At 48.7% G+C, this 71,325-nt stretch overlaps 2 protein-coding genes across 2 annotated transcripts; one reads left to right on the forward strand and one right to left on the reverse strand.

The window, feature by feature from the left end:
• Positions 1–11,409: 11,409 nt before the first annotated feature.
• SERPINA4 (serpin family A member 4) lies at positions 11,410–18,729 on the reverse strand. The gene is given in 5 exon segments (XM_060096016.1): positions 11,410–11,607; positions 12,384–12,543; positions 13,656–13,675; positions 13,677–13,930; positions 17,847–18,729. Coding segments are annotated over 5 exon segments (1,515 nt in total).
• A 26,568-nt stretch (positions 18,730–45,297) lies between these two features.
• LOC132488998 (serpin A12-like) lies at positions 45,298–63,597 on the forward strand. Its single transcript, XM_060097911.1, has 5 exons — positions 45,298–45,931; positions 47,642–47,912; positions 54,624–54,728; positions 61,721–61,784; positions 63,406–63,597. Exons 1-5 carry the CDS (start codon positions 45,298–45,300, stop codon positions 63,595–63,597), a joined length of 1,266 nt encoding a protein of 421 aa, XP_059953894.1.
• The last annotated feature ends 7,728 nt before the right edge of the window (positions 63,598–71,325 follow it).

Below are 71,325 nucleotides of genomic sequence, written 5' to 3' on the forward strand. Positions count from 1 at the left end.
CTGCCACACTGCTGGATTCGTCCCTGTTCATTTGGAGCATCTGCTCCATGGCGCGGTGGCTAGCGTGCCAGCCTCCTGTGGTTCATCAGTGAACACACGATGCCCTCAGTCCCCCTCTCCTTCCCCAGGGGCTGCTCCAGGACCCCTCAAAGCCACCCTTGTCCCTCATCAGAGGCACCTTCCCCCCTGGAGGAAATTCTGCCCTCTTAACGTGAGCCCCCCAACTTCCTTTCTCTTCTGTGATGGGCTGAATTGTGTCCCCCAAATCCATTCATTGAAGTCCTAACCCCCTGTACCTCAGAACGTGACTGTATTGGAGACAGGGCCTTTCAAGAAGTCATTAAGTTAAAATGAGATTGAGTGGGCCCTGATCCAATGTGGCTGGTGTCCTTATAAGAAGAGGACACGAGGACACAGACACACACAGACTGAGGGGTGACCACGTGAGGAACGTGAGGACACAGGGAGGAGGAGACATTCACATACAAGCCAAGGAGAGAAGCCCTAGGAGGAACCAGCCCTGCTGATCTTGGACTTCCAGCCTCCAGGACTGTGAGACCATAAATGTGTGTTGTTTGAGCCCCCAGGCATCTCTTCTTCTGTGTCTCCCCCAGGTGAGGAGGCCCTCAGCTTCCTTTTGTCTGTCTACAGCCTCTCAGGTGGGCCCTGGGGGCTCTTCCATCATTCTGGCCTTGTCCTCCGCCCACAGTCTCTCCCATGACCACCTTCCTAGACCCCTCCTCTCCAACCAGAAACCAACCCTTCCTGTGCCTGGGCCTCGTAAAGCCTTCCTTCCACCCCTGTGAACAGTGCAGACTCTGCAGCCCAGCAGCTTGGGTTCAAGCCTCAGTCCCACTGCTTCCTCCAACGTGTGACGCGGTGCAAGTCAGTTACACCCATGCCACTGCCCCACCTGTACAATGGAGGTCTAGACAGAACCTCCACCAGGGGCTGGGGCTTTAATGATCAACATATGTAACGTGCTTGGAGCAGTGCCCGGTGCAGACATGCTGTCCAGGTGTGAGTTGTCGGTGTGGCAGTGACTGGCCAGAGCCCCAGCCGAGACCCCCGTTTCCCCAGCTGTACCGTGGGGTACATGCTTTCACACACACGCTCTCGTGGCAGCCTGGTGGCGGCTGGACAACTAATTCCCACGGTGGCCTGACTGACCCCTGATGAGACCTCTTGCTTGGCATGCATCCACCGGTGGACACCGTGTCATCAGATGCCCCAGGCCCAGGGCAAGCACAGACACAGAGTCACAGACCCACGCAAAACCAAACTTCAAAGAGCCCCAAAGAGCTGCATCGGATGTGGCTGGCGTGGGGGACACCAGGGAGCCTGGGGATCAGCAGTCCTGGCCGTCTTTGTCTGAATGAAACTGACAGACTCAAGCAAGTCATGCTCACCACCCCTGGCCTCCAAACTGCACCTGAGCCCACAAAGGAAGTTCATTTAGAATATTCTGTCTGCAGAACCTCCAGCTACCCTGAACCAAATATAGCGCCTGAGCAGTCCCCATGCCCGTGGGAGGCCCAGGTGCATCACCAGCACCCGCCACTGCGGGGTGCTGCACTGTCTTGACATATATCAAGTGTGAGGCTTTAGCCTCACACCCGCCCACGGAGGCAGCTTCTATTACTGTCTCCATTTTACAGATGGGTCATCAGGCTCAGAGAGGATGCCTTGCTTGCTAGTGGTGGCAAAGCTACTAGGGTTCAGACCTAGTTCTGACCCTCACAACTCACGCTCTGAACCGCCACACCATTTAGTTCCCCCAGATCCCTCGTCCTCCTCCTCTGTATCACAGCCTCCGGATCTTGTATTCTTGGCCTCCACGGTCACCACCGATAGTCCCTCCTCTGCAGAGAATTAAGAAACAGGCTTCCCATGCTGACACTCCCTTTTTGTTCCCACTTTGAGACTTGCCTTCATGGAGGTCTTTAAAGGACACGGGTGGGTGGTGTGATCTCTGTGTCCTTTAGCGTGCGGAGTGTTAGAATCATCCATGTAGCAGGATGCTGCTGAAGAAGCAGTTCAGCTCACCAACCCCCCAGCTCCCAGACACAGATTAACACCGAGCTGATAATTACCCTAAAAGAAATATTTTCAAAGAATAGCTACAGACTGCAGAGGAGTTTTCTGCTTGGACGGAGCCCAGGGGCAGCTGGCGGGGGAGCAGGAGTGAGAGTTCCAGTCTCCCATCCTCCCACCCCTGCAGCCTGGTGACCTTGAGCCAGGCCCTTCCCCTCTCAGGCTTCAGTTTCTTCATAAAAACCTAGAGGTCTGGTGCTGTGGCTCCACCACTGCCTGACCCCCCTGAAACACCAGCGATCTGATGGGCCAGAGCCACTTCTCTGAACGCCCCATGAGTCCCCGTAGAGAGCAAGGGCTCAGCTTCCCTCAGGCTCCCCTGGGCTGCAGGTTTGGGACCCAGAAAACCTTGCTCCATTTAGCTCTCTCTCTCTCCCTCTTATTGAAGCCACTGTTTATTAAGGACCTGTTAGACATTCTATAAATATTACTGCATTTCATCTTTACCAAAAGTGTTATTAGCCCCATTTTACAGCCAAATAAACTGAGGCTTAGCAAAATGGAAAAGCTTGTCCCAGCCAGTGAGTGATGGAACCAGGTTAAAATCCAGATTCCTCTGACTGGTGTACACACTGCCTCTTGGCTCCCTTTCATGGCTCTGAGGAATGACACATTTGTTCCCCCTCCTCTGTGGCTACTGCTGAGTATTCCTGGGTCTCTCCCAACCTGTTCACCTGAATTAGCTCATTTACACTCCTCCACAGCAACATGGAGTTGGTATCCTTGTCACAATTGTACGGAAGAGGAAACAGAGGGTCAGAGAGGTTACTTCTGAGAAAGTGGAGCCCTGGGGGTACTCATTTCAGGTTTCCTAGTTTCTAAGCCCAGTCTTTGCCATTACACTCCTGGGCCTCTGGTACAAATATACAGCTTACAGAGTTTTGTGCCAACTTTGAGCCAGTGGAGAGTCTGCTCCAGGCTCTGTGAGCCTGGCTCTCAGGACACCAGCCCCCGCAGCGTGCCGGCAGAGCCTGGCCTGGCTGACCCTCTCCTGGGCCCCTGACGCCAGTGTGTCTGCAGAGATGCTCCCACATGTCAGAGGGAAGAGAGCAGATCGATCAATTTCATCTGGCATCCCAGATCAAAGGGACTTACGGCGACAGAGGGTGGGCATGGGGTAAGCAGGCCCTGGGCAGTCCTTCCCCTGGTCCCCCACCATCCAGACCCAAAATCTGCTGGCGTGTATTCCAAATGTTAGGCAACAAAGTCCCACTGAGGTGGACTTTGGACTCAGCCATGGGAGGTGTGCAGCTCAGAAGGGTCTGTCCACTATCTGCTAATTACGCAAGGAGATAGATACAAGATATGGAGCCCAGGCAGAGAGCGAAAGACAAAATCACAACTTCCCCTGGATCCTAAAGACCAGGGGGCAGAGCTTCCTGGAATCAGTGACCTGGGGGACTTTCCTAACCTCCCTCCCCATCTCCAGACTATCAGCAAGGCTTGCCAGTTTGTAGCTCCGAAATCTGCCTGCCTCTCCCCATTTTCCCTGCCACCATCCTAATGGAAGCCTTTTTTTTTTTTTTCTTTCACCTGGACCCCACTTCTCCTGGGCCTGAGAGCCATCCTACATACATAGGTACACTCTGAAAGAATCGCCTTCAATCACAGACACGGTCAAGGCGCTCCCCTACCTAAGAACGTTCTTGCTGCCTACTGGCTTGGTAACACCGAACTCTGATTTGTGCGATAAGCCATGAGGATGCATGCCGTCTGGCTCTGTCTTGCTGTCCCCAGCCTCACGTGCCCAGCTCTGTCTCCCAGGGCACACTTCTTCTTTTTCAATTCCTAACACAGAAGCCCCATCCCAGCCCCGGGCCCTTGCACACTCTGCTCTCCCTCCTGGAACCGTTTCTCCACCTTTCTCACAAGGACCAGTTTCTGCCTGAGTCCAGGCCTCCACTTAACTGTCACTTCTTGGCGGCACCTTGTCCACACATGACCACGCCCTCTCCGCGGTTATTCTCTATAACAGCCCCTTTGATTGTTTCTCTCATGGCTCCATCAGTTACAGAAGTGCAATTACGTACGCGTGTGCTGTTGACCCCTCTTGTTCCGGCCTCTCCCCCACTAGAACATGTGCTTGTAAGAGAAGACCCTCATCTGTGCTGGTCCCGCCATGACACTTTCAGTCAAGGGGTGATGCTCAGGCACCCCTGTGAATGAATGAATGAATGAGTGGATGGATGAGTGGATGGATGAATGGACCCTGTCTCCTTCTCTGTAGTTCAGAGGTGTTAGACCACACGCTGGCCACCGAGTTGTGGGAATGAGCCAGGCTGGGCATCCAGGGCTGAGCCCTCATGGCCCTGGGGCTAACATGCCAGCTGACCTTGAATAACTCAGCTGACCTTGAATAGCTCAGCTTCAGTTTCCTTTCTCATTCTTTTTTAAAACCACTTTATTGAGGCCGGACTGACACCCCAAAACCTGTACATATTTAATGTAGACAACTCGATGAGCTTGGAGAGAAGTACACACCCGTGAAACCATCACCACCATCAACGCCTGAACACATCCATCACCTCCCGAAGTTCCCTCCCGCCCCCTTTATTCTTCAAGCTGCAGTTTCTGGATCTGTCAGTAAGGCTGTTGGCCCAGGGGAGCAGTTTCCCTTTTACTGTTGCATTTCATGCCAAAAGCCCCATCCTTAGAAAAACTGAAAATTTCACTCACTTCACATCCACATTTTGTTTATTTAACAAACGGCAAAATGGCATCTGGAGCTCTAACAACCACTCTGGGTAGCAGCCCCTGGGCAGGGCAGCCTTATCTCAGGGAAACAGATTATATTTGAACATTTTTCCTGGTTTCTAAAAGTCCAAGGTTCCAGGAACAGAAAACAATAGAAGCTATGGTTTATCGAGCACGTCCTGGGTACCAGACATTTTGTCCCCGTTCAGGGTTTCTCAGCAGTATTGGCATTTGGAGCCAGATCATTCTTTGTGGTGGGTGCTGTCCTGTGCATTGCAGGGTGTTTAGCAGCATCCCTGGTCTCTACTCACTGGAAGCCAATAGCAACCCCCGTGCCCCAGTTATGACAACTAAAAATGCCTCCACACATACCAGATGTGCCCGGCGGGGAAAATCATACTTGGGTGAGAACCACCACTAATCTAATCTTCACAGTCACACCGTGCAAGGGGTGCAGTCATTTGCATCTTATCCACGAGGAAGCTGAGGCTCGGCCAGATTTAGTGTCATCCCCAAGACCACACAGCAAGGGGCGGGGTGTCCCCTACTTCTCTGCTCCAGAGGCCCTGGCTCCCTCCCCACCACGGTGTCCTGCTCACCCTGGGGCACCTCCAAAGTTTCTAAGCCCTCCAAATCCCATGACTCCAGAGTCCATTCCTCGCCCCTGAGCCCACGGCCCTCCGTCCACTGTGCCTGTACTTACTGTGTCCAGTGGCCGAGCGTGCACACAGCAGACGCGACGGTCGGCTGGGCTCGGTAAAGAGCAGAGGGCTGGCTGGACTGGAGCCAGCATCTGTCACCGACTACAGCGGGGCCCTGACTCCGCCCCTCCCCTGGCCCCGCCCCAGCCAGCCTCACCCTGTCCTGTCCTGGCAGGGCTTCTAGTCCTACCAAGCCAAAGCCATCTGAACTCTGACCAGGGCCATCTCGTCATTGCCCCGAAAGCCCTACACCAGCCACCAACTGCCAGCACTGGCACGAGCATCCCAGGCAGACCAGGATGGACAGGTGACCAGCTGCGGGCTGGTCCAGACACAGGGAAAGGGACCGCCTCTCAAACCTCCTCCCTTCCTCCAGGCTGATCCCTTTGTTTCCTGCAGCCAGTTTGCTGCAGATCTGGGGGAGTGAGGACCCAAGCTCTTCAAAGGCGTGTGCGCTTACTAGACTCATGGACTCCCCGTCGCCAGATCCCGGTGGAAATTAGATGGATTGAGAGGGTCTCACAATGGCTGAGATGAGGGGTCACTGTATCCACCCCTCTTATTGCACTCATAACTGAACCGAGGCTCAGAGATATGACGGAACTTTTTGGAGATGTGCATCAGTTAGGGACAGGGTGGGGCTGAGTGCCCAGGTCGCTGACTCCAAGGCCAGTGCTCTTTGCTAAGCAAAGGTCTGTCTCCAGGATTTCTGTGGGCTCACTTGGACTGTCCTTTTCTACCTTGAAATTGGGGCTTCAAAACTCAGCCCCACACTTTCAAGAACATTTCCAAGTGCTAGGGTGTTCACTCAACCCTTGTTTCATTTCCAAGGTCCCCACGCCTGGGGCTTCCTAATACCAGGGTATCCAGTGCATGGCCATGACCCAGAGGTTGCGTGGGTGACGGTCGCGTGTGGAGTTGGTGGAGGAAACAGAGGGCCAGGCGGTACCCAGAGGAAGCGATCCTGATGCTCAGCACCCAGGGTCGCTCCACAACCTCTGAGATGTCCCCCTTCTCGCTCCCTGATTCTGGGCCCAGTTATGGCCCATTATCTCCTTTAGTCCTTACAACCACCCTGCAAAGGGTATAATACTGAACTTTATCTTAACCTAGAGATAAGCACAGTCGCTACCAGGCATCAGGTGCTTGCTTTGTGCTCCCTGCCCTCGCAATGCGCTAGATGATGGGCACCAGCATCCCCATGGAATCCGTGAGAAGACGGAAGCTGAGAGAGGTTAGGTGATCAGCCCAAAGGTACACAGCTAATAGGGAGAGGCATTAACAAGGAGGAAGTAGGTCCCTTCTGCCCAGGTTTTGCTTTCTGTCCATTGTGCCATGTGACATAAGCAAGAGTCCTTCATCTCATAGTCTAGAGATTCCCAAACTATGTTCTATAAGGAGGGAATCACTGTTACCTACTTTTGTAGGATGGATAGCAGTTCCCCAAAGATATCCACATCCTAATACCCAGAACCTGTGAATGTGACCTTATATAACAAAAGGGATTTGCAGATGTGATTGAGTTAAGGATCTTGAAATGATGGGGTGGGGGGACTATTATGGATTTCCAGGTGGGTCCTAAACATAACCACAAGGGTCCTTCCTTATGAGAGAGAGAAAGAGAGAGAGGAGAGAGAGAGAGAGAGGTGGGAGATCAGAGTCAGAGGAGGCGATGTGATCAGGAAAGCAGGAGGAGAAAAACAATGTGATGTGAGGCCGTGGGCCAAAGCACTCCAGAAGCAAACCCTGCCAACATCTTGAGGTTGGCCCAGGAACCCGTTTGGACTTCTGACCTCCAGAACTGTAAGAGAATAAATTGTGTTGCTTTAAGCCACTAAGTGTGTCATAATTGGTTACTGCAGCAACAGGAAACTAGTATAATACTCCAAAACAGGTTCCCGATGAAACTATGTGGGAAAGATGGGACTAAGCAGATGCTGAAGGACTTCTCCAGCCCATGTGCCTGTCTGTGGAGACACCCCACGTACCATGTCCCAGTCCTTACATTTTAAGGACTATCTTGAGAATTTGGGGAACAGGGCAAACCCTGACTGCCTATTGTCACTCAGAAGGGTTCTGAAGGAATGGGGGCTGGGAATGGGTACTCTTGGAAAAGTTTCGAGGGTGTCTCAGGGCATGGATTAGTCTGCTCTGGCTGCCAGAACAAAGTACTACAAACTGAGAGGCTTAAACAGCGGAAATGTGTTTCTCACAGTTCTGGAGGTTGGAAGTCCAAGATCAAGGTGATGTCAGGGTTAATTTCTGGTGAGATCTGTCTTCCTGGCTTGTAGATGGTGCCTTCTTGCTGAATCCTCACACAGCCTCTTCTGTGTACATATGGGGGGACCGAGAAAGAGGGGGAGAGAGAAAGCGAGGGAGGAGAAGCAAGCTCTGGTCTCTCTTCCTCTTATAAGGATACTAGTTCAGTGGGATTAGGGCCCCATCCTTATGACCTCATTGAACTTCTATTACATCCTTAAAGGCCCTTTCTCCAAATACAATCACATTGGGGGTTCAGGCTTCAATATATGAAGTTTCAGAGGACACAATTCAGTCCATGACAACTGGGGTGAGAGAGTAAGATGGCCAGTGGCCAGAATATGGGAATTTAAAGGACCCAGTAAGTCATGCTAGATTTATTTTTCCATTGACCTCAAGAGCAACAGAGAGCACCATTCCCAATAGGCAAGTCTCACCCTGGGCAGAGCTGGGTTCTGTCACCCCCCTGAGTGTGTGTGTGACAATGTGGAACAGAAATGCCTTTCAGTGGGGGCTCTTACTATTCCACCTGCCTGGTCCCCACCACCGTCAGCCCACTTTACCTGTTCAGGTGACTTGCTAGCTCTGGCAGGCATGTGAAGTTGTGACCCTGCTTTAGAGAAGAGTTGTGATCAAAGATAAAATGAAATAACAATAATGAACATTTGTGGAACAGCAAAGATGTGTGTTTTACATACAGAACCTCATCCAGAATCTACAGTAGGCTTATGTGTTAGGTAGCATCATTTCCATTTTACAGGTGAGGGAACTGAGGCACAGAGGGGTGGCCCAAGTCCCACACCATGTCATGGGTTCAACTGTGTCCCCCCAGAATTGAAGACTTAACCACCAGTATCTCAGCATGTGACCTTATTTGGAAATAGGGTCATTGCTGAGGTAATTAGTTCAGATGAGGTCATACTGAACTAGGGTGGGTGCTTAATCCAATAAGACTGACGTCCTTGTAAAAGGCAGAAATCTGGACAGAGACATGCACCCAGGGAGAATGCCATGTGAATATGAAGGCAGAGATCTAGAAGCCAAGGAACACCAAAGATGGCCAGCAAACCTCCAGAATCCAGGGGAGAGGCCTGGGACAGATGCTCCCTCACAGCCTCAGAAGGAGTCAACTCTGCCATCACCTTGATCTTCTGGCCTCCAGAAGAGTGGAACAGTACATTTCTGTTGTTAAACCACTCAGATGTGGTCCTTTGTTAGAGCAGAACTAATACACTAACCAAGTAGTATACTCCGTCATTGGTAGATTCCAGGTTCAAACACAGGCATTCTGACTCCAAAGTCCAGGTTCTACGCTCAGATGCTCTGTGGCCCCTTGGTAACTCCCGGAAAGCGTTTGTCACTGTGCCTTGCTCATTGCAGGTGCACAGAGCTTGGAAACCATTAGTCTTAGACCTGCTCTGTCTCGGAAAAGGACTCCTCACCTTCCCAGGCAGCCAGGGATGGAGCAGACACCCTCCTGCCCTCCACATGTTCACACGTTCACATGCTCAGTCAGAGCTAGCGGCTCCCAGGCCAGTATCTTCCAAGGATCCCACGTCCATCCACCACCCCGCCCCCGACTGCTACAGCTGCTGTGGGATTACACGCCCACTTACAGGTGCAGAAACTGAAGGCCAGTATCTTCCAAGGATCCCACGTCCATCCACCACCCCGCCCCCCACTGCTACAGCTGCTGTGGGATTACACGCCCACTTACAGGTGCAGAAACTGAGATCCGGAGAGGTAAGAGCTAGCCCCTCAGCACAGGTAACGGAGGGGCTGGGACTGCAGGCTTTCTGTCTCACCCCAAATTTCAAGTGCCTCTTCCTCCACTGAGGAAATCCCTCTGGCTTCCTGGCTAGTGGCCAATCTCCACTCAGTAACTCTTTGTTGAATGAGAGAATGAATAACCAAATGAACCCATGATGCTTCTCTCCACACCTGCTTACGAGGGCCACGGAATTCGTCCCTCCGCTGGCACCTGGGTCCCCCAGGCTCCACGATGACACTCACTTGCCTCCCTCTGCCCTCCCATCACAAAGTACAAAAAAGATTTCGCCTTTCCTGCCAGAGGAGAATGACAGAAATTGCTAGCATACCTGCCCGGTCCCAAAGAAGTGTGCCTCCCAAGAGGTAAAACATAGGTCACACAGAGCCCCGTAGATCTCTTTTTTTAATGCTCCAAAAGGGCATTTTGAAATCTGAGAAGCTGGACTAAATGTTTACCCAATCAATTCCGGGGATGTGTCAGGGGGTGGTGATGCAGAACAAATAGCTTGAGGACCTTGCTCAGGGCAAGCCTTTTCCATTCATTCATTCATTCATTCATTCACCAACTATTGGTTGGGCCTCAGCCACATACCAGACCATGCGATCAGCGCTGAAGCCAGTTACTGGGGTGAGTGAAGAGAATGCAGGGTGAACAAGGTCCTGCCTCTGAGATGCTCCTTCTAAGAGGGACGAGGGTTGGCCGGGATGCGGGGCAGAGATTAATGTCAGCCAATCATGTCTGTTGGTAGGATGACAGTCTGCCTTAAGGAGGGGAGGAGGCGTTTGTTGGAAATCCTGGTAGAATCTCAGGGATGGGGAAGGGAGCATTCTGGGTGATGGGGGTCTGCGGGGACCAGAGGCCCGAAGGTGGGAAGTTATGGGCAACCTGGAAAGACAGCAAGAGTTTCCGTGACTGCAGTCATTCGGTCCATGAGAGCAAGAGGAGGGGCTGGGGCACGAGAGGCAGGCAGGGACCAGGTCAGGGAGGACCTTGACTGCAGTTAGAGGAGTGGGAACTTTATCCTGTAGGCAATAGGGAGCCATTGAGTCCTTCTGAGCAGGGGAGGGATGAGCTAAAGCAAAATGAGGAGGCATCACCCTCAAGGCTAAACGGGGCGGGGGGGGTGACTGCCTCCCTTTTCTCACCTTTTTCACACCAGGGCTTCACTTTCACACATCACCCCAACGGTGTCGTTGCCATAGTAACCCTAGGCCTGCATCTTCTTGCAGGCTTGTCTGGGACTCTTAAATCCACCCACCCCCTGCCTCTGTAGGGGCAGGCGGGGGAGTGCGTCAGCCTGGGCCTGACTTTATTTCTTGCCTGGCTGTTAAAAAACAGAATCCAACATCCCAGCAGGCGCAGGGGGGAGATGGACCAATTAAACCAGGGGGCGGCAAGGTGGGTGTGCATTCCTCTGAGCCTTGGAGGGCTCTGGGTGCTGAGCACTTGCAGGTCCTTGACCCTGTAGCCTGGAGCTGGTGTGATTAACTCTGGGCTGGTCTTGCTGAGCGATGTCCTCCTGTGGGACCTTCCATCTGTCGGTGACTCCTGAGGCTGCCCCGCCCAGCTCAGAGCCGTGTGGCAGAGGCAGACTCCTCAGAGCCATCATTTCGTTTAATCTGTACCACTACCCTGGGGGGTTTCTGCCACTTTCCGGGGTGGAAACCTGTTCAAAGAGGTTAGATGATCTGTGTGAGGTGTCATAGCCCTGAGGAGCTGGGTGTCAGTCCACACCGGTCTGGTACCACCCACATCCCTCACCTTCACCAACAACTTCTGCCCGGGATCCTCAGCAGCTTCTGCATCCCTCACTCCAAATCCAGAGCTGCTCAAACTCAGCCCTCCAGGCCAAGTCCTCCTGCTTGTAACAGACAAGCCAGCCCTGGAGGGCTATGGTTTCATGGAGTTGACAACCTTTCCCAGAAAGAGGATGCTCTGGATGTTGGTGGAAAAGATCACCACAAGGAAGGGCTGGTTAAACCAAAGGGCTTGGTGATTGTCCTGGGACCAGAAGGTGACAAAGCCACTGGTGGCTGCTGCAGCCTGGGTGCCAACCTCATCCACCTCCAGGATGGCCTTGTGGAAACTCTGGGAAGGAAATCACAAGCGTTACCTCCGAGAGAGCATGAGCTGGGGCTTAGGGAAGACGAGGGGAACCAGAGACCACTGAAGATCAAAGCCACTTGTTGGGGTATCACAGCAAGAATATCTATACTGGGGGGGGTGGTTATTGAGCTGAATGACCTCTTATTCATAAATAACCATTGCAATCATTAATTGAGCACATACTATGTGCCTATGCTCTTTTTAATCTTCATAACCATCCTAAGAGGTCAATGTATTATGTCTGTTTTATAGATGTGGAAAATAAATCCAGAGACTGGGTAACCCTTTAAGGTCATAAGAGACAGAACTGGAATTTGAACTCTCAAACCCAAGACTCTACCCTCTAGTGCACCTTTGTTGTATGTAGCTGAGGTCATAGGTCCCTTTCTCTGGTCTAAGAAATTTATGCTACACACACACACACACACAACTCAGCCTCATCTGTATCCTTCCTCTGTTTCTGTCATTGCACTTGTCACTCTCAGTTGCCATGATCTATGAGGGCGCTGTCTCCTGGACTTGACTGGAAGAGCTCTCTGAGGGCAGGGACCTGATGGACCCTAGATCTGCAGCACCAAGCACCACACCCAGCACATGGTGGGTTTGTTCTTTGCTCCCTATGCCAGTGGATGCTTAAATAAAACTTGGACTCTGAGACTTCACGTGGTGGCAGGGAGAGCACCCAGCACCCAGCTCCTTCCAAGAGGTGGAGGTTCCCCTCTGAGCTCTCTAGGAGTTGATATCCATTGATGACTTACCTTGGACACCTGCAGGTTTAGCTGTTCAGTGATGCCAGACAAGTCAGCCCGCTACAAGAACAAGTCCGTGATGCCCAGCTTGGGCAAAATCTGATCTAATTTATAGGAACTAGAAATGGAGAATTTGGGGATATACAACTTGAGCTTCCTGTAAAAATACCTGAAAGAGGCACTGGGTTAAAACACTGGACTCAGGAATTAGCCAAGTGTCCCAGCTGGCTGTGCTCTCCTTGACTGCGTGTGCTCACTGCCCACATTCCATCTGAGTTCTGGGGTCACAAACACACTTTGCCTGTGCCGCTCCCTCAGATGAGTGCTGCCAGGGGCTTAAAGCCAGGCTCCTTCTTTGCCCTCAGGGCCTGCCGTCTGCAGGACCTCCTTCCTTTGGGAGTTCGTCTTCAGCAGAGGTTGTTTTCTGCAGTCATGCCAGGTGCCCAGGGAGATGCAAGTCTCCTGGTGTGGCAGTTTTGCCTTTGTCTCTGATGAGGCCCCGTGCTTTTCCCTTGTTTGGGACCCATTGATTTCTTTGGGTGGAATTCCTCCACCACATGGGCTGTGAGAATCTTCCATCCACATGTGGCCTTGGCCTGAGGTCTTTTTCTTATGTGTGGCTGGAGACGTTTCCTGCTCATAGCCCCATGGTGATGTGAAAGCTTCCCTGCTATTTCCTGGGGTGGGTGGAAACCTCTCTACGCCAGCTCAGTCAGCCATCTTTTTTTTTTTTTTTTTTGCTGTACGCGGGCCTCTCACTGCTGTGGCCTCTCCCGTTGCGGAGCACAGGCTCCGGACGCGCAGGCTCAGCGGCCATGACTCACGGGCCCAGCCGCTCCGCGGCATGTGGGATCTTCCGGGATCGGGGCACGAACCCGTGTCCCCTGCATCGGCAGGTGGACTCTCAACCACTGTGCCACCATGGAAGCCCCAGTCAGCCATCTTGACGGGAAGTCTACCCATGCATTGCACAGGGTGGACCCTCAGAGAGCCAGTGTCACTTCACCCCAGGCTTGTGCAGTACAAGGGCTACATCTAGAACCCAGACTCCTAACTCCTAGTCTGCTTCTCTTTTCACTGATGAGAGCGAAATCACATTTTGGGTACAATAGGAGTGTTCCTTATTTAAGGAAACCCAAGGGAAGTCTTGAAGGAAGTAAGAATTCTTCCATAATTTGGCGATCCCCTCCACTCCCATGTGGGGCACTGGCTTTCATTGGAAGGGTCCATGTGAAGGGCACTGCTGCAGACTCTGCACCGCACGATGCCCTGATGGATTACCTCTTCTGAAGCAGATGACCTCCACCTTGTCAGCATCTCTGGAGTCAAAACCTCTTCCACCTGCTCCATTTTCTCTCAGTTAGGAAGGATGAAAACGGCTGTTGCGTCTCCTTTGTAATCCATCCATAGCACCGAACAGGGCAAGTATCTGTCGTGAAGATACCAGTGGTGCTGGGTATCCTGCAGCATCACAGGCACCTTGACTACTGTATCCTCATCAACATAGAAGTCATGGGGAGCGGTCATCAAGGGGATGGATGGTGGCCCCCACAGAGCTGGAGGGAAGAAGATACAGAGCAGCCATGGACCAACAAGCCGATCCTCCAGCCCAGGAGTGCATCCCCCCATCATCACTCAAGACTCACCCTCCACCATCTCATCCGTTCAGCACCTGACCTGCCTGGGGAATGGATCTGGGGGTTCAGATAGGCTCTAACATAAGAGACCCCAGAGGATATCAGCAAGGTTGTTCCCTGTCTTCACCGATGACTTGAAATCATTGGACTTAAATAATTTTGCCAACCTGATGTTCATAGAGTGGTAGGTCACTGTGGTTTTGACATGCACTTTCTTGGTTTAAAATAAGGTTGAGTAGGGCTTCCCCCGTGGCTCAGTGGTTGAGAGTCCGCCTGCCAATGCAGGGGACACGGGTTCGTGTCCCGGTCCGGGAAGGTCCCACATGCCACAGAGCGGCTGGGCCCGTGAGCCATGGCTGCTGAGCCTGCGTGTCCGGAGCCTGTGCTCCACAATGGGAAAGGCCACAGCAGTGAGAGGCCCGCGTACCGCAAAAAAAAAAATAAGGTTGAGTAGTCTTTAGTATGTTCATGGATCAACTAGAAGTTTGGGGGGATTTTTTTTTGGTTTTGGGGTTTTTGTTTGGTTTTTTATTTATTTTATTATTATTTTTTAGTTCAGTGCTAGTTCACTTTTTTACCCATATTTCTATAAGGCTGTTTCTTAGTGATTTGCAGGAGTTCTCTGAACACTAGTTGTCTATCAGTTCTGTGTGTTGCCAATGTGTTCTCTTCCTCTCTGACTTGTCTTTTCACTTTCATAATTGTGTGTTTTGATGATTGAAATTCTTCACTTTATGCAGTGAGCATATCAGGTTTTTCCTTTATGGTTCGATCTCTGTGTCCTGCTTAGGAAAAATTTTCCTACCTCCAGGTCATGAAGATACTCCCCTATTTCATCTACAAGGTTTACTCTTACCTTTTGCATTTAGGACTTTACTTCACCTGCAGTGAATGCTTATGATCTGTAGGATGGAGGGGTACAAAATCATTTTTTTTCCATGAGGATACTGTCCCAGGACTGCTTTTTAAATCTATGCTTTTTAGCACAGGGAGATCAGCTCTGTGCTTTGTGACCGCCTGGAGGGGTGGGATAGGGAGGGTGGGAGGGAGGGAGACGCAAGAGGGAAGGGATGTGGGAACAGATGTATATGTATGACTGATTCACTTTGTTATAAAGCAGAAACTAATAAAAAATAAAAATAAAAATAATAATAAAAATCTATGCTTTTTCTCAATGCTCTATCACGCAGGCTTTGTCAAATATCAAATGTCCATATATCCATGGAGCCATTTCTGGGTTCCATTCCAGCCTCTCTGTTTGGTCCCATTGGTCTATGCATACCACACAGTCTAAATTAATATTTATAACCAGTATTGCTCCCCAGCAGACAGATTCTTTCTTTTTAACTATTCTTGGCCCTTTGCTCTCCCATATACACTTTAGAATCAACTTGTTAACTGGTACCAAAAAGAATTTTTTAAAAACCTGTTGGGATTACTTTAAAACATTTAGATCAATTTGGGCGGGAACCGACAACTTTACCATGTTAAGTCTTCCTATTCAGAAATACGGTATATCTATTTTTTATTTGTCGACTTTAATATCTCTCAATATAATTTTATCTACAGAGATTCTGCATATCTTTGGTTTGTTTTCTTCTAGGGACTTTCCTTTTTTTAAGATAAGCCACAGTTGTTCTACTACTATCACCATGTGACCTGGACTGAGGTCTTGGGGCTACATTTGTGTCCCCAGAGTGACGGGCAGATGTGTCGGAGGGCAGGATGTCTATTTCCTGTCTATTTCTGGAGCACCTCCTTCTCTGTGCCACGAGCACTAACACAACTGCAGCGAGGTCTCTTTCAGGAAGAGAGCACCAAAATCTTCATTATTTCTGGCCAGAGCTTTGGGTGTGGTGATGGTGTATACTACACATGTAAATTATATTATATTTTAAATGGAATGGAGTCAATAGAATATTGTGCAGCCACTAAAATGAGATCTAAATAAAGTTTTCAATAGCATAAAACTACACACACACACACACACATGAGTGCATGTGAAAATTGATAACATCCGAATAAAGTCTATAGATCATCACCAACGTCAGCTTCCTGGTTTGCTACTGTACTACAGTTACGTAAGATGTTATCTAGAGGAATCTGAGTGAAAGGTACATGGAACCACTCTGTACAACTTTGCAACTCCCTATGAATTTATACGTATTGCAGAATTAAAAAAAATTTTTTTAAAGTTTTCAGTGGTGCCTGAAAATTCCACATGTAAAAATGCAAGCAGTGACCAGTTTGGCTGGATTATTAGTCTGGGACTGTTCCCCAGAATCTGTTTCCTGTAGATTCAAGGTGGTTACAGCAGGGGATTGAGAGGCAGATATGAAGCAGCCATCGCCCGCTGAAGGCAGACGAAATGATGAACAGACCAGAGGGGCTGTGTGCTCCAGCTCACCTATGCTCTCCGCCAAGTTCATTGTCCAGCTCTACCCTGCTGACCAACAGTGTCTCCAGACCACTGCCAGGTGCTCAGCCTGGGCCTCTCTCCAAGCTCTCCTTACATGGAACCACTCTGGCGGCTGGATGTGCCTGGCGTGTAGATTTCCTGATACATTCCAACGTGTCCACCGGCTCCAGTGACTTTTGCTCTGTCCCTCCAACTCCCTCTTCCTGCAGACCTTCACTTCCCGAGTCCTACCCACAAACATGCCAGGACTAATTCCTCTCACAACCCCCTTTCCCTTCCCACTCACGGTGACCATGCTTCCTGGATGGCACCCTAAGTGATATACACTGTACAAAACTGTTCCTACCTGTGAGTTCAACTCTATTAACACACGTGTGTGACTGGAAGACTGGAAGGAATTAGGCTAAAATGTTAATGTTGGTTCCCTCAGGAAGGTAGGATTCTGGGCAATTTCTCTTTTTTCTTTTATACATAGATGTATTTTTAAAGGTCTTCAAAATTGTTATCATTAGAATAATTACAAATTCTCTATTTATTGAGCATATATAATGGTCAGGGGGTGGCAAACTTCTTCTGCAAAGGGCAAGAAAGTAAATATTTTACGCTTTGCAGGTCATTCTGTCTCAGTAGCAACTACTAATCTCTGTCCCGTGAAAGCAGCCAGAGATAATACAGAAATGAATGGGCGTGGCTGTGTGCCAATAAAACTTTATTTACAAAAACAGGTGGCGGGGCTTCCCTGGTGGCGCAGTGGTTGGGAGTCCGCCTGCCGATGCAGAGGACGCGTGTTCGTGCCCCGGTCTGGGAGGATCCCACGTGCCGTGGAGCAGCTGAGCCCGTGAGCCATGGCCGCTGAGCCTGCGCGTCTGGAGCCTGTGCTCCACAACGGGAGAGGCCACAACAGTGAGAGGCCCGCATACCGTGCAAAAAAAAAAACAGGTGGCGTTCAGGTTTGGCCAGGAGCTGTAGTTTGCTGATCCCTTCAGGCCCTCTTCTAAGGAGTATTCAAATATGTGACATCTTTTGATTCTCAGAAACAAAACTTTGAAGCAGGGACTCTTATATGCTTATAAGAGTCCTTCAAGCAAACAACCTGCCCTGTTTGTACTGTTGGGAAGTGGCAAAGCTGGATATGAATCCAGCAGTTCAACTTGTCACCATTGGGTAGAATGCATTTCATACATTGCTGTTATTTTTTTTTAAAAATAAGAAAATATGTCTAAAGATATGAAGGGGTGGAAATCAATACTACACAGACTTAACTATCTGAGGCTCTAACATTAAATTTTCAGAAGGCTGCTCAACCCTATAAGACCCAACCCATCCACTTTCTGTTTGGGGGGAGTTTCTATGTGATCCTTCAACAAATTAGGGGGAAAGGGAAGATGTAAGACCCACCAACGAATTGACTCTTACCTTTGAAGTAAATGTAATTCACCAGCACCATCGTGGTATCCGCGCTGAGCTCGTTGACCAAATCCACAATCTTCCCTCGAGTTTCCTCCCTGACTTGGTTGTTGATAAGCTGGGCTGCGCCCTCAGAGTCGTCGAAGTTGGTGTGGAAGAGTTTGGACTCATAGAAGGTCATGGAGTCGTTAAGGAATCTTGGAAGGAGCGGCAGCTCCAGGCTCAACAACAGGGTGCTGCCCACGCGTATCTCCAGCCTGTCGGCCGGGAGGTGGAGGGTGTGCAGCAGGTTCTGGAAGCCGCTGTGCATGTCAGATACTGACACCTCTGTGAGGTTGAAGCCGAGACCCTCGAGGATCTGGGTCCGGCTGTGCTAGCGGACCCCAAGGGACAGCATGGCGTAGGTGGCGAAGATGCTCAGCAGGGAGAAGACGTTGCTCCCATAGGGTTGGGAAGCCATCAGGTGGTAGAAGCAGAGAGCAAAGGCAGTATTGCCTGCAGTGACCTTGAGGCTGGGGGAGCCCTCACCTGTGCCTGGAGCCTCCTGATGGGGGCAGTGGATGTGACCCTGGCCGTGATGCTCGGGATGCTGCTGACCTTGAGAAAGGACCAGTAGTCCAGCCAGACGGAGGAGCAGGCAGTCGGCAAGATGCACCTTCTGTGCTCTCAGGTCTACAAGAGGAAAGAATGTGCCCAGGAAACTCCCCAGCAGAAGGCCCAACCCCACTGAGATGCCAGGCAGAAGGCAGGGCCCCAGGGATCTAAGTGATACTCTCAACTCCTGCAGATGAGCTTGCAGGGGAGTAGCAAACACCCAGTACTTCCACGTGTGTGGGGCCACGACACTCTGTAGCAGGGCTTCAGATTTACAAAGCAGCTCGTTGTCCACCATCCCATTTCCTTTCCCATCACTGTGAGCTCTGCATGGCACTGGACTCCATTCTCACTACAGAGAAGGGGAAACAGAGACTCCAAAAGTGACTTAACCAAGTCACCGAACTAGTAAATATCTGAGCTAGAACACAGGTCTCCGGACTCTCAGCCTGGGGTGCCTTGCACCACCTGAGTTTATTTCCTTAGCCCAGTGACCCATCACGTCAAAGGTGCTCACGCCAAAGGCTATGTTAGCGACTACCCCACAGACATCCGTGGTGTGCTTTACACTTTGCAAAATCGCCTTTATGCCGTTTTGTTTGACCCTCTTATCCAGGTAGAGGTCAACAGAGCTGGTATTCTTATCACCACTCTGTACAGATGAGATCACCGATGCTCAACACTTGATTTGTCCAAAGTCTCAGGCATAGAATTGGTCCCTTTCCCTAATGAACTTAACCTGCCCCAAACAGGATGCTCAATTTTCTCCACCAAATCTTCTCTGCCCCATCAAGTGGCCCTACCATTACCTAGTTCTCAGCCCCAAACCCAGTTGTCACCCCTAACATCCATCTGGCCTTCCATCCATCCCACCCCATTTAATCTCTCAGTCCCTCTCGACCCTCATTCAACTCTCCATCATTTTTCACCCAGACCAGAGGTCAGAAAACTTTTCCTATAAAGAGCCAGATAGTAAATATCTTTGGCTGTGGGGACCATACAGTCACTATTACATCTACTCAACTTTGCTGTGCTCGCTGGAGAGGGACCATAACAAGGAACACTCCTCCCCCTAACGTGGCTTCCTACCAACCTATACCAACCACTCCTCACCCCCTCTCACACCCTTCTCACCGGCTTTGCAGTGAGATTACCCAGAAGCTCTGACAGGAGCCCTCCAAAAGCAGCTGGAGCCAGAAGACCTGGGTCCCCAGCTGTACGTGGCCTTGCAGGAGGCTCTTCTGGGTCTGAGCACCAGTTCCCTGCCCAGTGAAGCAAGGAGGTTGGTGCAGTCATATGTAGGGGTCTTTCTAGCCTTTGTCACCTCTAATTAGGGTGACCAATTGTTCCAGTTTGCCCAGGACTTTCCTACTTTTAGTGCTGAAAGTCTTGTCCCAGAACTCCCAGTCCTAGGCAAACTGGGACAGCTGGTCATCCTCCTTTTAGTCTCTACTGTGACCCTCGTAGGGTTACTCACGGCACAGTCAATCCTGAAGCGGCCCCTGGGTGCCTGTCTGAGCTCTAGATGTGGCTTGGATTTATCAAGCCCAGGAAGATTGGAGAAACCTCTCTGTACCACCTACCACCTCCCTGATTAGGTAATTATTAATGAACCGACCCATGGGTACAGTGTGGAGTCTCAATAGAGAGAGAAAACTCACTGCAAGTTGGCTCACCTCCTCCCAGGAGAACCCCCCTTTCCCTCCTGGGGGGCCCAAGAGAGTTCACCCCTTCCTGCTTGTGTTATTTGCTGAGGTTCACCTGATACTTGCTTTTCCTGTGGCTCAAGGGAGCCCCTTAGTGGGCCTGGTCTCCACTCTGACCCTCAACTGCCATGTGAACTTAAGTACTACCATCCCCCTCTCTGGGTTTCTGTTGCCCCACACCACCATTTTAGCCATATCCCTGCCCCTGCAAATAAAGAGTTGGGCCAGACCAGGGGCAGCAAACTCCAGCGCCTTCACAAACTTGGGAAGGCAGCTTCCGGGGTGACATGGTGGGAAACAGTGGGCACGCGGAACTGGTATCAGCTCTCTGTGGCCAGACAAGACCCATCTAGGGGCTAGATCCTGCCCAGGGCTTCCAGTGTGCAGTCCTGGACTACGTGGTTTCTGAGAAGCCTGCCAGCTTTATAGTGGCGTGGTTCTGTGATGGAACCTCCTAAGATGTCACATGGTAGACTGCAAGGACAGCGCACCCCAGGAGCAAAGGTGGGAACAGCAAGGACGGCGCACCCCAGGAGCAAAGGCGGGAACAGATGCCTCCTTGGTCCAGGAATCCAATCGCTCATTTCCTCTCTAATCATGGAGCTGAAGCTGCTCTCTTGCCAGTAATCAGGGAACCTCAGCACCCTTGGATCACTCTGGGACAGCTGCAGGTAGGGGTGATGTCTGGCTGCTTCTCAGGCCATATGGCTCAAGGAGGAGAAGACTTCAGCTGATCTCTGAATCCATTCTTTCCTTCCTTCATTCATTCAATCAATCATCCAGCTCCTTGCTGAGCTTCTGCTATGGTGAACAGCATTGTTACATTCTCATTGGCTGGATACACACACTGTAGGACATAATTGTGAAGAATAAGTTCAGGAGTTAGGATTGACTGTACAGGGAATTACTCTGGCTGCAGGTGGGAATGGGGGTTAGGAAGGGTGTCCTGGGGAAGGGATATCAGAGCTGAGATGGATGAGGAGTTCCCAAGTTAAAAGAGAAGGGTTAGAGCAGGGAACAGTGTTCCAGATAGGAGAACAGCATGAAAAAATGTTCTGCAGAAGAAAGAATCATGGAATAATGATGGGTGCAGAGACCCCAGTGTGCCTGAGGGTCAGGGCATGAAGGACAGGGGGTGGGAGAGGATGGGAGAGGCAGCATCCGGGACACACAGGTGCACAAGACACCACCTTGACCTTAGGGGGCAGGAGACGAGGTGTGACCAAGAACCGCAACAGCATGAGGCAGCCCCAGGCATGTCCATACGCCTTAGAGCAAGGGATTGGAAGGGAGAGACAGGGCGGGCTTCATGGAGGAGGGGGCATGTAGGTTGATCGTGGTTTGGTCTGATTCAAGGGCATTAGACTCCTCCCTCTGACTGTGCAGAGCAGCAGCATCTTAGCCATGAGAATTTCCTATCTGATCCTGAGCAGGTGATTCCAGAAGGTGAAAGTCATTCTGAACTAAGAGAGAAGGGAGGGGATGAGGATCTCTTGTCTTCAAGGCCCAGCTGAATCTTTCAAACTCTGTCTCCCTCCCTCCCATGTCTCCAGCCCCCACCAGGCCCTTCTGTGAGCCCTGCTGGCTCTGTGCAGGTCTAACCAAAGGCAGGTAGAACACACAATCTAGACTTTGAGCCCCTCTGGACCCCTCAGCTCAGAGCCACCTGGGTCTCAGCATTTAGGGCTGTTAAGAACAGTGAGATAAGGGAGGATGGGGCTTTATGAAAGACCGTGCAGATATAGGGATTTGCAGCAGGCTCTCGTGATGGAGACTCACTCCACTTTCTGATACTTGGCGGCTGACCGCTTCTCAGCCACATCCCTCCTCCCCCTTCTGCCCCACGTCTGGGCGAGCTGATGAGAAAGCCCACTGGTGGTCAATCCTCACCCCAGCCTCTCCCACCAGCCACTGTAAAAACCCCAAGCTGGCCTCCCATCCCTGCTTTCTCGGGCCATTTTTGGACCAGCTTGGGAGCCTGCCTTGTCCTCTCCAGCAAGTCTCATTATGTGAACAATAAACCTCCCCATGCCCTCTGGGTGCACGTGTGGTGTCATCAGTCTTGACATTCAAAACAAATTTTAGGTGGTGGTTTATTATGGGCTGAATTATGTGCCCCCAATCATATGTTGAGGTTCTACCCCCAGTGCCCCAGAATGTGACCATATTTGGAGATAGAGGTCTTAAAGATGTAATTAAGGGCTTCCCTGGTGGCGCAGTGGTTGAGAGTCCGCCTGTCGATGCAGGGGACGCAGGTTCATGCCCTGGTCTGGAAGGATCCCACATGCCGTGGAGCGGCTGGGCCCGTGAGCCATGGCTGCTGAGCCTGCGCGTCCGGAGCCTGTGCTCCACAACGGAAGAGACCACAACAGTGAGAGGCCCGCGTACCGCAAAACAAAACAAAACAAAACAAAAAAACACACATATTTTAATGAATAACAAATGCCGATCTCTTAATTTGGGCTGATATTCTCCCTCAATTTTGTCCTTAGTAAGAGTTTACACAGGGTTTACTGAGCAGTAAACCCTTCCTTTGTATTAGCCCATCATTTGGCTTAGACATGGTGTAAATAATTGCAATCCTCAAGTTAGTGGCACTGGGTGAGTCCCTAGCTCATGTGCCCTGGAGTATGCCTTTATCCAGGTCCTTTAAACAGGGCCTGGGAAGGGATCAGTCCCTGTAATGGATTAAATATGGCTGCACAGTCTGTGCTGCTCCTTCCGTCAGGAGGTGGAGTCTATTTCCCCTCCCTCCCTTTGAGTCAGGGCTTCCCCTGTGACTTGTCTTAATCCTTTGGGGCATAAGTGATGCTGTATAAACTCCTGAGGCTGAGCCTTGAGATCAGCAACTTCTGCTTTCACATGCTGGTCCATTCTTTCTTGGAAGCCAGCTGCCAGGTAAGGAGGCTGACCTGGAGCTGCCATGCTGTAGGGAAGCCCAAGCTAACCAAATGGGCAGGTGGTGGGGGAGAGAGAGAAACGGGGGGAGGTGTCACGTGGAGGAGCACTGAGTCAGCAGACACGTGGATGAAGCCTCCAGGGACCTCTTTACCCAGCCCACCCACAGTCTGAGCACAGCCAAGCGAATGACCCCAGCCAACACCCTGTAGAGCAGAAGAACCACTTGGCCAAGCCCTGCCTGAATTTCCCACCCATCTAAGTCCCATAAAAGGGAGAAAGTGGGGCTTCCCTGGTGGTGCAGTGGTTGAGAGTCCGCCTGCTGATGCAGGGAACACGGGTTCGTGCCCCGCTCCGGGAAGATCCCACATGCTGCGGAGCGGCTAGGCCCGTGAGCCATGGCCGTGGAGCCTGTGCTCCGCAACGGGAGAGGCCACAACAGTGAGAGGCCCGTGTCCCGAAAAAAAAAAAAAAAAGTGAGAAAGTGATTGTTGTTTTCAACCACTGAGGTTTGGGGTGGCTTGTTACATAACCATGAATCTTCCAAACAGTCCCAGACTTAGGGTTTTCCTAGAGTAGTTCTTTTTCCTTTTTCTTTTCCAAGAACTCTGAAGCACAGGTCACCTGACAGACACTAAGTAGCAGGACACCACACGGGACAGGTGATATTCTCAAGGATGAGGAAGGCGGGGGCTGGAGACAAGGCACAAGTCCATTCACTGAGTCATCAATCATTTACTGAGAACCTACTATGTGCCTGGCACTGTGCAGGGCTCTGGGAGTTGAGCCTTGGAGAGGACAAAGTCCCCGCCCTCATGGAACTTACATCCTAGTCCAGGTGATGGACAGGAAACAAATAAACACATAATAGAATTTCAGATCCGTGCCAAAAGGAACATGGGGGAAAGAGGAGATACAGACGGATTGTGTAACAGGAAGAGCCCAATCGGACTACACGTTGGATCTGTTTCTTTTACTTTAACCTTTGCTTCCCATTGATTTTGTTCACTAAAAGGATACTGTGTATACATAATGGCCTGCCTTGGGGAACCCTGCCCCTCTGCCTGAATGTTAAACCAGAGTGCCTTTGTTCAGGGAAATATCTGGACCCTGTCCACCTGGGGATGGTTGCAAGAAAGAAGAAATGAACACATCCCCTCCCCCAGGCTGGCCATTCCAGGGGACATTTGCAAAACTTATGGCCTTTTGACTTTATTTTCTCATCTCCTCCCCATCTCTGTGCTATAAAAGAAACTGGCATCCAAACCCCGATAAGCTGGTTATTTAGAGACATTAGTCCTCCGTCTTCTCAGTCTGCCGGCTTTCGAATAAAGTCGGATTCTTTGCCTCAACACCTCGTCTCCGATTCATCGGTATGTTGTGCAGTGAACAGAGCGAGCTTGGACTCAGTAACAACTGGGGCTGGGCAGTCCACCCTGAGGAGGTGGCTTTTGAGCCAAGACCTGCATGAAGAGAAGGGACAAGGACAAGCATGCAGACAAGTGTGGCCAGAGTCCAGGCCGAGGGGAAAGTGTGATGCCCAAATCAAAGAGGATGTCACCGGTGAGGCGGGTGGCGGGGCATCTGAGCAGCCCCAGGGGCCTCTGAAGCCACAGACACCTCAAAAAGAAAGTGGAGTCCCCCTTCCTCATTCCTCAATCACCATAGAAACCCCGCCAGAGGGAACCAGAGCAGGGGGAGGAGAAACCAGCGAGGGGGACCAACGTACCAACGTACCAACGTACCAACGTCCCACAGATGTACAGGCAGAAGTCAAATGCATCAGAGACAGTTAGCTGACAATTAACTCTGCATCCGTTGCAATGACTGCTTTCAGTGCAGGGATGGCTGGGTTGCATGTGCCTGGTGACGGTTGGATCACAGTAAGTTAAAAAAAAAAATACAACCCTAGAAAGAGGCTGCAGAGTCACTCAGTTGGCAGGCTTCCTGGGTTCTGATTAGTCAGATGCCTGCGAGCCCCCGGTGCTGCTGAGCATGTGCTGATAACATGAGCTTGAACAGGGAGGTGTGAAAGTAACAGGCTCCCCCAGCTGAAGGCAGTGAGGGTGGCCGGGTAGCTGGGAACGGGAGTCAGGAGGCCCGGGTTCCAGTTCCTTGATGGTCAATGGTCTCTGGGTGGCCTTCAGCAGGTCCCTTTCCCTCTCTGGCCTCAGTTTCCCCATTTGTAAATGGAAGTGGCTAGACCAGTAAGGGCTGCACACTGGACCTTCTCGGGGACCAGGCTGTTAACAGGATAATGAGGCAAGTCACAGGAGCACCGCAGGAAAGCATCAGTGGCCAGGGCCACGTCTGCCATGTAGTAGATGCTCAGGAAATTTGTTGAGGGTCTAGATGGACCTGGTGCCTGATCTAATGATGGCACCAAGAGACCTTCTGATTGTCCCAAGGGAGTTGGAAATCTGGATTTCTTTTTTAATGTGAACTATCCCAATTTGAAAATGTGGGCCCCTAATTTAAATGAGTTTTTTTAAATCCATCCATTTCAAACAGTACGGCTTCTACCGGTTCAACCTGTTTGCTGCCAGTTTGCAATAACCTTGGTGCTAGCAGATTTTCAAGGCCTTTTCCAACTCTGCATTCTTCGGAGGAAAAAATAATGTTTATGTCACACTTGATTCGTTAAAGGGTTTGAGGCTGGCTTAGGAGACCTCCCCAGATTTAAAGTTAAAAGTTAAAAATTAAAAAATCAGACACACCGTCAGGAAAAATATAAATGAAATTGGAATGCTGATCAAAGCAGTGATAAAAAAGAACAAACCTGGAGGACTTACCCTACTGGATTTTGAGATATTATCAAAGTCACAGTAAATTAACAGAAACAGAATGCCACAGCTGGAAAGTCAAAGAAAGTGCATATTTATGAGCTAGAAGTTTTCACAAGGCTATTTGCCGCTAAGCTTCCTAGAGACCAAGGTCACAAGGGTCACGTTCACTTACATGGTTTTCACTGCTCACGTGGGCAAGGAAGCTGGTTCTTCATAAAGCAGCCCCTAACTTATCCCTTGGGAATGTCTCCAGCTCCCTCTGGCTACACACCCGACCCTTCCTCTTCCTAGGATGCGGAGGAGAACGGCTGTCAGGATGGCCAGAGGAGGGAGCTCAGGAGCTGCCTCCCTTGGGTCCACTGGGAGAGAAGGAAGATCTGTGGGCTCAGGCCTGTCTCAGGTCCAGGCTGAGGGAGGATGATAAAAGGGGAGCCTTCAGATTGCTCCAGGTCCAGCCCAGCGTGGCCAGATAAAGATCAGCCTGAGATGCGCAGCCGCAGATGCACTGTTGGTTTGCTCGCTTCCTTAGCTCGTGCCGTTGTCCCACTTGGGTGGCCGTCTCCTGTTCCTGCTGACCAGGAGCCCCTCCCTTCCCTAATCCCTCCACTCAGCCCCCAGCGCCAAGTCAGAGATGTTCCTTCTAGAAGCTCCTTCATACCGCTGTGGATGTTGAGGTCAAAAATGGCCGAGCACCAGCAATTCATATACTTCAATCTAACACACAGAGCTCCGTGTCCTGCACTTCCCACCCAGCATTAGACTGTCATCCCCCGCACTACAACATTCTTCCAAACATCCAAAATATCACTTCTTTAGGATCTGCCATCATTTATTTAGGCAATCCCCTGCCGCTGGACATTTCAGTTACTTCTGAATTCCTTTTGAGCCTTAGGAGATTATGGGGGATGTACATCGTTAGACCTAAATGCACGTCTGTTCCCCATCTCTTCCTTAGGACTGAGTCCTTGAAGCAGGATCTGGGCTGTGATCCTACATTGGTCTCCAAGGGCTGCTTAACAAAGCACCGTAAGCTAAGTGGCTTAACCAACAGAAATATTATTCTCTCACAGCTTTGAAGGTAAGAAAATCCAGATTCAAGGTGTGGACAGGGCCAACAACAAAGCAGCAGACTCACAGATATAGAGAACAAACTAGTGGTTACCCATAGGGAAGGGAAAAATAAGCGTAGGGGATTAAGAAGTACAAACTATCATGTATAAAATAAGCTACAAGGATATATTGTACAACACAGGGAATGTAGCCAATATTTTGTGAAATACACATTGAAACTCAAAAAATACAATTAGCAGAAACTAACACAACACTGTAAGGCAATTATACTTCAATAAAAAAATAATAATAAATAAATAAAAATGTGGAATAAGAACATAGACATCCAGATATTTTAGAGCCAGCTTTCCTTTGTCCAAAAAACAGCACTACATATAAGGGCAAGAAAGGAGAAGTGAATTCAAGCAGGAAGTCAGATACTCAGACAGAAAAGGCAGCCCGGAGGTAAGGAAGGTAATCAATTTAGTTTTTCCCTTCTTTAGGCATTGGCCTTCAGCCAGCTGGGGAGAAGCATGGTGGTAACCTTCATGTGGTCCCTGCAGGTACCAGCAACTAATGTTAAACATAACCCCACATTCGAATCTAAAAAAGAGTGGATATATGTATATGTAGACCTGATTCACTTTGCTGTACACCTGAAATTAACACAACATTCTAAGTCAACTATATTCCAATAAAAATTAAAATAAAATAAAATAGTCCAACTCAGACAAATAAGTAAATGAACAAATAAATAAATAAAAGTGTTATAAAAACCTTTAAAAAAAAAGCCAAAAACGTGTGGACAGGGCGTTCCCTCTAAAGGCTCTAGGGAAGGATCCTTCCTTGACTCTTCCAGCCTCTGGAGGCTCCATGCATTCTTTGGCTGTGGCTGCATCACTTCAATCTCTGCCTCCATCTTCATGTGGCTTCTCCCATACGTCTCTTTGTGTCTCACATGTCACCCTGCCTTTCTCTTATAAGGACACCTGTCACAGGATTTGGGGCCACCTAGATAATCCAGGATGATTTCACCTTGAGATCCTTAATTATATCTACAAAGACTCTTTTTCCAAATAAAGTCGCCTTTGCAGGGGCCAGGGCTTAGGACAAGGACATACAATTCACCCCACTCCAGATACCCTTGACCAATTGCCCTCCATGGAGAAGCTCCCCCACTTCCCACACCAGTGACACATACCAGGATGCCCCTTTCTGTCACATTTATGCAATGGCCTTGGGGAAACCTTTTGATTCTCCGAGACTTGTTTCACCTCCAGTACCCAGGGATAATAGTCCCTGGTTTTCAGTGGGTCAGAGGAGATCGGGGGCTTTGGGGCTGTGCTTTGCCAGCTGGGGTCCAGTGCAGGTGTCTGCCTGTTACTCTTCATCCAAGGCAGCTCGTGCAACTTCAGGGCCCCCTGGGGAGCACGTGGGACCTCACAGCCTGGTGTGTGGAGACCCGGAGGCCCTGGCTGTAAGCGTAGCCCGAGAAGGCAGCCCAGTAGCAGGTGGCCAGGTGCCTGGGAAACAGATGGGGTGGCCGGAGGTCTTGGCCTCAGGAAACAGGTGACAAGGGCCTGGGCTCAGCACTGAGGTGGGGAAAGTGGCGGGCAACGGTAGCCCTCTCTGGGTTGATATTCCCTGAAGTTGAAAACTGAGAGGGTGGAGGAAAACAGTACAACTAGCTGGGCTGGAGTCTGGTGATTCTTAACTGGCCTGCTCTACTGTGGGACCCAATTCTTTCACCCTCGGCAGGTCTGCCCTCAAATAAGCTGCCAGGGCTCCTTCCAGTACATGCTAGCCCAGCCCCACCGTGTCAGAGTCACCCAGACACACTCACCCTGACGCTACAGGATCACCTGCGGATTCCAGACCCCGCACTGAAGCTGCCAACTCAGCAGGCCGGGTGGACCTGGGCATCTGTGCGTTCAATCTCGTCTCCAAGGCAATGCGATGCCAGCGGGGTCTGAGAGTTGCTGGAGCAGTGGGAAGGGGATCGGCCTCACTGGGCCATCAAGCAGCTGAGCGAGCACCCCAAGACGAGAGGATGCCCCCCAGGTCTCTCGAAAACCTTGCAGCTGCTCCCAAAGTGGCAGACTGGACAAAAGGAAGCCTGGCACTGTGGCTCTGGGGGGACCTTTATTTTGATCCATACTTAGACCTAGACAGTTCAGCCTTCCAATCTCACTCCTTCCTCTGTATGTGTCACACACGTTGTCTGTACTTGGTTACGCAGAGGTCTGCATACCCTCTGTCTCTAGAATCTCCGTTTCTCTCTATAGACACGGATGATTTATATTCTATTCTATAATGAGAGTTCTATACGGTATGCTCTATATTCTATCCTATAATAAGTGTTCTATATAGAGTTCTCTCTATAGACACAGATGATTTACATTCTATTCTATAATGGAGTTCTATACGACATGTGTGAGCTCGTGCCCCACACTCCCACAGGCAGAGGAGAGAGGAGGAAGAACTTACGACTTTGTAGGAACAGAACCCCTAGGTGCTACCATCATTGGGTTTTCCTCCTACAGGAAACCGGCAGGGAAACGGGCACTCACTCAGAGCCGGCAGACGCACGTGGCGGGTCACTGGTGTCCACACACGGAGGCCTGCAATCTACGGCCAGCGAGGCAGCGACAGCTGACAGAAGCAGCGGTCCCCTCCCCCTCCCCCCCAGCCTCCAAAGCACAGCCTCACGTGACAGGAGTCCTGGCAGAGACAGCGGGGAAGCCCCCCACAGGGAGAGAGGGCCATGAGAAGGCCACTGTTCTCCAGGAAGAACTTTCTAGAACCAAATGCGATTTCTCTCTTGGCAGGCCTTAAACTGGGGGGCTCTGAGCAGATACCCCGGACCTGCTGAGACTGGAGTCCCCACGTCCTCTGCTGGAAGAGGGAGCAGGGCTTTAACGGGCTCCAGTATCTGACTGGGGGGATTTACTCCTGCCGTTGTGCCAAGGAGTAAGGAGTGCTGCACGCCCCCAGCCCCCCATCCCACAAAGCTGCCGGTGCTCTTGATGCAGAGGCCACCCAGGGGATGATGCTTCAGCGTGGCTGTCTTCGCAAGGTAGCAGCCCACGCCCCCCAAGTGCTGATGCGCCGGGGCTCCAGGCCATGAAGGAGACATTCCAGACCATGGAGGGGAAGCCTCCATCCGCTCTCCCAAGTGGCCCTGGCTCCAGGTAGCCGTGCTGTACAAAGCTTGCTGTTACACCTGCCGTCGGGCCTGGCCTTGGCCCTTGCTGTTTGCATGTCCAGCGGGTAGTGATTTCCCCAGCTGGGCCTCAATTTCCACATCTGGAAAATAAGGATGTCCTTGCAACCACAGAGGGGTTTCTGAGGATCAGCTGGAAGAGGAAGCCGAAAAGAACTTTGTGAATCTTCAAGGTCTGGCCAAACGCACAGACGTGGTCTCAGACGCCCGGTCAGCGTACTCACTTCAGTGGACAGGCTACGTCCCGGTGCACCTCCTTCTTTGCCAGAAGCCACCGCTCTACCCTTCACCGGGTTCTCCTTTCATTGACTGTGTCCTCCTGCCCTTGACGGCACATACGTGGCCACGTACCCCTGAATGCGCCGCCTCCCTCCCCCACCCGCACCTGCCACACCCTCAGCCCCCTGAGGGTGACCCTACTGTGTGCCATTGAGTTCCCTGCCGTGGCTTCGGCTGGGGGTCTCACCCACAGCTCGTTCCCCCTCCCACGGGGGCTAGAGGCCTTGGGGGCCATGGGAAGTGCCCCTGATCTGGCCCCAAGTGCGGCCAGTGACTGGTTGACCAGTGAGGGCCCCTCTCTCAGGGAGGCACGGCAGAGTGCATTAGCGTGGGGTGGTGAGGTTCAGGAGACCCGAAGCTGAAGAGGAACTGGGGAGGCAGAGGCAGAGGCAGATACAGGAACAGAGGCGGCAAAGGTAGGGAGGAGTTGAGTCACCTTCAGGACAGGGACATTCGCCCCCTCCTGAGAGCCTGGCAGCTGAGTTGATTGTGCCCAAGGGTGGTTCCAGCCCTGAGTGTGAGCTGACAGTGTGGCTGCCCAGCCCCTCCCTCTCCCCCCTTACTTCCTCTAAATAAGCTCAAGTACTGTGGAAGCTTAGTACTGCTGGTATTGTGCCCATTTTACAGATGAGGAAAATGAGGTCCTGAGAGGTCAACTACTTTCTCCAGCTCACCCAGGGAGAAAGTAGCAGAGCCAATGTTCAAGTCTGGTCTTTCTAACTCCATATTATGCATTCCTCAGAAACGCTGGTCACAGCAATCAACTCAATTGTCCACTCAGCCCAGGGCTGGGGTATGCAGGAATCATCATGTAAATGTGTGCTGCTAGTGGGGTGCTTGCTTCACAAGGAGGGAAACCAACACTGCTGGCTGGGTTCCCAGCCCCCTCTGATCCTGCGTTATTCCAAACGCGTTTCCCCTGAAGTCTGGGGCACTTCTCCAGGCTTCTCGCGTGTGTGTCGGAGTGTATAAGTGTGCACCCAGGCCCAGGGTCTGCCCCAGGAGGCAAGGAACACTCTGGGAAGCTCAGTGCTTGGTTTAGAGCAGAGTTTCTCAACCTGACACTCTTGGCATTTGGGACTTGGGAGTGGGTGCTGTCCTGTGCAATGAAGCATGTTTAGCAGCATCCCTGGTCTCTATCCACTAGGTGCCAGTAGCCCCCGCCCCCACCCAGCTGTGATGACCCCAAACCTCTCCAGACACTGCTAGATGTCCCCTGAGAGGCAAAGTCACCCCATTGAGAAGCACAGGGGTAGAGAAGACCGCGGTTCTTCACCAAGGACCCCGTCAGCCTTGGTTTATGCTCTGATGCGTGAATCTTATACAAAGCACAAACACGAGTCTTACATTCTCCATTTTCTTTTCCAGCCCTTTCCCCAGGCTGAGCCTCGGAGCATCCATCTCCCAGGGGTGTTTCCGTCTGGCTGATTGCAGGGCAGTTCACCAGGCTCGGCAAGGACAAGGCTTCGAGTCGCCAGCAGATGGAGCAGAAATCCTTCCCAGGCCTCTGTGAATGCTGATTTCTTCTCTGTGTCCTGAGTTAGTCTGAGAATCTGGTGCTGAAAGGGGCTTTAGTGCCCCCCTCCTCAGCTTGGGGTGGGGGCGGATTTTGCCCCCCAGGGAACCTCTGGTGGTGTCTGGAGACATTTTGGATCGTCATCGTTGGGGGAAGGATGGCTACTGCCATCTAATGGGTAGAGACCAAAGACGAGGCTGAACACCCTATGATGCACAGGACAGCCTCCGGCACCAGGAATGATCCAGCCCTGAATGTCAATTGTGCCGAGGTTGAGAAACCCCTGTTGATAGATGGATAAACAGAGGACACAGAGGAAGAGCTTAATTGTATGGTGGCTTCCCAGTATGGTTATAGGATGTAGTGATAAGATGAGATGAAAACTCTGTGATGAGGGTCTATAAGTACCTATGGTTGAGGGCAGGGGGTCTGATTTCTTTGTCTCTCTCCCTGCGTCCAGCAGAAGTGCTCAGGAAAAGTTGACTGAACTGGATGAATCGGCCCCTCCACGTCTGAAGATGGGCAATAGCTACAGGTGCGTTTTGACGCTGCGTCCTGATCAGATGTTAACAGCTGCCCGGAGCACGGGGTTGAGAGGTGCTGGGCTCCGCAGGTAAGAGTCCTAGGATCGACTAGTCATGTCTGCTACGAGTGCAGAACCAGATAATCAGAAATTCAGCCATTTTGCTTATCCTAGAATAGATGATCAGAAGACTGGGAGGAAAAGATTCCCTTAGAGAGGACTTTTCTTAAAAATCGTAAGTCCTCTGAATTGATTCACTGTAAAACATATAAACAAACATCAAGATGCATTTAGAGCATCCTGGAAAACATGGAAGAAAATATTAGAACTTTGTTTACCTTTTATCGTTTTAATAACAAAGAAATGAAGCTCTGCTCGTTTGTAGTACGTGATTTGCACCGGCTCTCTTACTCAGTTACCTGTCACCCAGGCAACTCCACGTGCAAAGTCCAAGTTATGTTGGTGGGGGGAGCACCCCACGGTGTGCAAGGGGCAGTATTGTCCTTGGTCCTTGGTTCAACTTCTGACGATTGGTTCAGATGGCAGTTTCTGGCTCAGCGCACTGACAGAGTATACAGACTATATTACCCAGGGGTTAATTAAACTAACCCTCACAACATGAATAACCCACTTAAAGAGATTCCTACAAAGCAGCTATGGATTATGGATAATAAAACCAATTATGCAAAGAGAACTGTACAAACAGGAAATGGCGGAACTGACATGTGTTGCTGCTGCACACAGTTGTGCAGGTTGCGAACTGCACAAGGTCACTCGGGCAGGAGGCAAGTGGGGGCTGAAATCCATCTATACTGCACTGGCCAGTCCTTCCTCCCAAGTGAGGGGCTGTATACGTCTAGACAGAATGCCTTTTCCCCACCAGCCCAAAGGCTGCTCTGGTCCACTCCTGCTCTGCCTACTGGCTTCCCATCAGGCCCAGCACAAGGCACTCTGAAGGTCAAACCACATCTCATAAGGCATCAGCCAAAGTGCTCCAAAGGCCTCAAAGATCATTTGAAATACGGGTTTACACCCATGAGCGTAACCACTCCAGGCCTCGCCTTGTGACCCTGCTCAATGCTTCTCCAACAGCCAGCCTCTCCTTCTTGCTAGCAGAACCCCAGTTTTTTTTTTTTTTTTTTTTTTTTGCGGTATGCGGGCCTCTCACTGCTGTGGCCTCTCCCGTTGCGGAGCACAGGCTCCGGACGCGCAGGCTCAGCGGCCATGGCTCACGGGCCCAGCTGCTCCGCGGCATGTGGGATCTTCCCAGACCGGGGCACGAACCCGTTTCCCCTGCATCGGCAGGCGGACTCTCAACTACTGCGCCACCAGGGAAGCCCAGAACCCCAGTTTTATACAGAGCAGCCATGTGCTCTCCAAAAAAGCTCCATTCCTAGTTTCCCTTCCTACTAAAGATGATAATTGAGCAGAAATCTGGCTAAAGAGAAATAATGGGACATCTTCTAAGGATTTGGGGAGAATTTTCTTTTTCTAACATAGGTAATACCCTTCCTCCTTGTGGCTTCCTCCTTCCTCCTTTCTGTAATGCAGATGTGATGACTAGAGGTGTGGCAGCTCTGTTGTGATCTTGAGAGAAAGGACAAAACAGTGGTAAAGACTAGTCCTGACGTCTGTGAGCTGCTGAAACAATGCCAAGAACTGTCATCTTTCTGTTGTATGAAAAAACCTTCTAATTTGTTTAAGCTGTTATTTGGTCAAGTCTTGTGTTACTTGCAGCTGAACACAGTTCCAGAAGGCTGACTCCTCAGCAGATGTTATTCCCTGAAATATTAGCTCTGATCGTGTGGAATCATCACAATTAGCCAGCTATTTAAAAACTAAGACCAATCTCTAGATTTTTTCAGCATTGTCTAAACTCATGTATTCAATCTGTCACATTACAAAATACTATTCATTTTAATAACACATTTTAGAAATCTCTTTAAATATGTTTTATTGAAGTGTAATACACATTCAGAAACAAGCACGTATTATAAGTGTACAGCTCATTAATTATTCACAAACTGAACCCATCCAAATAGCCAGGATCCAGATCAAGAAAGATAATGTGACCAGTTTCTCAGGAGAAGGCTCTTTTTAGATATCTTTCTTAATAATGAAAACAAAAAGTCACATACTGTCGGTCTTAGAAAAATAACTGAACTAGTGCATGGAAAATAATATGGCAACAAACTAAAATGAATTCATTTGTTAGCAAATGCTGTTTAATGAATCAGAGAAAACACTGCTGAAGATCCGAAGCAGGGATTTGAATCAAACAAATTCCTCATATGGGTGGTTTGTTCTATAGTTAGATGACAGTACTGAGACTAATATGTCTCAAATTAGGATGTTTGCTAGAGTCTTTTCAACCTAGAGTTTGCTAGATTCTGTTTCAGCAGTGAAATATACCTAAAAAACTATTATTATTTTGGTGAAACACTAAAGGAAATATTACTGGAGAATATATTTTTTTCAACACTATGTTGTCTTAAGTCAAAACAATATTTTTATGGGGAAAGAGTGTAGGCACAGGGGCTTCCCTGGTGGCGCAGTGGTTGAGAGTCCGCCTGCCGATGCAGGGGACACGGGTTCGTGCCCCGGTCCGGGAAGATCCCACATGCCGCAGAGCGGCTGGGCCCGTGAGCCATGGCCGCTGGGCCTGTGCGTCCGGAGCCTGTGCTCCGCAACGGGAGAGGCCACAAAAAAAAAAAAAAAAAAAAAAAAAAAAAGAGTGTAGGCACAGATGCTTCATTTGTTTAGACTAGAAGATACAAAGAATTCAGGGATATGTTTATACAAGTAGCACCACATGTGAAACTCCTTATATAAGTGAAAGCAGACTACATTATCAATGTGTGTTATATTATCAAAACACACTTTATATAGTAAGACAGTCATTTTCAAAGTCTTTATTTGAAAGATATTGTCAATATAATGAGTTTTATAAAATAAGTTTCTCAGATTGAATCTTTAGGAATCATAAGATAGGGAATTACTTATATTGAAAGCTTTGATACCACACAGAAATTTTCTGCTTATCTTATGTAAGGTATTTGAAAGTATGCTTCTTAGAGATGAGTTGCACATTTTTTTTTCTTTGACACAGGATAGGTGTTTCAAATTTGTTGACTTTTTCCTCTGCAATTAAAAATGGGTCTCATTTCAAAGATTTATTTCCAAAAAACAATCTGTCTCTTTGATATAAAAAAGGTTTTAATAATGAGTGAGAAAGTAACAGTTTTCAAAAGACAAACAAATAAAAACCAGGGCTTCCCTGGTGGTGCAGTGGTTGAGAGTCCGCCTGCCAATGCAGGGGACATGGGTTCGTGCCCCCAGTCCGGGATGATCCCACATTCCGCAGAGTGGCTGGGCCCGTGAGCCATGGCCGCTGAGCCTGCATGTCCGGAGCCTGTGCTCTGCAACGGGAGAGGCCACAACAGTGAGAGGCCCGCGTACCGCAAAAAATAAATAAATAAAATAAAAACCAGCCTCATGCTTTGAAAATCTCTTGAAAACAGATGTATGGAAAAACACTTTTATTGTTATGCAATGTAGCTGCTGAAAGCCATGCAAAGGTGTCACCTGCAAATATCCTCATATCTGTAAACCTGAAAACACTTGGCAACAAAATTTTCCAATCTATTTAAATTTTTTTCCCAACAGAAAGTTTCAGTGATTCTGAACCTTGAGTAGAGCTGCCGCCTTCCTAAGAAAAGTTGATGTGCTGACTCCGGGCATTCAAGTAAGTGCAGAAATGATGCATGTCCTTTCTGGGACCAGGCTTCACGAGCAAGCGCAGCTCACCCTGCTCTTTTCCCATCTCCACCGAGGCTGGCAGTGTCTGGGAGGGAATCTGGGTTCCAGAGTGAAGATGATTTGGAGCAGACCAGCAGCCAACCCGTGACTGACACGGAGCATGGGGCCTGGCAAATGTGGCAGGGGATGATGGGTAGTAGTGATCCCATCTGACTGAACCGCAGGGTAAAAATGGCAGAAAAAGAAGAGATGAGGTCAGAAGAGCAGGTCGGGGCCATACTGAAAAGGAGAACAAATGCGACTGGAGAACAGGTTGTGACTGGAGGCCCTGAGCAATCTGGGAAGGGTTGTGAGTCGACGGGGACCAGGCAGGAGCTCCTGCTCACAGGGATGAATAGCGCATCTCCCCAACCAGAGCAGAGGAGAAATGAGATACATCTGAAGTGGGTTCACGGTTGGCGGTGGTGGGGAGGGCTCGGAACTGTGAGACGGACAGAGTGAAGGTCCGTGAGTTCCTGCAAGTTTATCTGGAGCAGTGAGAATACTAGTTTTGACCCCCTTTACTGGGTACTGGGTCTGTAAAGTATACTTCACAGTCATGATAAGGATTATAACATTAGCCTACATTTACTGAGCACTCTCACACCAAGAATAGAGACCATTAAAGTCTTCGTTTTTATATGTGTGCATGATCTTAAGCATCCCTGGTGTAGATGACAAACATCACCCCGACTCTTCACCCCTTCCTGCACACATTCTCTTTGCACATCGATGTGTAGTGCCCTCCGCTCGGATCCCAGGTTCGACCACAAGACTTACTTTGGCCAACAGATTAAGGTTACTATTTCTCAGCCCTGGCCTTGCATATTTCCACTTGAGTTCTTTGGCCTCTGTCATCACCAGGAGAAGAAGATACCCAGGCTGGTCTAAGGGAGAATGAGAGATATGTGGAACAGAGCTAAGTCACTCCAGCATCCTGGGGGAAGCCGGCTTAGATTAGGTGGCAGTCAGCCAACTTCCAGACATGCCAGCAAAGCCCAGAAAAAAATCAACAGCACCCAGTCCCCTAGCTGACTCCATTCATACACACCACCAGTGCTGATCATATACCACTGAAGTTTTATGGTTGTTTGTTACGCAGCATTATTATGGCAATAAATAACTGATGTCAGGACTTCCCTGGTGGCGCCAATGCAGGCGGACACGGGTTTGATTAAGAATCCACCTGCCAATGCAGGGGACACGGGTTTGATCCCTGGTCCAGTAGATCCCACATGACGTGGAGCATCTAAGCCTGTGCACCTCAACTACTGAGCCGTTGCTCTAAAGCCCGCAAGCCACAACTACTGAGCCCATGTGCCACAACTACTGAAGTCCATGCACCTAGAACCCGTGCTCCACAGCAAAGAGAAGCCACTGCAGTGAGAAGCCCACGCAGCGCATTGAAGAGTAGCCCCTGCTTGCCACAACTAGAGAAAGCCCGTGTGCAGCAACAAAGACCCAATGCAGCCAAAAAAAATTTTTTTTTAATTTACAAAAAAAAGAACATGTGTATCAAAAAAAAAAAAAAAGAAGACGAGTCAGAAGGCTGGTGAAAGATGGAGAAGGGCAACCTGTCAGGTGAGTATTGCAACAGCTGATGACGGGTGCTGGCCGCCCGCGGTTGGCTTGGGGGTGTGGTCACCCCAGAAGACTGGTGGCACCAGGACCTGGTGATGAGGGACAGGGAAGGGGCAGGGGACTGCAAGGATCTGGGCTGAGTGCCTGGTGGACAGGCGTGGCATCCCCCAAGGTCATGAACCCAGGCAGAGGAGTGTAGTAAGGATTGGGGACAGGGGAGGCCACTTGGGGCCTGGGAGCATTTGGTGAGATGTCCAGGGCAGTCAGACAAAAATAACCTGATAGAACAGCATTTCCCATGGCTGGCTGCTTCTCAACCTTCAGCACTCGGATCAAACATCTCCTCTTCAGAGAAGCTTTCCCATACACTCCCTCCATCCAGGGTGGTTACCTCCAAGTCACTCTCTGATCCATTGCCTGTCCATTCTCACAGCATTTACAGTGTCTTGTTCGTTTATTTGCTTCTTTCTAGTCTCTCTCCCCGCAGGTCTTTAAGTCCCACATTGCTTGCTGCCAAATTTCAATTGCTCAGAACGGTGTCTGCACATGGCCAGGGCTGGATCAAGATTTGCTGAATGAAAGAACAAATGAAGAAGCCCAGGAGAAGGCCCAGCGCTGCTGGCTGAGTTGGAGTTTGGGTAGAAGATGCTTGACGGGGATCAACACCTGTGAACGGAAGTGAGGGGAGGTGGGATGGAGCAGACGGGAAAGTGGAACTGCGTGACCAGCCCCACAAAGCTTTGGCCAAGAGGGAACGTTGTTCAGTAGAGTTGTCCATCTTGGGCTGAATTGGCTGGATTTTTAAATCCCCATCTTGCTCGGTTAAAGGAGCCGAGGGCTGAGCTCTGTCTGCCGACCACAGCCCCGTGGCTGAAGGCAGTGAGCCTCCATGTCCACCAGACTCGGGCTGGACACACAGGTTCATAAGGTCATGGGTGCTCTTGGTGAAGGTAGTGTTGAAACCAGGGCAGTGAGCAAATGACAAGCAGCAAACAGCCCATGAGCCGTGCCCTAGGAAACGTGCAGGTCAGGTACAGTGGGGAAGAGAAGGGTGTGGCCTCTTCTAACTGCAAACAACCCCGGAGGCTCTCTGGAGGTGGTGGAATTTGACTTGAAGGGTCTATTTGTCTGCAGCTATAGGGAGCTGGATGGGAGGGAGTTTCCAAGAGGCAGTGCAGCCCCCGGATGTTTGGGAGAAGGGATGTGCAGTGTCAGCTGCAGTGTGGACATGTGAAGGGCTAGCAGGAATGCTTCTGGAAAGGTGGGTAGAGGCCAACGCCTGGGGGAGTGATGAACTGCAAAAAGCTCAGCTGTGAGGACAAACACTTACCCGGCGATGGAAGACGCCCTTGCTTTCTCTTTGAAGACCCAGCACCACAGCACAGAACCAGACTCCTGTGGGGGCTGCTTCGGAAACAGGAGCGGGTCAGCCAGGCAGACTGATGGTGGGAGGTTGGGCCCCCTTAGATAGTGACGTTATGCAACGGGTCCAGAATCAAAGTCCTGTTGAAAGAGAAGTTCAAGGGAATGTTGGCTTAGGGCATGTCTTTAGAAACTGCTGGGAAGGACAGAAAGGAAACAGGATCACAGCAACCCAAGAAGTGACAGAGAAAGCTGTTTTCCACCACAGTCCTCTAGAGGCAGAGTGGAGCTTTCATCATCCAAAGAAACCCCTATGGCTGTGGCTGTCACCATCCAGGTGGGAGATGAGAGCTGCTGGCACACTTTATCCCGTCGATTAGAGACAGAGTGGGGAGAAAAGCCATCGGGTGGCACGTGCCAACCTGGAGGTCACCTGATCATGCTCAGTGCCTCCTGTCCGCACTGCAGGGGGCTCTCCCCAGGCTGCATTCCAGGTCCAGAGGGGCTTCTGCCCGCCTGGACCCTCCCTCTCCCTTCCCCCCAGGCGAATCCTGACGCCCCCAAAATTCCCAAGACGCTGGCCACCCTGATTGTCACCTCAATTCCTTTGCCACTCAAGCACGGAGTTCAGCTGAGGGGTTATAGCCTGTATTTTTTTCCTTTTATTAAATATCCAGGTTTGGGGACTAAATTATCTACATCAGCAGACTTTGACATAGCAAACCTAGAGATGAATTTTTAGACCTTTCTCCCACTGGATTCCAGATAAAAGGAGAGGGAGCCATTGTAGTTTTCTAGGGGAAACCTACATTTGTGGCAACCTGGGGGACTATTTTAGCACTGTAGCCCCGAAGGCTACCACAGTGCTAGGCCCAGAGAAACAGTCAGTGAAGACTTGGATGAATGAATGAATGGTAGTGGAGGGCAGGCTGAGAGCGGGAATTCCATCTTGGGCACCCCCTGTCCCACTCTAGGAACCCTCTGCTATTTCTCCCACCTGTCTGTCAAAGGCTACCTGGATCCCTTCAGAACCTTTATTCCCATTTAGGGATAGATGACCGAAAACACGTCAAAGCTGAGGGGCTTGAAGATTCAAACATATTTCAAGGAAAAGGGATATAACAGCCCTTTCTCTGTCAGCCAGAAATTGTAATTAAATATTTATTAGGGGCCTCCCTGGTGGCGCAGTGGTTAAGAGTCCGCCTGCCGATGCAGGGGATACGGGTTCGTGCCCCGGTCTGGGAGGATCCCATATGCCGCGGAGCGGCTGGGCCCGTGAGCCATGGCCGCTGGGCCTGCACATCCGGAGCCTGTGCTCCGCAACGGGAGAGGCCACAACAGTGAGAGGCCCGCATACAGCAAAAAGAAAAAATATATATATTTATTAGGATAAGGATTTGTTGACTGTCTGCCCCGCCTCCACCACTATCACTACTACCACCATCACCAACACTACACCACCAGCAGTATCACCACCAGATGGCTGGCCACCAGATGCAGGGACCTTCCCCAGACTTCTCACCGGCTCCCAGAACCCTGGGGAACCCCATCCCTGGAGTAATCCCTTATATCCCATAATTCTCCTTGGTTTTGCTGCCCTGACGGAAGCCCAGCTGATCACAGCAGAAGCCAGTCTGCAGAGAGAGAGAGAATAAAGCTGGCACGCAAACCAGTGCAAAGGTCGGAGCAGGTGGAAGCTTCTGGTAGCTTCACGTCACAGCTCTCGCAACCCGGGCCTTCTTGAAACCCCGTATCTCCCGCTGACTCAGATGCTGCAGTGTGGGGCAGGACACCTGTGTCCAGCCTGTGCAGGCAGAGACCCCCCTCACTGAGCAGGGGCCCTCTGGCTGGTGGACACTCGCTCATTAGGGCTCAAGTGATTGGGGATGGGAGCTCGTCCCAAGCATCGTAAACTTTTTAGTCTCATTGGCTTGAGGACGGACACCACTAAACTTTTCCTTTTCGCTCCGTTTCATCACAGACAAGAGAAATAGGATAGCAGACGGTCAGGAGACAGGCGACCTGGGGAGGGTTGGGGGAGGTCTTTTCGCCATGAAGTCAAAGCACCATGCATGGAGTAATTCTTCTGTACCCTGTGTGTGCTCCATTTGTTGGTGTGTTGTTTCCTCAAACTACTGGTGATAACAAGTATGAAAGTACTTTGTAAAATTACAAATATTATTATTGTTAAAAGTGTTATCATATCTCACTGCTCCCATCCCTTAGTCACTGTAACGAGGGTGTTCCAGTTACCGGGCTTGAGGATGGTGCGGGGCATCAAAGCAGTGCCAGCTGCCCCGCCCCCTGTGGGTAACCCCGCCCCCACCCCTTGTGTAGACTTCAGGCACCTCAACCACTCGTCCAAAGGGCTTCTTGTTTATACCTGGAATATACCTGGTTTGGATCTGTCTTTAGGATCAATGAGTCCTGAGTCCATGCCATGCTAGTTCTACTACTCTCAAGAGAAGAAAAATATTTTCCCAAATTACTAGGGAATGTGGACCGAGGATAGTCAGAGAAGAGTGGAAATTCTGATTACAGCTTTATCTGCCCCATGTGTACTCCACAGAGTTCGGTTTCTATCCTGTTCTTTTCCTTCTTTATTTTATTTACTTATTTTATTTCGAGTAAATAAAACCAAATAAACACAGTCCCTAATAAAAATGAACAAAGAATTGCTCAACTTGGGCAATCTATCAGTTTATTGGGAAATAACCAGTCCCTTGGGTATTTTAATTGATGGGATCAAAATTAACCTACTCGGGCATCTGGGACTAGTATCCATCTGATGAGTTTGGGTCAGTGTAGGGCCTGTGGTGACAGATGGAAGGACACAGAAATGGGGCTAGTGTGGGCTGCTTGGAGGGGAGAAAGGCCAGGCTGTTAGCACCCAGTGGGCCTGAGCAGGGTCCCCAGTGGGGACAAGGTATCACCTCCTCCCCATTTAATAGATGAAGATATTAAGTTTCTGGAGGGTAAAGAGGCTTATTGGGAGCCACTGAACAAACACATAAGCAGGAGAAGACCAGGATTCAGTCTTCTAATTCCATAATCAGTTCTTACTTCTGAAACTCAGTGGAGTAGGAAAAAACTTTTAGGGGTCACTGACCAGGCATCACTGTAGAACTGCCTATGTGAGCTGTCTGTGCCAGAAAATGCTTCTAGGATGGAGTTTCCTGCAGTTTCCCTGCTCTGCTCTGAGTTCTAGCCCTGTCCTGCCCTGATCCATACTTGGCTCCTGGGGCAACCTGCTCAAATTGCTTCACACCTCACCTGGCTGGTCACCCTGCTGCTAGAATGTTCTTTCAGCTCCTTGACGGCCATGTCTTAACTTCTACATTTCCAGTCATTGGGAAATAATGAACACAAAGGTGGCCTGCTACTCTGAATAGGAGAAGTTTCTATTTTTAATCAGGCAGACATTGTATGGTCCAACCTGAGAGACTGAGTCCTTTCCATTTTGTTTTCTTTCCTTTATCTGAAACAACCCCTGGGATTTTATTGATCTTCACTTCTATAATCTATTTTCAGACAGTCCCTAGAGCCCTGGTTCATCACCAGCTGTTTTTAATTTTTACTAAACAATGAGTCATTAGGAGTGAAAGGTATTTAGAGGTCACCTAGGCTCAGAGAGGGGAAGGCCCTTCCACAGTTTCACACAGCTATGAAGTGCAAGATCAGAGCCAGGACTCCTGTCTGCCTGGTAAGTAGTCCCAGCACAAAAAATAAAAAATGAATAAGGATAAAAAACCTCGTATTTGTTAGGATACTTTCACCTTGAAGTAACTGACCACATAACTCACACTAGCATCACTGGAAGTCTAGGGGTAGGATGGGCTCCAGCTGAACTTACTCTGGGCCCCCGCCCCAGTTTCTTGGCAAAGTCTTTGTATGCACCCTCTTTGTGTTCTGGCTTTGTCCTAGAGTCACTCCCCTCTTGGGACAAAGGGCTGTGGTAGTCCCTGGCATCTACATCTGTCTGGACATCCAGAGGAAGAGAGAGGGCAACACCCCAACATTCCAGCAAAGAGCCCTGAAATACACCCTCACTGGATCACTTCAGTCCCGTGGCCCTCCTTGAACAACTCTCAGGGCAGAAACTCACTGTGCACTGATTGGATTAGGCCTGGCTTGGGGACCAGTCACTAGCAGGGGAGTGGAGGTTACCCTGACTCATTCAGGGCTACCCTTAGAGCTGGGGAGGGGTTCCCTGTCCCTGAGCATGTGAGCTGCCTGAGGTAGACACCTGAAAAAAAAAAAGTGAAGTTTCCTTAGGAAGACAGAAGGGATCATGGGAAGCAATGGCAGTACAGTATCAAACACTGGGCCACAAGCTCCCTGAAGACTCATGTCTGCTGTGATGATGGCCATATCCACAGGACCTGGCATAGAGGTTTTGGAGCCACAAAGAACGTGGGGATTTGGGGGCGCTCCTAGGTGCAGGCCTTGTGCTGCTCCTCATTGGTCCTCTCCTTCAATCAATTGGAAAGAGCCTACTTGGTGCCAGGCGCTAGGGATTTAGCTGCAGTGGACTCTACTCTGCTGGGCCCAGGTCCCCGGGGCTGGTGATGCTGTGAAAGTTGGCAGCTACCAGCTCACAGCTGCCCTTTCCTCTCCAGAAAACTTCCCTTGGCTGATAGGAGCTAATTGACCCAGAAAGTGATGCCCTAAGCCCTACATCCTGAGGGGCAGACCACAGCCACTGACTATTTCCCTCTGAAAAGCCAGTCCTCTTGCCTCAGAATGTCAATGCTTCCAGGATGTCCGTGCTCCAGGGCATGGACATGCCCTGTGGATCCGGTCCAGAGTAGATGTTATCTGAGGCCACATCCTCACTGAGCTCCTTCCCTTTCCAGCCCTGCTTCCCTCACTTCCTGAGGGGCTCATCCTAAGATCATTCCCCCATTATACAATATATACCTGAACCCTTGTCTCAGGCTCTGCTTCTCAGGAACCCAATCTAAAACCACCAGGAATAGCCTTTATTGTTGAGCAGCTCAATATTTCCCACAGATTACCAGTATGGAAAGATGTAAATTACAGGAAAAAACACAGGAAGTGATAACAGAGGACCAAGCAAAGAAAGCTGCCTTTATTTGACATATAAGTTGGTCTAAAAAATCATCAACATGTCTAACTACTGAAATGAACACACTTTTTGGAATACTGTATTTTGGCAGCATAAGGGCTAAAGATTAAAGGAAAATGGAAAATGAAATGTTTGTCCCCCAGAAGCTCACAGTCTTATGGGGAGATGTCAAAGCTGAGAGGTGGTGAAAGAAGCAGCAGTCCTGGAGCCAGGCAGAGTTGGCCTTTTCTCTCCATAACGCTGTTCTCTTTTCTTCCCTGGAAAAGGTCTAGGGAAGGAAGTTTGCTAGAGACCTGGGTTCTCCTGTGGTGGGTATCTACCACTTACCATGTGATCTTAGACAAAGAACTTTATCTCTGGTTGTAAGGAAAAATACTCCAACTCAAGCCAGCCATCTCTGAAAGGGATATTTACTGGCTCTTGTAACCTTGAAAAATGGCAGTGGGTGGCTTCAGGTAAAGCTCAATCCAGGAACTCCAAAGATGTCACCAAATATGTCTTCTTATTTCTCTCTTCCCATCTCTCTCTCTCTCATCTTTCCTTCTATATGTGAATGTCATGTCCACATTCAGGTCCAAGGCTTTCCCATTAAGCCAGTCACCCCAGAGTTAAGAGGACTTTGCATTCTCAAAGAAAGACACTGATTTATCTGATTTTTGTCACCCTCTCATTTCTTAACTAATCAGTGTGGCAGGGGAATACAGTGTTATGATGGCTTACCCTGCATCATGCCCACACCATGGGGTATTCTTATTGTGATCCAATGGAGGGAGGAAGCAGTTCCTTAAAGGAACTGAGATCCTCTTACTATAAGACTCCTCTACACTCAGACTTCTCAGTTATGTAATCACTTCTATTCCCTGAGGTGACTGCAAAGGCTACATGCTGTAATGGATGTCAAAGCACTTATGAACTGCTATGCACAGCACATGCTGGTCACTGTGTCACTTCTTTCATTGGTCTTCCTTGTGGATAAGACAGGGGTAATGGGGTTCTTTTGTTCTCTTTTCTGCTAACCTCAGGTCTACTACTCAACAGGACAATCTCCAAGGAAAATGAACCCCATGCTGGGCCCGGATCTGCTTCTGGCTGGGCTCCTCACCGTGGAAGGTCTTCTGAAACCCAACTTCTCTCCAAAGAATCATGAAGCTGTGAGTCAGGGCCAAGCAGGGAAGGGAAGGACGACAGCTCAGGAGCTTGCAAAGAGAAACACAGACTTTGGCCTCAATCTGTTCAAGAAGCTGTCCTTCAACAGCCCTGACGATAATATCTTGTTCTCCTCCTGGAGCATCTCTATGGCCTTTGCCATGCTGTGTCTGGGTGCCCAGGACTCCACCCTGGCTGAGATCAAGGAAGCCTTCAATTTCAGGAATATACCTGAGAAAGATCTTCATGAAGGCTTCCATTACCTCATCCACAGGCTGAACCAGGCGAACCAGGACCATAAGCTGAGACTCGGGAATGCCTTGTTTATCGACCAGAAGCTAAAGCCACAGAAGAAGTTTCTGACAGATGTCAAGAACCTGTACAAGGCAGACACTGTCCCCACCAACTTCCAGAACTCGGAAAATGCTCAGAAGCAGATCAATGACTATGTCAGTGTGAAAACCCAGTGGAGAATCAACAACCTAATCAAGAAGATAGACCCTGACACTGTGATGCTTCTTATCAATTATGTTTTCTTTCAAGGTACAGCTTAGGGCATGTTGATGTGAAAAGGATAGGATGACCAGTAGACTTGAATTAAATACATAGGTGGTCCACTTGCTTGCTCTGTAACCTTGAATTCACATGTAATTAGTCTCTTTGAATCCTATTTCTCCTATCTGAAAAAGGAGTACCTCGATACATAGCTCATAGGGTGTTTATTGGAATTCAAAGTGAAAATGTATGAGAAATGAATTCTTTGAAGTCTATTCTCCATATGTGAATTTTTATTATTACTGATTATCCTAACACAACATTGGTTGTAGAGGTTGGACTGACATTCTTTTCCCCACTTCTTAGATCAGGAGAGTGAAATTCAGAGAGAGATTAATTGACTTACTTAAAGTTACAAAGCCAGCCAATGAAAGTCAGGACTAGAATCCACTTCTATTGACCTGAGGGCTGTGCTTTCCATATCTCCAAGTAGATGCCCAGGATGGTGATGATGTTGATGGTGGTGATCATGATCACATTGGTCGATGCCTTTGTCTTCTTACCACATGTTATAGATTGTTCAAGTCTGAGGGTAAGGTACTGAAAAAGAAGCTGGAAAAATATTCTCCAATCCAAGCTTCATCCACCACCACCATACACACCCACTCACACACCACACACACACACAAATATTGGCCAACATAGGTGAGAATGAGAGGCCAATAACCGTCAGGCCAAGCAAGATCACTACTGGGCTGTCAGCAACATGGTCCTGAATATGGAAGTTCAGCTCTCCCCAAATCCACAAGGAGATTGATGGCTATAGAAAAAAAAAAAAGGAGTGATAATAGTAGACTGAAATCTCAGTCTGCCCAAGGCAGGGAAGAAAGGAGAATCAAGAATTTCCCAAAGTCCCTACATCCCCTAGATTACAACAAGAACAATGACAATGATGCTGATAATGACTAGCATCCACTCAACACTCACTACACACAGTCACTGAGCTGTGCTGCCTTTCCCTACTAAGTCTCACAGCAGCCCTATGAGATTCCCATCAATATCCCCATTTGGCAGATAAGGACACTGAAGCCCAGGGAGATTGAGATACTTGTCCAAGGTCATCCTTCTACAGCAATAAAGCCAGAAATTTGAACTCAGTGACTTGGCCCTAAGGGCCTTATACTGGGGGCTCTGAGGGTAGCAAGTGTGAAAAGACCCAGGTCTGAGTTTATGCCATCAAAGAGTCCTTAGGGTGAAAAAGTAGGGGTCAAAACACCCAGCTTTAGGAGTTCGCTGCTTTTCAGCACGCTTCCAAGGGCAGCCTGTGAATTTAGTTTTCTTAGTCCCATATGCAAGTGGCCCCTCCAGGGCTGACCTAGAATAGACTTGAGAATTTTCACTCACATCAGACCCAAATAGCCCCCACTAAGTGTAATCCACTTCCTGCTTCTGTAACAGAATCCAAGGGTTTCTCAGCCTCAGGAGCACCTGGGCTTAGGACAGTCTGAAGCTCCCCTCTCAGTCAGCAACACTAGTCTTGGCTTCATTGGGAACAGATCACTGGGACCAAGCTCACCTCACCAGAAGTCTTCAGGGCATGGCATGAGGTCAGGGATTCCTGTGGACCTACTCTGATATCCCCGAGTATCCAAACCCCTTCCTTAAGTCCATGTGGACAGAGACCCAGGGGTTAACTGGATCCAGTAACCTCTTCTCCCTCAGGACACTCGTGTCACTTTGTTCTTCTTCAATCTTAAGCCAGGTGGCAACATGAGTTTGATCCAAAGGCAACTAAAGAGGAAGATTTCATTCTGGATGGAAACAAGGCAGTGAAGGTGCCCATGATGTTCCACATGGGCATGTATGAAGTTGGTCATGATGACCAGCTTTCCTGTACTGTCCTGGAAATGCCCTACCAGGGCAACATGACGGCGGTCTTCATTCTTCCTGATGAGGGCAAAATGAAGCACGTGGAGGAAGCCTTGGGGATGAACACTTTTGCCAGATGGAAACAATTACTCATACGAAGGTAAACAGGGTGCCTGGCACATGCAGTGTCTTCCTTCTTCCTCCGTCTCCTCCCACTGTCTTGGCTTCTTCTATCCCAGAGTTACTGAGCTCTTACCCCATGGATAAGCCCTATTCTGGGCTCCATGATGAACTTATATTTTGGTAGGAGGTAGACTGGAAAACGAGTCATAAAAATATAGATGCTTAAACATTATGAGAGTGCAGAGGATGAAGCAAAATTTGACGGGCAGTGGTGGTCAGAGAGGGCTTCATGGCATAGGTGACATTGGTGCCATCTTCAGGGCTGAATAGTGGTACATATGGAAGGGATAGGAGCGACGGAATCATAGTCAGAGGGAAACTGTGAGCACAAGCACTTGGAGTGTCAAAGGGAGCTGTGAGTTGTACATTGTACATAGACTGTTTTCAACTGTGGTGTCATAAAACCAGTGAAGTGTACCCCAATAAGTTATACTAATAATAGTTGAAGAACCAAAGTGAGTAAATAATTTTCTTTTAAAACATAAAATTACAACAGATTTAAGGTAAGCCTCCAGAATCCTTCCCAGGCATTTGCCACCTAATAGCTTTTCTCAGGAAAGATGAGAGCTAGCATTAGAGTTAAGGCCTGGGGGCTTGATGTCAGTGTAGACCTTCAAGGTATCTTGAAAGTTGCTGGGCTAGGACAGGGTCTGTGGCACCGAAAGTGAGGGTCCAGCTGGTCACCACTCAAAAGCCAAAAAAGAGGCAAGTTGATGGAAAGGAAAGTTTGCTTTCTGTCAGATGCCAACAATGGGGTGGGGGAGGGGGCGGGGGGAAGGGCAGACTCCTGACCAAAGGCCAACTCCCTCCCACCCCAATCAGTGGGCAAGAGCTTTTATAGATGGAGGGACGGAGCTACATGCAGAAACAGCATAGTCAGCTCTGACCGTCATCTTGAAATTGGTCATACAGTGGTCTGATCTGTGTCATCTTCATTGTTTTAAGTACAGTTAGTCTTTAGTTCCAGGGTCAGTTTGTTCCCATTCCTTTGAGGCCAGTTCTCAGAATTGTGACAACTTATGTCATGGTTACAGACTGGTCATCATGTAGTTAACATCCTCCACCTGGTGCGGGTGTCAGTGTCTATAAGACAGCTCAACAAATATGATTCAGAATATTACCCATAGTCCTTGAGGAACTAAAGCTCCTTGCCTTTGCTTTCATGACTAAACTATTATTATTTGGTTTCATTTGACTGTTTTCTTTTGTTTCTGCATTTTTCTCACTTCTCTGATTAAACTTATTCTTTGGCTAAAGTTTTTCCACAGACAAAAGGCAGGCTGAGGACATGGGGGGCGAGAACCATAAGGTCCTGCTCCATTTCAGTGGGTCTATGAGGTGGAAAGGGCAACTTCCATTGGATAGAAGCGGTATCAGGACGTCCTCCTCCTTGGTCCTTTTGTCCTCTCTTCCACCTGACCCCACCATCATTCTGCATCCAAAAGGTGTTTACTGAGAAGCTCTGCCATGCCCAACGTGCTGTCGGGAACTGAGGAGGGTTCTAAGAGAGGCAGAGACAATGCCAGGACTGAGCTGGGCTGTCCATGGGTGGTAACTGAGCAAACGCAGCTTCCTTCACCTGGGAACACACCCTCGGGAGAATTGCAGAATGCATTTCAGATATCTAGATTTCACTGCAAGCTCATGAGAGAGAAATTCTAGTTCTGAATGCTTTAGATGAAGTCACTATTTGGAGGGGGCGGGAGAGGGTAGGGGAAAGCAGCAGGCTAAATGGCTGGCCCCACGAGGGTTATTACACCTTGGGTTCTACACAACACCCCCTGATCCTCCCTGCTGCAAACCAGGGGCCTCGGGTTGGCAAAGTCTGGTGCCTGAGACAGAAACAAGAGTCTGGGTTCCAACCTTAGCTGAGACCCAGTTTTCTCATCTATGACGTGGTCATACGATGCTGACTTCATAAGACTCGACAGAATTAAATGTGCCTGAGCACAGTGTTGCCCCCCAGAGGGCATGCCATGAGAGTAAGGTCCTTTCTCCCTCCCCTTCTAACGGGTTGAAGAGGAAGAGTTGCCAGGTCCTCAGATCTGTTGAACCTCTGGCTTGTTGAATGACAGGAGTCCTGCAAATCTGGTTCTCCTACTCCTACCCTCAGGTGAGAACCTCAGGACGTCAGCTCATCGGGTGAAGGTGAAGGCGTGGGTTCCCGTAACACAGGCATGCCCTCAAAGAGACTGGTGGTGCCCAGCCTGAGCTCTACAGAGTTTTAGGTTCACAGAGAAGTCCTGGGGACCTCCCTAAGGGGTTGAGGGATGTGTAAGGGGAAAGGAAGGTGGAAGGACTCCAGCTCCCCCATCCTCATTTCACCCAGAAGTCCTGGCCTCATGAGACGTGGACTTCAGAAGATCCCATGTCATTTATTGTTCAAATCATGGTGGCTTGAGACCTGGCAGTTGTATCACTGGGACTCGCATCCTTAGAGCCCCCATCTCCTTCTCCCAGTCATTTCTGACAATTTTCCTTGGGCTGAAGCTCTGGTGCCAATGTTTGGTGCTTCATGCTCCCCTCACCAAGCCCCTCTGAAGCCCCCGGAGCTGACACCACCACGAGGCCACTACTAACCACATACAGATGTTCCTGGGGGACTGTCGCCATGTCTCTAGTTTCAGGATAGGGCCCCACCCTCCTTCCTTTGCTCCTCCACCCAAGTGTGCGATAAGCGCTTTGAGATCTCCTGCAGGCCAGCAAGTCTGGGCCCAGGGATACCTACAGTGCATGGAGGTGGTCTCTCATGGAGTCCAGGCACAGGCTGCTCTCAGGGTCCCTTCCAGAGCGCCCTCCCAGCTAGCTCCTGGTCTGCCTCCCCCTGACCATGACTGCTCCCAGAATCTCCGTGCCTAGAAGCCAGGAATCCCTGCCAGGAGCACCATGGAGAGGAGTGTTCTTCTCACCCCAGCTGAGGTCCTGTCTCCCCAGTCACTTCTGGACCCAGGATGGCTGAGAGCAGTAAAGTCCACCCCTACACGGGAAACTCCACATCACCATGCAGGGCAATGGTCTCGCCCATGGTTCCCAAGGAGGAAATTGTGTTTCATCTGAATGAGGGTCCAACGTTCCTACCCTCTGAGCTCACTGGGTCTGAAGGACAAGTTGTCAAGTCCATACCTCTGCATCGGTTCTCTCTAGGCGAGGGCAGGGGGATGGACTCTTGCATGTGTTCTAGGAGAGGCTGAAGAGAAAACTCACCTTTTCCCCAGGAGAAGTGACCAAGTCAACAGACACACACCTAAATGATACACCCCAATTAGCTGTCTGTGCAGGACACCTGGGAATTTAGGCTGTGGGTGACTACAGCCTGGACTCTTGTCTGTTCAGAAGAAAGATGTCTGCTTTGATTTTTGCATAGAGACCTGCCATGGTGAGTTCCCCAGAGGAAAGGCTCAGTTTTCTCAAAGGCAAATAGAAAGCTCTACCTATAGGAGACATCAAACTGCTGATATATCCATTTTCTCGGTAAAAATTTTGAGGGTCCATTCCCAGCCTGGGTACCCCATCACATGTATACAAATTTACTGGGATGTGTATCTGCTTTCCAGCATCTGCCTTCCCATTTTGGCATGAACTAAAGTCAACCTCCCCATTTATGCCCCATTTATGCCCTATCTCCCCTCACTACTCAAAAATATCACCCTAGAAACTCCCTTTTCTCCTACATCAGCAAATGTTTTTGCTCTCCACTGAATCCTTTCCATCAGATAGGAAGATGCTCTCATTTCTCCCAACAAAAAACAATCTTCTCTTGACCTTACTTCCTCCACTGTTGCTCCGTTCTTTGCTCCCCTTTGCAGGTAAATACCTTCAAGCAGTTGCCTCTGCTCACCGTACCCAGCTCCTCCCCTCCCATCTTCTCTTAGACCCACTGCAGTCAGCCTTTGCACTCACCTCTCCATGGAGACCTCCATCTCCAAGGTTACCAAGGGCATCCATGTGGCTGAATCCTGGGCCAGTTTCAGACCTTCCTTCTCAATCTGTCAGCAGCATTTGACCCAGCTTGGCCACCCCACCTTCTTAAGAGGTGTCCTTCACTCGGCTTCCAGGACCCCTCCTCTCACCTCTCTCCTGCTCCGTCTCCCTCACTGCCCCCGTTCTCCTCCAGGTCTCAGAACTGAGTGCCTCTCTTTCACTGATACTCACCTCTGAGCGTGTGCATCAGCCTCAGAGCTTTCAGCACCACCTGTACAACCACGACTTCCACATCATTCTATCCCTAGCCTCAGTTCTCTCTCCCAAACTCTAGAGTCACATATCCATCTGCTTATCCAGGATCTCTCCCGATGCCTGATGAGACCTTAGTCTCAACACGTCCGGAATGAACATCCTGATCTCCCCCCATGGAGACTCCTCAAGCTTCTGATCTCATTCAATGACCACTCCATCCTTTCAGGAGCTCAAACTAAAAACCCTGGGGTCCTCCTTGATCACTCTCTCAGTCCCTCATTCAGTCCACCAGGGAATCCCAGTAGTCCTACTTTAAGATATAGCTGGAGTCTGGCCTCTGCCCACCATCTCTATGACTCCCAGCATCTGACCACTGCGCTCACTAGCTTCCACATGGTCTCCTGGCATCAACTCCCATCCCTATCCCCACCACCAAGAGTATATGATTAATAGAGCTGACAAAATGATCGCTTTAAACCCACATCAAGACCATGTCACTCATCAGTTCAAAACCCAACTATGGCTCGCCATTTCACTCATAAAAAAAAATAACCACACACAAAAAAGAAAAAAATATAACTTGCGGAACTGCTTTGCCCCCTTGAAAGCTTGCTCAAATCTTCCCTTTACTCCAGCATTCCTGATCCCCCTAGATCAATCTGTATTTTTCTTCCATAGCACTTACTGAGACTACCACTCCATGTATCTAGGCTTATGTCTCACTTTTGTTGTGATGGTTTTACTTCCTGTCTTCCCTTTTAGAGCACAAGTTCGAGAGCATGGATTTTTGCCTGTTCTAGATGCATCTAAGCATGTAGAACAGAGCCTGGTACTCAGTAGGCACTTAAGAAATATGTGTTGGGGGAGGCACGATGATCAAACATAGCTGATGAGAATATGCAATTATTTTCCTTCTTCTCTCCTTCTCCTTCTTCTCATAATTAAAATTATTTTGATAGCTTTTAAAAAATAAAATAATAATAATAAAAAAAGAAATATGTGTTGGGCTTCCCTGGTGGCGCAGTGGTTGAGAGTCCACCTGCCGATGCAGGGGACACGGGTTCGTGCCCCGGTCTGGGAAGATCCCACATGCCGCGGAGCGGCTGGGCCCGTGAGCCATGGCCGCTGAGCCTGCGCGTCCCGAGCCTGTGCTCCGCAAATGGAGAGGCCATAACAGTGAGAGGCCCGCGTACCGCAAAAAAAAAAAAAAAAAGTGTTTAATGAATGGATGAGTGGAAAGGTGAGTTTGAGAGTCACTGGGCCTATCGTTGGTGTTTAAATCCACGACACAGAATGAAATCCCTCAGGAGGAAGAAAAGATATACAAGAGAAGAGGAGCGGAGGGGAGCCTGGGAACACTATGGTGATGAGAGACAGGCGAGGAGGCGGAGCCGCAGAGGACGAGAGGAGCGGCCGGTGAAGGACCGGGAGAGCAGAGGGCATGGACTTAGGTGGGAGCGCTTTGAAATGGAACAAAGCACTGACTATCTAGCGCCGCTCTCGGAGATGTGGCTGCTGGCTCTAGCAAGGCAACGTCAGCGGCAACTCTGGAGAAATGGGTTGAGGCGATAATGGGGGAACGTGGAGATAGAGGTAGAGGCAGCTTCTGCCCTGAAAGAAAGAAAAGACATGGGCTGGAAGCTGGAGGCGTGACTAGGGACCAAGGGAGATGATTTTGCTTTTGATTTGAGGATGGGGGTTGTTAGAGCCTGCAGTCTGCCCCGGAGGGTGATCCAGTAGATGTCATCTATGGATGGTGCAGGAGAAAAAGGAAACGAAGGCAGGAATGAGGTCCTTGCAGAAGCAAGAAGAAATGGGGTCCACGACCAGGTGGACAGGAATCCAGGGTCCATAGGTGCCTCAGGACATCTGACCCCAGGCCCAGGGCAGGGAGGCCAACCCAGGTCCCACCCACGGAGGACGTGAAGCTGCTCCTTCAAGGCCAAGGGGAGAACACTTGCTGATCACTGATGCTGCTGAGAACTTTCCGTGCATTCGCTTTAGCCCTCTTCTGGTCCTGTGGGTGCTACCATCATCATTTTCATACAAGTGGCTTAGAGAGGTGAAATCATTTGCTCCAAGTCACAGAGCTCATGGAAGGCAGAGTGGATTTGAACTCAGTTCTGACTGGCTTCCGACCTCAGGGCCCTGCTGCTTCTAGCACCAGATTGCTGGGGTCACAATTAGCTCAGGGCTTGGGCATGGCTGAGGCTACAGTGGGGAGACCCTCCATGGCTGTGCTGAAGGCGTCCTGAGACATGGGGACTCGAGGACATTTCTGTGGATGAGGGCACGGGCAGTTTTGATAGGAAGTAGGAGCACAGTTCAGAGAGCATGGATGTTTTAAAACCCCATCCCAGGCTTAAGGAGCCTCTCCTCGTTCTGTGGATAGAGAGAAGTTCTGAGACCTCAGGGACTGGGAGGACACATGCCTCATCATCACCTCTCCTAAAGCCTGCCTGGAAAAACGGCAGGGTCCTGCTGCTCATCTGGGTCACTTTCTACTCCCTAGGGTCACAGATGTGTTTGTGCCTCAGTTGTTCATCACCAGAAACCTCGACCTGAAGAAGACTCTTTCCTACCTAGGTATCACCAGAATCTTTTTTTTTTTTTTAAAGTAATGATGCATTTAATGAAAGCATGTATTTTATAGATAAAATAAACTATAAAAAATAACTTGAAGCTGGTACCCAAATTAATGGAATGAAATGACCTTCAGAAAGTAATTTCTTTATTTTCAGGTCATTTGAGCCCTTTGCCTGTTTTTATTTATTTATTTTTAATTTGATTTTTTATCTTGGTTTGGATGATTTTAGTTACTCTGGGTGCTCTATAAAACTAAACATTTCTTATGAGCCTAGTAAAACTCTAAGTTTTATCATAGTTATTATATTTTAACTGTATATAATCCAAAGGACTTGTTGCTATGGATAAATTCTTGAACCTTTTTTTTTTTTTTTTTTAGCCTCCATGTATTTGTATTTTTTGAATTTTTTTTAAAATTTTTTGCTTTATAACAAATTTAATCAGTTATACATATACATATGTTTCCATATCCCCTCCCTTTTGCGTCTCCCTCCCACCCTCCCTATCCCACCCCTCCAGGCGGTCACAAAGCACCGAGCTGATCTCCCTGTGTTATGCGGCTGCTTCCCACTAGTTATCTACCTTACGTTTGGTAGTGTATATATGTCCATGCCGCTCTTTCACTTTGTCACAGCTTACCCTTCCCCCTCCCCATATCCTCAAGTCCATTCTCTAGTAGGTCTGTGTCTTTATTCCTGTCTTACCCCTATGTTCTTCATGACATTTTTTTTCTTAAATTCCATATATATGTGTTAGCATACAGTATTTGTCTTTCTCTTTCTGACTTACTTCACTCTGTATTACAGACTCTAGGTCTATCCACCTCATTACAAATAGCTCAATTTCATTTCTTTTTATGGCTGAGTAATATTCCATTGTATATACGTGCCACATCTTCTATATCCATTCATCCGATGATGGACACTTAGGTTGTTTCCATCTCCGGGCTATTGTAAATAGGGCTGCTATGAACATTTTGGTACATGTCTCTTTTTGAATTATGGTTTTCTCAGGGTATATGCCCAGTAGTGGGATTGCTGGGTCATATGGTAGTTCTATTTGTAGTTTTTTAAGGAACCTCCATACTGTTCTCCATAGTGGCTGTACCAATTCACATTCCCACCAACAGTGCAAGAGTGTTCCCTTTTTTCCACACCCTCTCCAGCATTTATTGTTTCTAGATTTTTTGATGATGGCCATTCTGACTGGTGTGAGATGATATCTCATTGTAGTTTTGATTTGCATTTCTATAATGAGTAAAGATGTTGAGCATCATTTCATGTGTTTGTTGGCAGTCTGTATATCTTCTGTGGAGAAATGTCTATTTAGGTCTTCTGCCCATTTTTGGATTGGGTTGTTTGTTTTTTTTGTTATTGAGCTGCATGAGCTGCTTATAAATTTTGGAGATTAATCCTTTGTCAGTTGCTTCATTTGCAAATATTTTCTCCCATTCTGAGGGTTGTCTTTTCGTCTTGTTTATGGTTTCCTTTGCTGTGCAAAAGCTTTTAAGTTTCATTAGGTCCCATGTGTTTATTTTTGTCTTTATTTCCATTTCTCTAGGAGGTGGGTCAAAAAGGATCTTGCTGTGATTTATGTCATAGAGTGTTCTGCCTATGTTTTCCTCTAAGAGTTTGATAGTGTCTGGCCTTACATTTAGGTCTTTAATCCATTTTGAGCTTATTTTTGTGTATGGTGTTAGAGAGTGATCTAATCTCATACTTTTACATGTCCCTATCCAGTTTTCCCAGCACCACTTATTGAAGAGACTGTCCTTTCTCCACTGTACATTCCTGCCTCCTTTATCAAAGATAAGGTGACCATATGTCCGTGGGTTTAACTCTGGGCTTTCTATCCTGTTCCATTGATCTATCTTTCTGTTTTTGTGCCAGTACCATACTGTCTTGATTACTGTAGCTTTGTAGTATAGTCTGAAGTCAGGGAGCCTGATTCCTCCAGCTCCATTTTTCGTTCTCAAGATTGCTTTGGCTATTCGGGGTCTTTTGTGTTTCCATACAAATTGTGAAATTTTTTGTTCTAGTTCCGTGAAAAATGCCAGTGGTAGTTTGATAGGGATTGCATTGAATCTGTAGATTGCTTTGGGTAGTAGAGTCATTTTCACAATGTTGATTCTTCCAATCCAAGAACATGGTACATCTCTCCATCTATTTGTATCATCTTTAATTTCTTTCATCAGTGTCTTATAATTTTCTGCATACAGGTCTTTTGTCTCCTTAGGTAGGTTTATTCCTAGATATTTTATTCTTTTTGTTGCAATGGTAAATGGGAGTGTTTCCTTGATTTCACTTTCAGATTTTTCATCATTAATATATAGGAATGCCAGAGATTTCTGTGCATTAATTTTGTATCCTGCTACTTTACCAAATTCATTGATTAACTCTAGTAGTTTTCTGGTAGCATCTTTAGGATTCTCTATGTATAGTATCATGTCATCTGCAAACAGTGGCAGCTTTACTTCTTCTTTTCCCATTTGGATTCCTTTTATTTCCTTGTCTTCTCTGATTGCTGTGGCTAAAACTTCCAAAACTAGGTTGAATAAGAGTGGTGAGAGTGGGCAACCTTGTCTTGTTCCTGATCTTAGTGGAAATGGTTTCAGTTTTTCACCATTGAGGATGATGCTGGCTGTGGGTTTGTCATATATGGCCTTTATTATGTTGAGGAAAGTTCCCTCTATGCCTACTTTCTGCAGGGTTTTTATCATAAATGGGTGCTGAATTTTGTCAAAAGCTTTCTCTGCATCTATTGAGATGATCATATGGTTTTTCTCCTTCAATTTGTTAATATGGTGTATCACGTTGATTGATTTGCGTATATTGAAGAATCCTTGCATTCCTGGAATAAACCCCACTTGATCATGGTGTATGATCCTTGTAATGTGCTGTTGGATTCTGTTTGCTAGTATTTTGTTGAGGATTTTTGCATCTATGTTCATCAGTGATATTGGCCTGTAGTTTTCTTTCTTTGTGACATCCTTGTCTGGTTTTGGTATCAAGGTGATGGTGGCCTCGTAGAATGAGTTTGGGAGTGTTCCTCCCTCGGCTATATTTTGGAAGAGTTTGAGAAGGATAGGTGTTAGCTCTTCTCTAAATGCTTGATAGAATTCGCCTGTGAAGCCATCTGGTCCTGGGCTTTTGTTTGTCGGAAGATTTTTGATCACAGTTTCAATTTCAGTGCTTGTGATTGGTCTGTTCATATTTTCTATTTCTTCCTGATTCAGTCTTGGCAGGTTGTGCATTTCTAAGAATTTGTCCATTTCTTCCAGGTTGTCCATTTTATTGGCATAGAGTTGCTTAATCTCTCATGATCTTTTGTATTTCTGCCGTGTCAGTTGTTACTTCTCCTTTTTCATTTCTAATTCTATTGATTTGAGTCTTCTCCCTTTTTTTCTTGATGAGTCTGGCTAATGGTTTATCAATTTTGTTTATCTTCTCAAAGAACCAGCTTTTAGTTTTATTGATCTTTGCTATCGTTTCCTTCATTTCTTTTTCATTTATTTCTGATCTGATTTTTATGATTTCTTTCCTTCTGCTAACTTTGGGATGTTTTTGTTCTTCTTTCTCTAATTGCTTTAGGTGCAAGGTTAGGTTGTTTATTCGAGATGTTTCCTGTTTCTTAAGGTGGGATTGTATTGCTATAAACTTCCCCCTTAGAACTGCTTTTGCTGCATCCCATAGGTTTTGGGTCGTCGTGTCTCCATTGTCATTTGTTTCTAGGTATTTTTTAATTTCCTCTTTGATTTCTTCAGTGATCACTTCGTTATTAAGTAGTGTATTGTTTAGCCTCCATGTGTTTGTATTTTTTACAGCTCTTTTCCTGTAATTGATATCTAGTCTCATAGCATTGTGGTCGGAAAAGATACTTGATACAATTTCAATTTTCTTAAATTTACCAAGGCTTGATTTGTGACCCAAGATATGATCTATCCTGGAGAATGTTCCATGAGCACTTGAGAAAAATGTGTATTCTGTTGTTTTTGGATGGAATGTCCTATAAATATCAATTAAGTCCATCTTGTTTAATGTATCATTTAAAGCTTGTGTTTCCTTATTTATTTTCATTTTGGATGATCTGTCCATTGGTGAAAGTGGGGTGTTAAAGTCCCTTACTATGATTGTGTTACTGTCAATTTCTCCTTTTATGGCTGTTAGTATTTGCCTTATGTATTGAGGTGCTGCTATGTTTGGTGCATAAATATTTACAATTGTTATATCTTCTTCTTGGATCGATCCCTTGATCATTATGTAGTGTCCTTCTTTGTCTCTTCTAGTAGTCTTTATGTTAAAGTCTATTTTGTCTGATATGAGAATTGCTACTCCAGCTTTCTTTTGGTTTCCATTTGCGTGGAATATCTTTTTCCATCCCCTTACTTTCAGTCTGTATGTGTCTCTAGGTCTGAAGTGGGTCTCTTGTAGACAGCATATATATGGGTCTTGTTTTTGTATCCATTCAGCCAATCTCTATCTTTTGGTGGGAGCATTTAGTCCATTTACATTTAAGGTAATTATCGATATGTATGTTCCTATTCCCATTTTCTTAATTGTTTTGGGTTCGTTATTGTAGGTCTTTTACTTCTGTAGTGTTTCTTGCCTAGAGAAGTTCCTTTAGCATTTGTTGTAAAGCTGGTTTGGTGGTGCTGAACTCTCTCAGCTTTTGCTTGTCTGTAAACGTTTTAATTTCTCCATCAAATCTGAATGAGATCCTTGCTGGGTAGAGTAATCTTGGTTGCAGGCTTTTTTCCTTCATCACTTTAATTATGTCCTGCCACTCCCTTCTGGCTTGTAGAGTTTCTGCTGAGAGATCAGCTGTTATCCTGATGGGGATTCCCTTGTGTGTTATTTGTTGTTTTTGCCTTGCTGCTTTTAATATGATTTCTTTGTGTTTAATTTTTGACAGTTTGATTAATATGTGTCTTGGCGTATTTCTCCTTGGATTTATTCTGTATGGGACTCTCTGTGCCTCCTGGAGTTGATTAACTATTTCCTTTCCCATATTAGGGAAGTTTTCAACTATAATCTCTTCAAATATTTTCTCAGTCCCTTTCTTTTTCTCTTCTTCTTCTGGAACCCCTATAATTCGAATGTTGGTGCGTTTAATGTTGTCCCAGAGGTCTCTGAGACTGTCCTCTGTTCTTTTCATTCTTTTTTCTTTATTTTGCTCTGCAGCAGTTATTTCCACTATTTTATCTTCCACCTCACTTATCCGTTCTTCTGCCTCAGTTATTCTGCTATTGATCCCATCTAGAGTATTTTTTATTTCATGTATTGTGTTTTTAATCGATGCTTGATTCATCTTTAGTTCTTCTAGGTCCTTGTTAACTGTTTCTTGCATTTTGTCTATTCTATTTCCAAGATTTTGGATCTGGGAAATAGAATCTTGGATCATCTTTACCATCATTATTCTGAATTCTTTTTCAGGTAGACTGCCTATTACCTCTTCATTTGTTAGATCTGGTGGGTTTTTATCTTGCTCCTTCTCCTGCTGTGTGTTTTTCTGTCTTCTCATTTTGCTTATGTTACTGTGTTTGGGGTCTCCTTTTTGCAGGCTGCAGGTTCGTAGTTCCCGTTGTTTTTGGTTTCTGTCCCCAGTGGCTAAGGTTGGTTTAGTGGGTTGTGTAGGCTTCCTGGTGGAGGGGTCTAGTGCCTGTGTTCTGGTGGATGAGGCTGGATCTTGTCTTTCCGGTGGGCAGGTCCACGTCTGGTGGTGTGTTTTGGGGTGTCTGCGGACTTTTTATGATTTTAGGCCACCTCTCTGCTAATGGGTGGCGTTGTGTTCCTGTCTTGCTAGTTGTTTGGCTTAGGGTGTCCAGCACTGTAGCTTGCTGGTCGTTGAGGGAAGCTGGGTGCTGGTGTTGAGATGGAGATCTCTGGAAGATTTTTGCCATTTGATATTATGTGGAGCTGGGAGGTCTCTTGTGGACCAGTGTCCTGAAGTTGGCTCTCCCACCTCAGAGGCACAGCACTGACTCCTGGCTCCTCAATTTGGGATGATGTGTTGTCTATTCATGTATTCCACAGATGCAGGGTACATCAAGTTGATTGTGGAGCTTTAATCCGCTGCTTCTGAGGCTGCTGGGAGAGGTTTCCCTTTCTCTTCTTTGTTCTCACAGCTCCTGGGTCTCAGCTTTGGATTTGGCCCCGCCTCTGCGTGTCGGTCGCCGGAGGGCGTCTGTTCTTCGCTCAGACAGGACAGGGTTAAAGGAGCAGCCTCTTCGGGGACTCTGGCTCACTCAGGCCGGGCGGGAGGGAGGGGCACGGAGTGCGGGGCGAGCCTGCAGCGGCAGAGGTCGGCGTGACGTTGCACCAGCCCGAGGCGTGCCGTGCGTTCTCCCAGGGAAGCCGCCCCTGGATCCCGGGACCCCTGCAGTGGCAGGCTGCACAGGCTCCCGGAAGGGCGGTGTGGGCAGTGACCTGCGCTCGCACACAGGCTTCTTGGCGGCGGCAGCAGCAGCCCCAGCGTCCCACGCCCGTCACTGGGCTCCGCGCTTTCAGTCGCGACTCGCGCCCGTCTGTGGAGCCCCTTTAAGCAGCGCTCTTAATCCCCTCTCCTCGCGCACCAGGAAACCAAGAGGGAAGAAAAAGTCTTTTGCCTCTTCGGCAGCTCCAGAGTTTTCCCGGACTCCCTCCCGGCTAGCTGTGGCACATTAGCCCCCTTCAGTCTGAGTTCTCGCTGCCAGCCCCAGTCCTCTCCCTGCGCTCTGACCGAAGCCCGAGCCTCAGCTTCCAGCGCTGCTCGCCCCGGCGGGCGAGCAGACAAGCCTCTCGGGCTGGTGAGTGCCGCTCGGCACAGATCCTCTGTGTGGGGATCTCTCCACTTTGCCCTACCCAGGTATGTGGGGAGTTTCTTGCCTTTTGGGAGGTCTGGGGTCTTCTGCCAGCGTTCAGTAGGTGTTCTGTAGGAATTGTTCCACGTGTAGCTGTATTTCTGGTGTATCCATGGGGAGGAAGGTGATCTCCGCGTCTTACTCTTCCGCCATCTTACCCGGAAGCTTGAACATTTTCCCACCAGAATCTTTGAGGAACACGGTGATCTCACCAGAATCTCCCGTCATCGAAGCCTGAAAGTGGGTGAGGTAAGCCTGCCTGGCCCGACGCTGTCCCCTCCAGCACAGAGAGGCTTCATACAGCCCCAGGCCAGAGCCACTGTCCCAGCAGCTGTACGAGCCAAGAGTTCACCCACCAGTCAGGCAGGGCTCGAATCCAGCTCCGCCTCTAACCAGCCGTATGATCCTGAGCAAATCACATAACCTCCCAAGCCTCGTGTTTCTAGTCTTTAAAATCTGAACCATCAATCTCCTGGCCCTACTTTGGAAGTTGATTCAATGCAACAAACAATGGATGGAGGCTTGGAACATTCATCAGGCCTAGAACTGACCCAGGCTTGTGAGGATTAAGTCGTGAACATGTTCTACGTAATGTAGAAATAAGCAAGCAAAGGACTCCATGGTCTCCAGCAAGGCTGAGCACCTGCCTATTGGTGGCAATCAGAGAGGACCACTCGGGGTAGGGTGCCTAGATTTAGCAGATAGAACACAGGACACCAGTGAAATTCAAATTTCAGATAAGTGATGAATGATTTTTTTTAGTATAAGTATATCCTGAACATTGCATGGGATATACTTGTGCTAAAAATTTCATCGTTTATCTGAAATTCAAATTTAACTGGACATCCTATATTTTATCTGGCAACCCTACTTTTAGGCTTAAAGGGCACTGAGAAGGGGGAAGATTTCAGCAAGCAGAGAAGGGTGCGGGCAAGATCTTCCTGTAGGGGGAGCAGCATGGCCTAAGGATAGGAAGTGGCAAGGCATGGAGCTCAAGTGGGTGGGGATTTGCTAGGGCTAAATTCAAGCCAATCTAGGAAGGATCTGAGTTGCCAAGAGGAGCTGACAGTGGGTGGCTCACTCAGCTGCATTTTCTAGCTTGCAACAGGAAGAAAGACAGTTCATAGAATTTTATTGCTTTTAAAACTTTTCCCGCTGCAGACTTTGCATACACATTCAATACCACCTGCCCCTTTCCTATAGGCCTTTATTGAGTACAGTGGCCCTTTTCTTTTCCGCAGTCAGATGTGTTGATAGCTGCGATTCTATATGTAAACATCAGCTCTTGGCTTGCCAGTAAAATTGTTAGCATTTTGTAGAACGGAATGAAATGTGTCAGTATTTCACAGAAGCCCATCAATTTCCCAGTGTCAAATCCTTAGTCACAGATGTTGATGCCCTTTCAGGTGGATCTGGGGTCTGAGTCATCAGACCCTAGAAGCTGACTCCTTCTTAACATTCCACCGGGAGGATGAAAGGAGTGTGAAGCGGGCTGGAGGCTTTGGGCCAGGGATGCCCCCATCTCCCTTCCATCTAGCTAAAGCTCAGGATAGCCTTTCTGCCTTTATTACCATTGATGCTTCCCTGTAAGTCATGGGAAACATAGCAAACCCCACTCTGTCCCCCTCCCTGTAGCTGATGCTCCCCCTGCATCATCTATTTCCTTCATGCTGCATCTACTTGTTGAGCGTCCTTCAGGGATGACAGCAGAAAAGCCAGGAGCCCTGGGGACACTGGCACCAGCCAAGTTACTGCTGTGCTGGGTGACTCTGGCAGAGGCCTCTCCCTCTCTGGGCCTCTTGCTGGCCTTTGCCCATCCAGGACCTCCAAGTGGCTTCGCAAGCACTGACTTCGCTCCTGTTTCCCTCAGGCGGTGCACAAGGCTACCCTGAAGATGGATGAGAAGGGAACAGAGAGGGCCGCGGGCTCCAGAGCACAGACACTGCCCGTGGAGACACCGTTTAAGGTCAAGATAAACAAACGCTTTCTGCTGATGATTAGGGAGAATGGAATGAATAACCTGCTCTTCCTTGGAAAGATTGTTAATCCTTCTGGGAGATAAGGGGGAAATCCGACTTGCCACAGACCCCTACTGTGTTCTGGGGTTGAATACGTTTTGTCTCCCTGGGAATGAGACCACAGGGACTTTCTCACCTAATCTCACACTATCATGGGCTCCCCAAACCACTGTCCAAACAGGCTGCACCATTGACTTCTGGCCATCAGTTTTCTCCCCATTCAAATGTCAGGATTAGATGCCCCACCCACATCCACTTGACAGTGATCTCACCCCGGCAGGTGGAGGGGTTTTGTGATTTAATAAACAACACCCCCCAAGGTCTGCTGACTGTTGGTGGACAATATGGGGAAGCTGTGAGCCAAGACGAGTACCTGGGGTCCGGAATGAGTGAGACCCGGGTTCTAATCTTAGAAACAAAGTGTCTTTGGGAAAGCCATACTCTCTCTGTGCCCCTGTTTCCCTATAGAAATAGACAATGCTTGAGGACAAATGATAATCCCCTCTAGGGCTCTGAGGAAACTAGCGCACTGCTTCAGAGAGGTTAATTCCCCTTTGAGAGCCCTTGGCTTTGAGTGGTTGGCATGTGAGCTACACAGATATCTCCCCAACAGGGTCCACACGGGAGCTCTGGACTCAGCCCAGAAAAACAGGAGTGGGGCTGGTCCAGCATTAGAGTACATGCAACCTAGAGTAGCAGCAGTCAGGACTCAATGTCAGGTTTGTCTGACTCCAGAGCCACTATTTCGGCCCAAAGTGAAGAGCCCTGGGGTTTGAACCTGTCAGCAAGCTCAGCTGAAGAGTGAATGGGGTCCATGCACCGCCCCCGGAAAGCGTGCCCCTGCAGGGTCTGCATATGACCACTAGGGGGCACCAGTGTTCACAGGGCTAAGAATATGAGTACGAGGTTTCTTTAAGCACTTGATTCCGTTGTTTCCTGCTGTGAATTCCCAAAGCCAACGCTGAAGGTGTTTTGGGAGGAGGGGATCCTCCCTGGCTTGACCCTAAGGAGCCTGAGCTGGCAGCAATCTCCAACCCCTAGCATTCACAGCTCACAGTGACTTTTGTGTTCTGGTCTCAGCTACCCCTCCAGCAGTCAGAATGGACATTCATAGACCAGATGTGGAAAGTGAGGCTCAGAGAGGTGAAGTGACTTCCCTTTGTCCTAGTGGTCAGCCACAGGCAGCAAACAGCTGTGACATCTGGTTTGGGCAAGAAGGGAGGGGCTCCCCATAGACCTGGGGGTCCAGCTAGTCATTCCTCAGCTCCAGTCCAAGGTAAGAGAGCTGCCCCGTCCCGGTTAGTGTGTGTGTGTGTGTGTGTCTGTGTGTGTGTGTGTGTGCGTGCGTACGCGTGTGTGTATTCAATAAGCACCTTCTCCTCTGTCCTGGATACCCACAGGGCCCTGGAGATCCACCCCCCACAAAAGGTGGTAAGGAAGGCAGCCTGGAGAGGGATAGAACTGGCTGAGGGTGTTAAGTGTCAAGATGCGGGAGCACCAGAGTAAGCAGCCTCTCTCTGAGAGGGTGGGGAGGGCAAGAAGGTTGAGATCCTGCACCCAGGACACAGATGTGGGAGCAAAAGGACCCCCGTGGAGTACTTTGCTGACAGTCACCATTTCCCTGGCACCAGCCTGGGGGTGGAGGTAGGAGGACACCAGATGAACACCAGAACCCTCAGAAGTCGTCTCAGGTCCGTGATGTATGCCACTGGGGACATGGGACAGGAGGGTAAGCCACTTAGTAGCTGGGTGACTTGGGCATGTCATTTAAAGCCTCTGAGCCTCAGCACCCCCTCCTTTGTTGAAAGGTGCTGTCCCCTCTACTGGGCATGCTCAGCTCCTGCCTAATGAGCTCCTACTCATCCTTCAAAGCCCAATCCATTATGACCTCTTTATGGAATTTTCTCTACCAAGAAGCCCTTCAGTAAAGTACTCACCTCCATGCATTGTGATGGCTCCTGGGTCTGAATTTTCCCTCCACCCCCATGTGGGCTACAATCAAATCCTGCATGAAACAATGACTTATGGGGCAGCAATCCCTGGGCTAGAAGCTGATACAAACACACCTGGCCCCTGCCTTCATGGAGTTAATATCCAGTGAAAGAAACAGCCATGAATCGAGTAGCAACACATAAATGTATGATCCTGAGCTCTAGTGAACATGATGAAAGGCGGTCATGGGGTGCTTTGAGAGTTTGTAATAGGAGGGTCTGACCCAGTGTGGGGGATCAGGCCCTGGGAACATGACAATTGGGAAAAGCTCTGAATGCTGGGAGCATATCTGTTTTTGAACAATAGCTATTAATTAAAACTGCATATGGGTATATTTTTCTTCATGTAGTTAATAAAATGTAAAACCCTGGTTGGTCTTTCAAATGGAAATGAAGCTTAATATCTAGTGCTTTATTCATCTTTCTTTTAATTAACTTTATTCTAAAAAGGACTGTTGCACCTTTTCAATATTTTTCTATATGATTTCTTACTTTCACAGTCATATTTTCATTCTTCACTACAGAAATAAATTCTACCTGGGCAAAAAAGAGGGGGAAGCAGCTGGGATGGGGAGCAGAGGGAAACTGTACCAAGAAGAGGGAACAGTATGTGCAAAGGCCCTGAGGTGGGATGGTGGTGTGGACAAAAAACTGAAATGAGATGAACATACCAGAGCAACAAAATAAGGCAGGAGGAAGTGGGTGGTGAGGCTGGAGAGGTAGGCTGGGGCCTCGTGGGCCACAGGGAGAAGGCTGGTCTTTAACTGAAGGACTGTGGACAGCTTTAGCAGGCATTTAGTTGGAGGGTGACCCAGACAAACTCGTGCGTTGTTAAGTGTCCCGATGGCTGAAGACTGGGTGTCCCTGTGTCCCCTGGGCTCAGGGCCAGGGCACATCATGGATAACATGCTCAGTACATGTTTGCTGAAAAGAAAGACTGTCCCAGAAATCACCCATGTTTCGGACACAGCCAGGCCCATCCAGAGCTCTCCTCTCCTCAGGGAGGGAAGACCATGTGCCTTTGCCTGGCAGGCCTGCCGTGGGGCTCAGCCATGCCTGCTTCTTCAACACACCCTCTGCATCTCCACCTCCCTGCCTCTGCTCCTGCCGTCCCACCCCACCCGGATGCTCGCCTTGTTCCCCATACTCTCCCCCTCCCACCAGTTCCTTTCAACGTGTTACTCATCCATCCAGAAAAGGCTGACTCCTACTTCTTCTAAGAAACCTTACCAGGCCACATGTTTGGGGACTGACAGACCACATGAGCGGATGAATGTGTTTTGACTTTGATGTAACCAACACTGACTATATGCCTCTCAGAAGCCCGGCACTGCATAAGGCCTTTCCCCAAACCCCAGACACCCCAACCCTTCAAGTTAGTGTAGCCATTCCATTCTACGGATGAGAAAACTGAGGCTCCAGAAGATCACTTAATTTGCCCAAATCCCCACAGCTAGAAAGCCACAGAGCTAGGACTCTGGAACATTTGTCCATCCATCCATCCATCCAACAAATATTTGCTGAGTGTCCACTCTGTGCCAGGGACTGTTCCAGGGGCTGAGACACATCAGTAAACAAAATATATCAAACTCCTTGCCCTTGTGGGGCTTCCAGGCTGGGAGACAGAGGCAGATAACAAACAACAGGAGTGATAACTAAATAAGAACATTGCATAGAGCAGGTCAGGGTGATTGGAGGGACTGGTGGTGGTCAGGTCGACCTCTTTGGGAAGGTGGCATCCCTGAGATTCTGCTTTCCGTGGTCTCTGAGGTATGATCGGTGTCTGGAGACTTCTGGCCCAGGAGATGCCCACGAATGGGTGTACTTGATGAGAGGAGAGAGGCTAGCCTCAGCCAAGGACGGAAGTGTCCAACATCACAATCCCAGGGTAGGAAGGCCCCTGGGATGTGATCCAACTTGACCTTCCAGTAATGCAGAAAGCCTTTATGTGGCTTCCGAGCAGACGGCTTTTCAAGCACACGCAGGGTGCCAGGAGGCTGGTTTCCTGTCTGCCTGGGCTGAGGTCATTCGTGTGGTCACACACCGGAAGTGACAGGCTGGTATGCTGGCGAGGATAATCACAGGTGAGAAGCCCTCCTTTCTGGCCCTGCTTTTCCTGCAAACTGTGTGGCTCGGCCAAACACCTTCTTCTTCCCAGGCCTCCATTTCCCATTTGTGCCATGATGGGGTGGCCCTGGATGGTCCCCCAAGGCCCTTCTATCTCAGACAATACTTTGACACTCATATTGGAAATGACAGAACGGACTCCAGAGTTTTATCTGCATGTTCATTCTTCCACGCATTCATTGAGTCAACAAATACTTTTTGAGCATTTGAGTCTGTGCCAGACAGGGTGCCAGTGTGGGAAAGCCAGGCGAGAGCTTAGGGTCCCGTGGCCGGCTTCCTCTGGCTCAGGCCCTGCCAAGAGAGCGTTTCCCACCCTCCTGGGTCACCACGTCAGTGATCAGGTGTGACAATAAGAGTCCAAGGTCAAGGCACCCTTTTTCTTTGTGAAACGTGCCTTCCATTTCCACTTAATTTCCCAACTTTCATCCACTCCTGAACCACTTTTATGATTGTGGCTGAACCCCCATCTCTTTCATTCCATTATTTACCTAGATTGATCTTTAAATCAATGCACCTTTGAAAAAAAAGCAAAAAAAAAAGTTTAAGCAGAAAAATTAATATCACAACCAAATATAGAAAACGAAAAATAAAAACTTGACACAAATAAAAATTAATTGTAAAAATATACAACACAACCAAGGTGGTGATTATATTCCACCGAGACCATTTTCTCCTGCAGCCTCTGAACCTGAAGCCTGCTCTACTTTGTTAAAAAGGAAAGTTAGCAGCCACCCAATGGCTGTAAAGACATGCTGGCACCAAGGAGAGACTTCCTCCTTGAGGAGATCAGGAAGGAGAGCTGATAAAGGAAGGATATTGCTACTGCATGGGTCCATGTCACAGGTAGAAAGCACTTGAGGTTGTTTCATGGAGTCATCTCCCCCATCCCCTGCCCCGGAGTCTCAGGTCAAGGTTGGAAAGTGTTCATGACTTATGAGCCTGATTGGTCATTCTTCTTTCTTAAAATAAATTTTAAACTTTTGAATAACTTTAGATTTACAGAAAAGTTGTGAAGATAGTACAGGGTTTCTGCTTCCCCTGGCCCCGATTTCCTCAATGTTAGCATCCTACATAACCATGAGGCACCTGACACAATTAAGGAACTAATGTTGGTACATTACTATTAACTGAACTTCATTTGGATTTCAACAGTTTTTTTTCACTAATATCCTTTTGTCTGTTCCAGGCTCAAACCCAAGATACTGTGTTGCATTTAATGGCCTTTCACTTTAAGGACTTTGGCAGGGGCTTCAAGGCGCTGGAGGTTGGCAGGAGGCCCTGGCGTCAGATAGGCTGAACTTCAAATTCCAGCTCTGTCTTGCATTTGGTTTGTGGCATTAGGCAAGGCACTTAATTGGGCCCAATCCTTAGTTTTTCCTCTCTGTGAAGTGGAGATCGTCAGAGACGTCTCACAGGGTATTTGAGGGGGCTTCCATGATGTAATGCTTGTGAATCTACTTTGCACCTGGTAAACATTCATCCATATCTGTGATGGCTGTTAAAGGCAACCAGGCTGGGGAGGGAAGTGTACTGTGTGCACTTCCATGAAAGCCGCTTGTCCTTCCAGCACAGGTAACATTTTGGCTGTTGTTTTTCTTGGCATGATGTAAACAAAAGACTCACAGATTCCTGGAATAGGCTGGGGAAAGGGCCCCCTAAGGAGAAAGATCCCTTCTGGAGCGGGAAGCCTGTGTGTTTCATAATGTTGAAATAGAGACCTCCTCTCCAAAACCAGCCAGAAACAGATGAACAGTCAGAAAAAAAAAAAAAAAAAAAAAAAAAAAAAACTCCTCAGGGCTTGGGCATCTGTCTAGACCTACCCCCTTTCCACATCTCCACCCTCAGCTTGACTCAGATTCCTAAAAGTCAGGTGATCATCCAGGCAGGCTAAGAAATGAGCAAAGTTGCAGCAAAAGAGGTTGCCAGGAGCTCTGGGTAGCCCTTCCCCTTGAGACAGCTGCACAGGTCCACAGTGGGTAATGTTGGGTCCTTGTTGGGAGGCTCTGAAGGGACACTTCTGGTTAAGATGGCATTGCAAGGTCAGCCTTGCGGCACCCAATCTGCTCCACAGTTAATAGCAAAAATACATTAAATATATACATATGAAGAGAAAAGTATAATGAAGTGATATGAAGATCTTCATAAACCAGGAATGGGACCAAAGCATAAGGATATGTGAGGCAGGCAGGAGATCCTATAGCCCAGAAAGGAAGAGTCTAGAGTGGCCCAAACACAGCAGGAGAGGCAGTTGGAGGATGGACTTGGGAGAAAGATTCCATCTTGATGGTACCGTGAATGGGGGTCCTCTCCTGCTTTGTTGCTGATCCAGCCAGATTGGTCTTATGATCTGGGGAGAAACAGGCCTTTACTTTCCAGGAAGTCCAAGACCTCAGCAGCTGAGGAGCTCAGAGCCAAAAGTAAGCTTGGAGAGCTTCTCTCTGGGGCCAGGGCACAAGCGGTGTGGGGAGGGAGCGCCCAGCTTTCTCCACTCCCAAGCCTTCTCATATTTCCCTGGAAAGCCTGACTCTGCAGTTCTAGGTGGGCCTGGGAATCTGAATTTTTACAAGACTACAGGCTCTCCTGACAATTAGCCAAGCTTGGAAAACCCCATACTCCTTTAGGTTGCCAACTTGTGTTTCGCCAACTGTAGGTCTTTACAAAAGTCCCTGGGCGAGGGTGAATCAGCAAAGCCTGGCCCTCGGGGCTCCCACCTTTCCTCCCACTGCCCTCCCACTGCCTCCATCATCTTTATATTTCCCTTTATTCTTCTCCCCATCACTCCCTGATCACAGTCCCTGTCCCGGAGGAAGCCACACAAGGTCCAGACTGTCTGACCAGGAAGACAGACACGTAGGAATGTAAGTCGCTCTGGTTTGCTCCAGGTGTTTGTAAAGGGAGGGACAGACTTTTTATGGGATCCAGGAATACTTGGTGAGTGGGTGATTTGGAACTGGAGCTGGCAGGTGGAAAGGAGTTTGTCAGGTGAGAGAGTGGCGAGGGCAATCTAGACAGACTGAAAATCATGTGTGATCATACCGCATAGGGAAAGAAATGGCAGGGCTGCATTCATTTCATTTTATTTTATTTAGTCTATTTTACTTAGGTATAGTTTATATAGTGTAAATTACACATATATTTCTGGCCATTTTTTCTTCAAAGCTTCTTCTGTCCTCCCCTACCCACTTTTTGCTTAGACTCCAATTACACATATGTTAGGCCACTTGATTTTGTCCCACAGGTCACTGGGACACTGTTATTTTTTCCCCCAGTTTGCTCTCTTCAGTTTGGAGAGCTCCTATTGCTGTATTTTCAAGCTTACTGACCTCTTCTACAATTTAGATTTTCTCATGAGCCTAGCCAGTGAATTTTTCATTTTGGATACTGAATTTTTCATCTCTAAAAGGTCAATTTGATTCTTTTCTATACATTTGATTTTTATCACATTATATCAATGTTTTATTGTTTAGGCATATTTAAATAGCCATTTTAAAGTCCTTGTCTGTTAATTCCATAATTTCAGTCATGTCTGTGTCTGTTTCCACTGACTGATTTTTTTCTTCTGGACATGGATCACATGTTCCCATTTCTTAGAATATTTAACAATTTTTGATTGGATGCTGGACATTGTGGCATTACAATTTTTTGATCTGGGTT

Source organism: Mesoplodon densirostris, chromosome 4, assembly GCF_025265405.1.
Source record: "Mesoplodon densirostris isolate mMesDen1 chromosome 4, mMesDen1 primary haplotype, whole genome shotgun sequence".
Taxonomy (NCBI): domain Eukaryota; kingdom Metazoa; phylum Chordata; class Mammalia; order Artiodactyla; family Ziphiidae; genus Mesoplodon; species Mesoplodon densirostris.

Excerpts from the sequence above, each read along its gene's own strand:
- LOC132488998 (XM_060097911.1), top strand. The coding sequence starts at position 45,298 with ATGAACCCCATGCTGGGCCCGGATCTGCTTCTGGCTGGGCTCCTCACC. Across the intron at positions 47,913-54,623 it reads AAACAATTACTCATACGAAG|GGTCACAGATGTGTTTGTGC; the intron begins GTAAACAGGGTG and ends TCTACTCCCTAG. Across the intron at positions 54,729-61,720 it reads ATCTTTTTTTTTTTTTTAAA|AATCTTTGAGGAACACGGTG; the intron begins GTAATGATGCAT and ends TTTTCCCACCAG.